Source organism: Dioscorea cayenensis, chromosome 5 (assembly GCF_009730915.1).
Source record: "Dioscorea cayenensis subsp. rotundata cultivar TDr96_F1 chromosome 5, TDr96_F1_v2_PseudoChromosome.rev07_lg8_w22 25.fasta, whole genome shotgun sequence".
NCBI classification, from domain to species: Eukaryota; Viridiplantae; Streptophyta; class Magnoliopsida; order Dioscoreales; family Dioscoreaceae; genus Dioscorea; species Dioscorea cayenensis.
In genome coordinates this window covers 21695037-21767125 of record NC_052475.1, presented here as the reverse complement: position 1 = coordinate 21767125, position 72089 = coordinate 21695037, and the positions used below count along the sequence as shown (strand labels likewise).

General features: G+C 35.6%; 6 protein-coding genes and 1 pseudogene across 11 annotated transcripts in view; 3 read left to right on the top strand and 4 right to left on the bottom strand.

Annotated features, from left to right (window-relative positions):
• The first annotated feature begins 7979 nt into the window (after positions 1-7979).
• LOC120260108 lies at positions 7980-10987 on the top strand (annotated as a pseudogene).
• Positions 10988-22156: 11169 nt separating this feature from the next.
• Positions 22157-23514, bottom strand: LOC120262020 (protein ELC-like). The gene has a single exon (XM_039270054.1). It carries the CDS (start codon positions 23399-23401, stop codon positions 22172-22174), a length of 1230 nt encoding a protein of 409 aa, XP_039125988.1. The 5' UTR covers positions 23402-23514; the 3' UTR covers positions 22157-22171.
• A 596-nt stretch (positions 23515-24110) lies between these two features.
• On the top strand, positions 24111-28176 carry LOC120261486 (UV-stimulated scaffold protein A homolog). Its single transcript, XM_039269399.1, has 2 exons — positions 24111-24333; positions 25878-28176. Exons 1-2 carry the CDS (start codon positions 24124-24126, stop codon positions 27639-27641), a joined length of 1974 nt encoding a protein of 657 aa, XP_039125333.1. The 5' UTR covers positions 24111-24123; the 3' UTR covers positions 27642-28176.
• Positions 28177-28666: 490 nt separating this feature from the next.
• On the bottom strand, positions 28667-34854 carry LOC120261743 (E3 ubiquitin-protein ligase SINAT5-like). The gene is made up of 3 exons (XM_039269725.1): positions 34418-34854; positions 29430-29816; positions 28667-29263 (listed from the first exon to the last, which is right to left on the bottom strand). Exons 1-3 carry the CDS (start codon positions 34658-34660, stop codon positions 28901-28903), a joined length of 993 nt encoding a protein of 330 aa, XP_039125659.1. The 5' UTR covers positions 34661-34854; the 3' UTR covers positions 28667-28900.
• A 1394-nt stretch (positions 34855-36248) lies between these two features.
• LOC120260896 (phosphatidylinositol N-acetylglucosaminyltransferase subunit A) lies at positions 36249-48791 on the bottom strand. Of its 6 annotated transcripts, none has more exons than XM_039268474.1 (16): positions 48361-48791; positions 45672-45752; positions 42534-42641; positions 42297-42369; positions 41959-42014; positions 40307-40428; positions 39952-40145; positions 39655-39811; positions 38943-39515; positions 38639-38793; positions 38179-38269; positions 37902-38018; positions 37617-37720; positions 37388-37478; positions 37130-37205; positions 36249-36611 (listed from the first exon to the last, which is right to left on the bottom strand). In XM_039268474.1, coding segments are annotated over exons 8-16 (1329 nt in total). In that variant the 5' UTR covers positions 39775-39811; positions 39952-40145; positions 40307-40428; positions 41959-42014; positions 42297-42369; positions 42534-42641; positions 45672-45752; positions 48361-48791; the 3' UTR covers positions 36249-36609. The 6 variants fall into 6 exon arrangements, with proteins under 6 accessions (XP_039124408.1, XP_039124406.1, XP_039124405.1 ...); XM_039268472.1 differs by lacking the exon at positions 42534-42641 and adding an exon at positions 42099-42154; XM_039268471.1 differs by lacking the exon at positions 41959-42014.
• Positions 48792-65071: 16280 nt separating this feature from the next.
• LOC120261313 (phosphatidylinositol 4-kinase gamma 4-like) lies at positions 65072-68536 on the top strand. Its single transcript, XM_039269163.1, has 4 exons — positions 65072-65252; positions 65437-65547; positions 65674-67307; positions 67926-68536. Exons 3-4 carry the CDS (start codon positions 65955-65957, stop codon positions 68301-68303), a joined length of 1731 nt encoding a protein of 576 aa, XP_039125097.1. The 5' UTR covers positions 65072-65252; positions 65437-65547; positions 65674-65954; the 3' UTR covers positions 68304-68536.
• Positions 68537-70777: 2241 nt separating this feature from the next.
• Positions 70778-72089, bottom strand: part of LOC120261009 (dynamin-related protein 5A-like) — an 11093-nt gene continuing 9781 nt past the window's right edge. The window contains exon 16 of the mRNA XM_039268662.1: positions 70778-71092. Within this exon, the coding sequence (XP_039124596.1) occupies positions 70964-71092 (129 nt within the window). The 3' untranslated portion in view covers positions 70778-70963. The remainder of the gene's footprint in view (positions 71093-72089) is intronic.

Sequence of the window (72089 nt, the reverse complement as noted above, 5' to 3'; positions counted from 1 at the left end):
ATATTCATGCTACATTGGCTAACATGATTGCTTTTCACCCGCCAAAGATTTATTATTATATCATTTCGGTGTTGAGTAATTTTACCAATTTCATCTATTTTCACATATGTTAGAATTTTTAAAAAAAAAAACTCATAAAAGTTATGATCTATATTTTCTTTTTTTTTTTCTTTTAAGTTCTCATAATATTTTTAATATATATATATATATATATATAAACTTAATTTAGTTCTGATAAAACCAAAATATTTTAGTTTCTAACTCTCGCTTTATCCGTAGAGGGTTCAATGAACTAATCTATGTTGTGACTGATATTTTTTAGAAAGTTTGAAATTTTTATAAAATAAATAAATTGCAAATTTATTAAAATATGAATACCAATATAAAGATTTCAAAACAAAACAAAATAAAAAAATAATTATAAAAAATAACAAAAATATAATAGCAAAGTCCACTGGAGTTGAAAAGACAACAAACGAAAAATCAAATAAGCCCCTAAAAATAGAGAGGATATCTTCCCTATGAGCAATGGGCGATCAAATAGGAGTGCTATTGGTGACACCGATCGGATTATCATCAAAGCATGATTCCAATGTGCATGGCTAAAAACCTAATAAAATCGAAAACATTTAAAAAGATATAAATTTTTCAAAATTTACATTAATTTAATTTATGGTTTTTGATTTTGCTCTTTATAAATGTAATAATTGCATGCAACATACATTCCTGCATTTACTTTTGGCATCACTATGTTTATCAATTGAGTAATGAACAAAATTTTTTGAATAAAGCTGATAAACCACCGATCTACTGTGTTAAGAAATACAAGGTAATACAACGGAGAAGTTGAAATATTTAACAAAAAGAACTTAAGAAGAAAAGAATTGCCAAATCCTCACCGTAGATGAGGATACCGTATGACGTAATACTTAAATAAAAAAGATAAAAAAAGAACCATGGTAATTAACATCTATATATATAGGTGTACCATAAAATGAGAGTGCATAGTCAGATTAATTTTCAGCTAGATGCATACCCGTTATTATTGCTCTGTAACATTGGTATTAAAAACAAATTAAATGCCTTTTTTCAATCTGATATTATTATATTGACTATTCATCTATTTGCATTATCCACATAAATTTATTTTTTAATTTATTTTATTAATTATCTGTATTATTATTATTTTAATTAAATTATTTTATGATAAAACGCCGCACTTTGATGGCATGGGTAATATTATAAGCATGTTATTAATTTAAAATTATAAATTTTATAATTTTGTGGCTTTATAAATTTTTTTTTTTTTTATATACTGTATAACCTTTTTAAAATCCGTATCATAAACACCTTTTTGAGTACCGAATAATGCCCAAATGTAATTAAAAAAAAAATCTTTCTTAATTTACTCTAATCAACTTCAACTTCAATTAATACAATATCAACTATACAACTAAATCTTTTCATTTCATGTTCCTAATAAAGCTTTTCCCTTTTTGTTTATTTTCATGTTCATAGAATTTTTTAATCCTTATTTTAAGATAAAATTAGTTGTTTATACATTTTTTGTAAAAATTAGTAAATTTTAGGGAAAAATTACTATTTACCCCCACACTGCTTAAAATTTCCCAAACAACCCCTCGCAGTTATGAATACCACATGACAACCCTTCCTTTTATTTTACTTCCTTTACCCCTTTGTAGAAGTCACGGATTGGGTCCATAAGCCAGGAAATTCCATCATCGCTCTTAAAATGCAAACGTCCAATCACATCACGCTCAATTTTTTACATTTCTTTTTTATTTTCTGAAACAAACTTTGGAAGACTTTTATCCCTTGTCTCGCCCCTCGCTTTCCCGCTTTTAAAAATGATACAGCTTTTTTGTTTAAACATAAATGTTTCCGCTTAAAAATTATCAAGTTTCTGCTTGAATATATCCAGTCATTAAACAGAATGGCTTCTTAAGAGTAGATTCGATTCCCCACGAAAGCGTATCCGTCTCCCACCCTCAAGGCCACCGACGATTTAGTAGGCCTTCCTTACTCGTTAGATCATTTTGAAGTTTTGTCATTGCAATGCTTGACAACGCTGAAGGTTTAATCATTTAGTAAAAAACTCATTTCACCACCACGAAAAGTGACACAATCAGATCTTGCAAAAAAATCCATCGCTAACTAAGCATAAATGATAACTTATATTCTGCTATATATGTTTGCCACAAACCACGATATTGTAATATTTTTCTTTGCTCGTTATTTGCTTTTAAAAATCGCTTTCATAAACAAAACCCAAATTTAAATGAAACAATGATATTTAAACATAAATATAGTTGTAGAGTGTTAATTATTGATTAATTATCCCAGCTTTTTGCTTAAAACTTGCTTTTTCTCAACTATTATTAGCTCATGTCTTTGTTTCGCTTTAAAATTACACAGCTGCTTGCCTTAAATGTTTCCGCTTAAATTTATCAAGTCTCCTCGCTTAAAATGCATGCTCATAAATACATATCCAGCCAGCTTAAACAGAAATGATTTTAGTAGGTATTCGATTCTAATGAAATGCATCCATCCCACCCTCAAGGCCACCCTCGACGATTTGGGGTGAGGGGCCTTCCTTACTCGTTAGATCATTTCGTTTTGTCATCGTGACGCTGACAACGTTGGCGCGCTAATCATTTAAAAACTCATTTCACTACCACGCAGTGCGGACACAATCGTAGATCTTGGTAAAAAAAAAACTATCGCCAACTAAGCATAAATGATAACCTTATTCGCTATATAGCGTTTGCCACAAAATATCGTGATATTATCAGACATTTTGCTCGTTATTTTATGAAAATCAAGCTATAAACAAACCCAAATTTAAAACGAAACAACGATATTTTAAACATAAACATAGCTGTATAAGTTAATTATTGATTAATTATCCCGCTTTTGCTTAAAACTTATGTTTTTCTCAACTATCGCCATGCCTTTGCTCGCTAAAATTATACACAGCTTTTTCGCTTAAGCTTAAATGTTTCCGCTTAAATTTATCAAGTCTCTGCTTAAAATGTTATTATGTCTCTGCTTAATATATCCAGCTTCGCTTAAACGAAATGAGATTTTGGGTAGGTATTCCATCTTCACGAGCCGCATCCGCCCCACCTCAAGGCCAGCCACCGACGAACATTTAGTAGGCCTTCCTTACTCGTTAGATTTATTTTGAAGTTTTGTCACCGTATCGGACAACGCCAAGGCGCTAATCATTTAAAAACTCATTTCTCATCACCACGAAAAGTGACACAATCGTAGATCTTGCAAAACCGACTATCGCCAACTAAGCATAAATGATAACTTATATTCAAGTACATGTCTTCACACAACCATCGTGACATTATTTGCATATTTTGCTCGTTATTTATGAAAATCGCTTGCTAAACAAACCTTAAATTTAAATGAAACAATGATATTTTAAACATAAACATAGTCAGATAAGTTAATTATTGATTAATTATCCCGCCTTTTTGCTTAAAACTTATGTTTTTCTCAACTATTATCACATGCCCTTGTTTCCGCTAAAATTACATGAAACTTAAAATGTTCGCTAAATTTATCAAGCTCAAGTTAAATGTTACGCCTCTGCTTAAACATATCCGGGCCCGCTTAAATGTAAATGATTTAGTAGGTATTCTGATTCCCCACGAGTGTATCCGTCTCCACTCAAGGCCACACCCCGACGATTTAGTGGCCTTCCTTTACCTTCGTTATCTATTTTGAAGTTTTGTCATTGCATGCCTGACAACGCTGAAGGCGCCAATCATTTAAAAACTCATTTCATCACCACGAGTGCGACAATCGTAGATCTCAAGAAAGAAAACTATCAACTAATAATCATAAATGATAACTTATATTCGCTACATATGTCACAAACTATCACATATATTATCAGTATTATTTTGCTCGTTATTTTACGAAAATCAAGCTATAAAACAAAACCCAAATTTAAAACGAACAATGATATTTAAACATACCATAGTCAGAGCAAGCACTATCGATTAATTATCCCGCCTTTTGCTAAAACTTATGTTTTTTCTCAACTATTATTGTCATGTCTTTGTTTCCGTTTAAAATTATACAGTTTTTTGTTTAAGCTTAAATGTTTCCGCTAAATTTATCAAGTCTCCTCGCTTAAAATGTTATGTCTCTGCTTAAATATATCCGCCAGCTTAAATGGTAAATGATTTTTAGTAGGTATTCGGATTCTACGAGCTGCATCCGGTCCCACCTCAAGGCCACTCCCCGACGATTTAGTAGGTCTTCTCATCCGCGATTTACCGGAAGTTTTGTCATCGTGACAAGCTCCGGACAACGCTAAGGCGCCTAATCATTTAAAAACTCATTTCATCACCACGAGTGCGTGACACAATCGTAGATACTGCGAAAGAAACTATCGCCAAACTAATTATAAATGATAACTTATATTCGCTACATATGTTTGCTGGCCAAACTACTGCTATACTCTAGACATTTTGCCGTTATTTATGAAAATCGTTAAATTAAACCCAAATTTAAATTGAATAACGAGATGAAACATAAACATTATTGTATAAGCTTAATTATCGATTAATTATCCCGCTTTGCTTAAAACTTATGTTTTTCCTCAACTATTATTATCGTATGTCTTTGCTTCCTCGCTTTAAAATTATACAGCTTTTTTGTTTGCTTTTAAATGTTTCCCGCTAAATTTATCGTTTCCTCGCTTTGAAACCGTTACGTCTGTTTAAATATATCCGGGCCATTAAAACAGTAAATGATTTTAGTAGGTATTCGGATTTGAAATATCCGTCTCCACCTCAAGGCCACCCCGACGATTTAGTAGGTCTTCCATTCGCATCATTTTCGTTTTTGGTTACCGGGTGACAAGCCTGGACAACGCTTTTCGCGCGCTAATCATTTAAAAACTCATTTCACTACCACGAAAAGGACACAATCGAGATCTTCGTAAAACTATCGCCAACTACACAAATGATAACTTATAATTACATATGTTTGCCACAAACTATCACATATTATCAGACATTTTTGTCAGTTATTTATTAAAATCGCTTTTCATAAACAAAGTTCCTAAATTTAAAATGAAACAATGATATTTAAACATAAACATAGTTGCAGTTGCTAATTATTGATTAATTATCCCGCTTTTTGCTTAAAACTTATGTTTTTCTCAACTATTATTGTCATGTCTTTGTTTCATGAAAATTATACAGCTTTTTTGTTTTGGGAGCTAAATGTTTCCGCTTAAATTCATCAAGTCTCTGCTAAATGCGTTACGTCTCGCTTAACATATCCGGCCATTAAATTTAAATGATTTTTAGTAGGTATTCTGGATTCTACGAAATGCATCCGTCCCACCCTCAAGGCCAATTCTCGGACGATTTAGTAGGCCTTCCTTACTCGCTAGCATCATTGCGTATCTAGTACCGTACGCTCGACAATCGCTTTGAGAGGCGCTAATCATTTAAAAACTCCACTTTCACTACCACGAAACAAGTGGCACAATCAGTAGACTCCGCAAAGTTAAACTATCGCTAACTACAGACAAATGATAACTTATATTCGCTACATGTGTGTGCCACAACCATCGCATATTATCAGACATTTTGCTCGCGTTATTTATGAAAATCGCTTTTCATAAACAAACGAAATTTAAAAAGAAAAGATGAAATTTAAATAGAACCGCCGTGAGTTAAATGTAAACATTGATATTTAAACAGATAAACTTCGAATTTAAATAGAACAATCGATAGTTGCAAAATGTAAATAACAATATTTACATTCAAATTAAACCGTCAGTCTCTAGACAAATGTATTCTAGCCCACATCACAATGAAACAAAACAATCAAAAAATCTCCTTCAACACAATATTATTGCTTTTGATTATGTACACAAACGAAAATGAAAAACAATCAAAACTCTTGCCGAAACTTCCCACAAAACTACAAGATCGTCTAATAATCACACCATGAAAACCGAAAAATTCTCTTTCATCAATACTTTAGAAATCAAACTAAAAGAAAAAGCTACGTATCAAAACAAAATAAACTTAATAACATCTTCAACTAAGATCCACCTCAAGGCCAATACTTTGAGCGAACTAATGAAATGTCAAAGAGTTGGAGCGGGAGTTTCTTCTTCAAGGCAAAGTGGGTCCAATCTCATGTAAGACGTCTGCGAACACAACTTTGAAAAGAAAAGTTGAAGAGATTTAAGAGAGACAAAGAGCAAAGTTAAACCAAAGACCAATACCGTTTTTCGTGACAACCAAGAAAACTAGATTCTCTTAAAGAGAAAATTATCGCGAAGAAAGTGCTATTGGCCAAATCACGCCTCACTTGTCACAACTTCCCATGCAGGATAATTTCACCAAAAAATTTAAAACTAACCCATTGAAATGCTCGAGTGGTTTCAAATTCATCAGATTTAAGTTTAGTTTATTTTGCGATTCCCCAAATTAACGTGTGTTTTAAACATTGTAAACTTCAGTGTATTATTTTATAATTTCCACTAAATTTTTATCAAAAAAAAAATAGTAAATGACTCCTTTAATGAATATTTAAATTAAGGAAATTTAAATTAATGCCTGTCGCAACCACGACTATGGTCTTCCCGACTGAATAAAATATTTAATAATAAATATTTGATAAAATAAATTGATAATAGAAATCTTATTTTTCTAAAAATAAAAAAAGTTTAATATTGTATCTTCATAAATCTCAGTTGCTCAGGAACAAAAAGAGTAAAACTATAATAAACAATTTTAAAAAATCATAATAATTAATAAAAAATATGCAAACATTGAACATTTGAACATTAAAAGAAACCAGTTTTAAATGATTTGTTTAACTTACAATTCGTAAAATACTAAAAATTATTTTCCAACCTATTTAAGAAAAATCTCAAATTATTTCTCCATTAGAATAGGGGTGGCAATAACTGTCTGGACCCTACCGGGTCTGCCTTTTGTCCGCCCCGAATAAAAAGCTACCTGACATAAACAATGGTGTCGGGTCCGGACATAGCTTGGTTGTCCGATCTCTAACCGCTTCAACCGACATAAAACGGACAACCTATCTCTTTAACCCCTAAATTTTTAGTAAACCCACAACCCAGGCCCATTTGCTTTTCAGTTCTCATTCTTCTACTTTAAACATATATTGTTTATTAAGACTTTCAGATCTATAATTGAAATGAGCTGGATTATCGATTTTTTTTTTTTACATTTATCATGAATTAAATTATTTTTTAGATAATTTAATATTTAAAAAGAGCGAACTTAAAATAACTTATAGAATTCTACAAATTTAATTTCATCCTGGACAACCCTGCTTTAAAATAAATCGGGTTTGACATGGCAAGTCTGTCTCGGATTTAAAATCTGGCCGTCCCACACAAGTTTTCTATTTATATTAGTAGTTGTCCGGACCCAGTTTTGTTTGGACCCAAATTTTTGACACCCCTACATTAAATGATGCGAAGAGGGAAAAAAAGAAAAAAAACCACCAATTTTATTATTTTCAAGTACATGCAAAACCAGAAGAATTTTGCAAGATAAGCCCTAAAATGCATGTCAAATCATCAAACTAAATCCCAAGAAACGCCAGCTCACGAATATTCCCAAATGGAATCAAACAACCACGAGTTTAATACCGCCCCAAATCTTCGTATCATCTCATGCCATTCATCCAACGGCATATAATATCCATAGACCTCACCTTCACACTTCACCTCCCCACACCATCTTCCCTCCATTGCTCTTTCTCCTCCATTGCTCTCTCCCTTCAAGATCGCCATGCTTTGCCGAGCTTCTCGCCTCTCTCCGATCTCCGGCGCCGGAACCATTTTCCTTGGTGGTGATGGTGCTGTGGTGGCTCTTCCTTCTTTGTCCTCTGCTTTGAGGCTTCTAAGAAGGGGCTGAGAGATGGAGCCTTTGGTGGCCATGGCGACTGAGGCTTGACCTCTCGCGTCGTCTTGAGCCTTTTGAGGAGCTCATGTGAGGGATCGATCTTTGTGCCCTTTGTCTCCTTACATGAGTTCCTCACTGCCAGTGCGTTACTCCCACATGACTGCGAAACCGCAATCAACGTGCAAATCAAGTAGGGTTTCATTTTTTCTTAGGTTTTATTTGTTCTTATTTGTTTTCTGGTTTTTGGTTGAGATTTGAGTTATGGTGCCATAAAGGTGACACTTTGTGCTTGTATTTTGAACCTTTTTGTTGACCTTAATCTTTGCCTTTTTCGCCCTTTTTTTTTTCTTTTTGGAAAAGAGAGTGGATTTTTAATATTCTTTTGTTTGAATTTTATATTTTTATTTCTAATTCTTCTGACAGAATATTTACGGTGATTTCGTGTTCTGTGTAACATTGTTGTTTCTTTGTTTCTAGTGATTTTTCTTAGTGTGTTGTTCTTCTAATTAAATTTAAGAACTAATTTGAGCGTTTGTTTTAATTCTTGTCTTTATTTTGATCTGTAATTTCTAATGCAAATTGAGTTTTTTTTTGTATGTGATCCATGTCTTCTTTTTTTTCGTGGTTTTTGGTTGAATGTTTGGGTTTGCTGGCTTTTTTTTTGAGAAAAAGAATGTGCTTTGATCCAATTTTGTTTGCATTTTGTGTTCTATATGTCTCTTTGTGAGAATCTCTAAGATGCTTTCCTGTTCTTGTGTTTATTGTTGTTTTATTGTTACTATTGATTTGAGGCTTTTTACCAGTATGTTAAGTTCTTCTAATTTTAAGCACTAATTTGAGCATTTATTGTTCATTTCTTTGTTCTATACTCTTGATTGCATGATTGAGTTTCTTTGTATCTGATCTATATCGTGTTTGATGCTCAAATTACAGTGTGGAATACAATGCTCGTATGTCTATCATGCCTTGTATGCATACTGATCGCGATAACGTTGTTCTAAAAGGCTTTGCCATGAGTCATCAATGAAGCCACTAACACAATTTCTTTATTTGCTTGATTTTCTTTTCTTTTTAAAGTCATCATCTGATTGTGATCAAACTTCTGTTTCAGGTTTTCAAGGAATCTAGTGAGGAAGAGAGGGAGCATGCAGAGAAGCTGATGAAATACCAGGTTTATATTAATTTTGTTGTATGTTTTTCCTTCATCATATATATATATATATATATATATATATATATATATATATATATATATTCGTGTGTTCTTGAATTCGCGTAGTCTATATCATATCTGAGATTTTTCTGAATATTTCTATGTCATATCTGAGATTTTTCTGAATATTTCTTAGAACAAACGTGGAGGAAGAGTGAAGCTGCATTCAATTGTATAGGCCACCCTCTGAATTTGACCACCCTGAGAAAGGAGATGCGCTGTATGGTAATCTTTTTAACCATGAATTTGCATCCAATTGATGGTCTCTCTCTGAATTGGTTATCAAGGTTTAGGACACAAACAATTTTAGAGGATTATGAATTTTAAAATCTTCAAAATATTTTAAAATCTCATCGATATAATTCTAATAATTAATTATTTTAATAAATTAAAATGTTGAAATTTTTAATTTATGATAAGTAACTACAAGTCCTGTTTTTAAAATCCGATATAATAAATTTAAATAAAATTTACTTTTTTAGTATTTACTAAATGAATTATAATTCATATTTTGAAATTCGGCTTTTTAACCATTTTATTATCTTGAGGTGCCACTGACCGAGAGCAACATATGTGGATATGATCGAGAATAATGTAATGATAAGTTATGGGCGTCAAATTTCATTCATGTCTGCAAATTTTGTTGCTGTCTTATCACTAAAGACAATATTTGTGAATGCCTGAACAAATTGTTTGACTTTCTCTAAGATTCTGAATTATTTGCTCTCTTGTTATTCTGTACGTACACTTATCACCATCACAACATATATATGATCGAGTATCACCACCCATGCAGCAGTACGTATATATTTCCCTTGTTCTCATGTTGTGGATAGAATATTTTTGCATGGGGGATACGTATATCTTGCTTTCCTAATCAAGTAATGTTTGCTTATACTATAAAAGTTATATGTTCCATGGCCAGGATTATTTTCAAGGTTGATTACAGTGACTGTGTTTATGGTTTGCTTGACACTAGCTGCTAATTTAATGTGTAAGATATTTTATTGTTTCAGCTATGGAACTAGCATTGTCTCTTGAGAAACTGACAAAATGAGAAGCTTCTGCATTTGCAAAGTGTAAGTTGCTTCACTACTGGATGTTATCATGCCGTATTAATTTTGACACTCCTTTCTCTAATCACTGATGAAATTATTTTCATTGCTATGTCAATATGTCATTATTTAATGTTTTTTAATCTAAACAGGTGGCATGCAACAATAATGATCCTCAAATGCAAGACTTTTGTAGAGAGTGAGTTTCTCGGTGAACAGGTTAGAACTAAAATTAACTACCTACTTCACTCAGTGAATAAAGCACAGAATAATTCAGTAACATCTCATGATGCATCAATTTATAAGCAAAACTATAACTGAAAATTAACATATATATATATATATATCTCTAAGCAAGCATCAAGTTAATGAACTTTCTAACCTGTAGGTGGAAGCCATAAAGAAAATCTCTGATTACGTCTCACAACTGAGAAGGGTGGGCAAAGGGCATGGTAATTAGAATCATTAAAGTTCTTTACTCTGCAGCAAATTCAATACAAATTTTCTGATCAGTAATGACATGACAAGGGTTTGTATATGTTAATGTTTTACAGGAGTTTGGCATTTTGATCAGATGCTTCTCCATGATGAAGAAGAAGAAGCTGTTGCATGAGAGCTAGTATATATAATAATATCAGTAGTAGTACTAGCTACTACTATATATATATAGTTTGTATGTACGTGTACATGTTGTACGTCAATGTTCTGTACTTTCCTACGTATTCTACTTTGTAGACAGTTTGCAGTAAGAACTCGGACAAAGTTAATTTCAATCCTGTTATCGCATGTAATTTCTTTGCCAGCATGCATAGACAATGGTATTAGTTTCAGAGGTAAGATGGTTTGTTCTTTTCGGTACTGAACATGCAAATGGATTACTCCAGTTCACATTGTTTTTAAGCCACTGATGTATCTTTTCGAGACGTAATGATCGATGAAATGAGCTAATCCTTTTTAGTCCTACATCGGCTATGAGATAGACCCTTTTATTTGTGTGCATATAAGTGGGGGGCAATCTTCCTTATTAGGCCGGATTTTTGGGATCTACTCTCCCCTCCACTTGTGTGCATTATATTGGTGCTTTCATTGGAGTCGATGTGGGAGACACGATTACGTCGGGGTTTGGTCAGGGTCGTCTGACCACAAAGGGTTCTCGACTTGGCTGGGCCGGCCGTAGTGCTTTGGGGTGCGAGGTGAAGTGCCTTGAGTGAAGTACTGTTGGTGAACTAACCCCTTTAGTCCCACATCGGCTATGAGATGGAACCATTGTGTGCATATAAGTGGGGGGTAATTTTCCCTACTAGGTCGGTTTTTTAGGGTCTACTCTCCCCTTCACTTGTGTGCGTACAATGAACCACGATTGATCATACTAGCTATGTGACACTTTCGTTACATATTTTACATAATCTACATGTCCGTAAAAGATTATTGTTATAAGACTAGTGAGCGTGTTTTGAACTAAGTAATAAGAAAAGCAAAAAAGTAAAAGAAATAGACGAAAACCTTATATATGTGAAAAATGTAGAATGGGGAATAAATTTGAGGGATGCATCTTGCAGAAACAGAGGCTCATGCTTTGGCAAAAGAGAATGGCCTTGAAGTTGTCACTGTCTGTCCATCAATTAATGGTTCTTGGACAGCATTTATTTATTATTTTTATTATTTTTATTTTTATTTTTTTTTTATAAGAGAAGCGGGAACCGCTAGAATCGTCAGAGGTATGCACAAACCTCGATGGAGCAGGTGGGAGCGTGTCTGTATATATATGGACGCTGGGATCACCCGCACATCACATCTCCCAAAAATGTGCCCTCAGCTGAAAAATCTAACTCTTGTCACTGTTGGCACTAACCAATGGATCATAATCCATTAGCCCAAAACCATTTCCTCATCAAACCATCTCCTCCAAACCTTTGGCCTAAACTAATTACCCTAAACTAATGGCTCATTAAACCATCAACATGCAACCTTGGTTTTGGGTAAATTTGTGGGCTGGTTCCTCTCTATAAATAGAGAAGATTACTTCTCATTCTTACATACAATCAAAGTGAGAATGAGAGTGAGAGTAAGAAAAATTAAAGAAAAAAAGAGGAAAGAAGAAAAGTGAGGAAGTGTGGAAAAAATATTTTGAGAGTTAGTCCAATCTCCTAGTATAAGAGAGAGTTCTGGTTTTCTCCTTGTTATTAGAGAGAGTTTGTAACTCCTGCAATTTTTCCACTTAGTAAATTCTTCTATCTTTGCCCGTGGTTTTTACCCTAATTGTTTAGGGGTTTTCCACGTAACATCTTTGTGTTCTTTATTTTTCCAGCATTCCTTTTATTTATTTTACTGTTGTACTGCTCTATTCGATCCTACATTTTACAACAAGTGGTATCAGAGCTAGATTTTGGTGTAATATATCTACTTATCGTATGCTCTGTGGTTGCCACTATTAGTGGATCCTCCACATCAGAAAATAAGTTGGATAATTATTCATCTTTTGAAAGACTGATTACTGCTCTTGCAGCAATTTCTAATAGAAGCAATGGCGGCAAAATATGAGATTGAAAAATTCAGCGGGAGTAATTTCTCACTGTGGAAGCTGAAGATAAAGGCAATCCTGAGGAAGGACAACTGCTTGGCGGCCATCACCGAAAGACCAGGTGAGATCGAAAGATGATAAGTGGAATGAGATGGGCGAGGGAGCAGCGTTCGCGATCTTCATCTCGCACTTGGCGATGGAGTTCTATCAAGCATAGCGGAGAAGAAGACGGCGAAAGAGATATGGGACCACCTCACTAAGTTATACGAGGCCAAGTCACTCCACAACAAAATTTTCCTTAAAAGGAGACTCTATACTTTGCGTATGGCAGAATCTACTTTAGTGACGGGACACATGAATACACTGAACACTCTATTTTTCCCAACTCACATCATTGGGACATCTGATAGAGTCAAGTGAGCGTCTCGAAATTCTACTCCAAAAGTCTACCCGAGTTCGTATGATCAACTCGTCATCAACTTAACAAATAATGTCCCCACGGACGAGTCTAGTTTTTTGACAATATTGCATTTACGTTACGGAGGAAGAGAGTCGTCGCAAGAACAAGGAAGACAAGCTAGCAAGTTCACAACAAGCAAAGGCTTTGATGGTGACGAGAGGAAGACCAACAGAACGTGAATCTAGTGGGAGTTACAATCGTGGTAGATCAAAGTCGAGGAGTAAGAAGACTTTCAAGTGCTACCACTGTGGCAAGAAAGGTCACTTGAAGAAGGATTGTTGGAGTCTAAATAAAAAGGATTCCAATCCTCAAGGGAATGTTGCAAACACTTCAAATGATGAAGAAGCCATGGTGTGTGAAGCAGCAACTACATCAGGTAAAAGATTTACTGATGTATGGCTTCTTGATTCAGCAGCCACTTTTCACATGACCTCCCGAAGAGAATGGTTCCATCAGTATGAACCTATCTCTGGGGGATACGTATGCACGTGTAACGATCAAGCTTTGAAGATCGTTGGCATTGGCACTATCAAACTGAAGATGTACGATGGCACGGTTCGGACAATACAAGAAGTCCGACATGTGGAGGGCCTCGAGAAGAATTTGTTGTCTATGGGACAACTTGATGATCTTGGTTGCAAAAATTGAAGTTCAAAACAAGATCATGAAGATAATTCGAGGAGCGCTTGTATGCATGAAGGGAGAAAAAGATAGGCTGCAAAATCTATACATCTTTGAAGGGAGAAACTTTACAAGAAGGAGAAGCTTCGGTTGCCACAAGTAGTCCAAGTGAAAGATGCACGATGACATGGCACGGGAAACTTGGACACATGTCGAAAGCAAGGAATGAAGATTCTTGCAGAAAGGAATCTACTTCAAGGTCTCACAAAGGTAACACTACCCTTTTTGTGAACATTGCATTGTAAGCAAAAGCGACATCGACTCAAGTTCAACACATCTAATTCTAGAAGCAAAAGCAATTCTAGAATTGGTTCACTCGATGTGTGGCAAGCACCGATCACATCCACGGGAGGAACAAATTACTTTGTATCATTTATTAATGACTATTCCAGGAGATGTTGGGTGTACCCTATCAAGAGGAAGGGCGATGTGTTTCAAGTCTTCAAATTTTACAAAGCGCGGGTGGAACTTGAATCTGGCGAGAAGATGAAGTGCTTGAGGACTGACAATGGAGGAGAATATACTAGCAAAGAATTTGATGAATTCTGCAAGCAAGAAGGCATCAAAAAGGCGATTCACTCAGACATACACTCCTCGACAAAATGGAGTGAGCGGAGGCGGATGAATAGGACTACATTGGAAAAAAACAAGAGCTATGTTGGGAGCTGCAGGCTTAGACAAAGGCGTTACAGGCGAGCGGCCAGTCACGCTTGTTATGTGGTGAATCGGGCCCCATCAACTGCAATCGAGTTGAAGACACCGATGGAGATGTGGACTGGAAAGCCAGTTGATTATTCAAACCTTCATATATTTGGAAGTCCTGTATATGTAATGTACAATACCCAAGAAACTACAAAACTGGATCCAAAATCCAGAAAATGTATGTTCTTAGGATATGCTTTGATGGTGTTAAGGGAGTGCACTTTGTGGGATCCCTACGCCCATAAGGTTATGTCAGCGGGGATGTTATCTTCATAGAAGATAAAGAACAAGAGCAAGTAGATGGTGAAAGCACTTCAAAAGAAAGCACGGAGACTACAGCAGATACGGTAGAAAAAGAAGCTGAAGCTACACCAGAGCACGAGGTACAAGAGCCAGCTGAATCTGAAGTTCCAGAAGTTCGGCGGTCAACTTGTACAAGAAAGGCACCAAGTTGGCATTCTGACTATATTATGGAGGGTAATATTGCTTACTTGTCTTCTAGCCGAGGGATGGAGAGCCATCAACTCTTCAAGAAGCATCGAACAATTCGGGATGCATCTCGGTGGATGGCAGCGATGGAAGAAGAAATTGAAGCTCTTCATAAAAAAATAGGACATGGGAGCTGGTGTCGCTGCACATGGGCGAAAACCCATTGGCGATAAATGGGTCTACAAGATCAAGCGCAATAGTGATGATCAAGTAGATCGTTATCGTGCTAGATTGGTGGTGAAAGGATATGCTCGGGAAGGAAGGTATTGACTTCAGCGAAATATTTTTACGCTGTGGTTCGACTCATAGCGATCCGAGTAGTCCCGGCGATGTGTGCTACATTTAACTTGCGACTTGAGCGGTTAGATGTCAAAAGCGCATTTCTTCATGGAGATCTTGAAGAAGAAATTTATATGCTCCAACCGGAAGGTTTTGAAGAAAAAGGTAAAAGAGAACTTGGTTTTGCAGGGTTGAACAAATCTCTGTACGGTCTAAAGTAGGCGCCAAGATGTTGGTACAAGAGATTTGATTCCTTCATCATGAGCCTTGGATACGTGATTCAATCTGAGACCCTTGTGCATATGTCAAGAGGTTTGAAGAAGATTTTGTCTTCTTGTTCTTTGTATGTTGACGACATGTTGGTAGCAGGCCCCAACAAAGATCGTATCAAGGAGTTGAAGGCACAATTGGCTAGGGAGTTTGAAATGAAGGACTTGGGACCGGCAAACAAGATTTTAGGGATGCAAATTCACCGAGACAGAAATAATAGGAAGATTTGGCTTTCTCAGAAGACTTATCTGAAGAAGATCTTGCGGCGGTTCAACATGCAAGACTGTAAGCCAATTTCTACCCCACTTCCTGTTAATTTCAAGTTATCCTCAAGTATGTGTCCTAGCAATGAAGAAGAGAGGATGGAGATGTCTCGAGTACCATATGCATCAGCGGTGGGAAGCCTAATGTTTGCCATGATCTGTACAAGACCAGACATTGCACATGCAGTGGGAGTGGTAAGTCGGTACATGGCGAATCCTGGTCGAGAGCATTGGAGTATTGTTAAGAGGATTCTCAGATATATAAAGGGAACCTCAGATGTTGCATTATGTTATGGGGGATCTGACTTTACTGTCAGTGGATATGTTGATGCTGATTATGCAGGTGATCTTGACAAAAGCAAATCCACTACTGGATATGTGTTCACACTAGCAGGAGGAGCTGTGAGCTGGGTTTCAAAACTGCAGTCAGTCGTGGCTACATCAACGACAGAAGCAGAGTATTTGGCAGCTACACAAGCCAGTAAAGAAGCAGTGTGGTTAAAGATAGTGTTGGAAGAACTCGGGCACAAACAAGAGAACATCACTCTATATTGTGACAACCAGAGTGCATTGCATCTTGCAAGGAATCCAGCATTTCATTCAAAGACAAAACATATCAGAGTTCAGTACCATTTCGTTCGTGAGAAAGTTGAAGAAGGTACAGTGGACATGCAAAAGATTCATACCAAGGACAACCTAGCAGATTTCATGACAAAATCAATCAACACTGACAGATTCATATGGTGTCGATCCTGTTGTGGTCTGACAAAGACGTAAGCAACATCGAATGGCAAGATAGGAAGAATGGTGTGAAGATGTAATTGTCTTTCAATCAAATCTTCAAGTGGGAGAATTGTTGGCACTAACCAATGGATCATAATCCATTAGCCCAAAACCATTTCCTCATCAAACCATCTCCTCCAAACCTTTGGCCTAAACTAATTACCCTAAACTAATGGCTCATTAAACCATCAACATGCAACCTTGGTTTTGGGTAAATTTGTGGGCTGGTTCCTTTCTATAAATAGAGAAGATTACTTCTCATTCTTACATACAATCAAAGTGAGAGTGAGAGTGAGAGTAAGAAAAATTAAAGAAAAAAAGAGGAAAGAAGAAAAGTGAGGAAGTGTGGAAAAAATATTTTGAGAGTTAGTCCAATCTCCTAGTATAAGAGAGAGTTCTGGTTTTCTCCTTGTTATTAGAGAGAGTTTGTAACTCCTGCAATTTTCCCACTTAGTAAATTCTTCTATCTTTGCCCGTGGTTTTTACCCTAATTGTTTAGGGGTTTTCCACGTAACATCTTTGTGTTCTTTATTTTTCCAGCATTCCTTTTATTTATTTTACTGCTGTACTGCTCTATTCGATCCTACATTTTACAACACGGCTTCTGAAGGCTAATTGCATTAAGGACTTCACGTTACTGGGCCGTGAAGATGATCATCTTGATCCCAAGAATTGTTTGCTCGATCTTAGCAGCTTGTAGGCGAGGGAGGAAGCTGCTTTGAGATTTGCCTTTGTTTTAGGCTTCTTTTTTTTATGAACTTTCCGTCAATAATCTGTATGTTACTTTCATATATTTTTCTTTTATTTTGATGTTCGATATGATTGTTTAAATTGTGAGATTTATTAAATTTCTATTCCCCCAATTTTTTTCTTGATTTTTATAATTTTATGATTTTTTAAAAAGTATTTATTTAAAATAAAAATTCCTTGATTTTTTTTTATAATTTTATGATTTTTTAAAAAGTATTTATTTAAAATAAAAATAAAAAACAGAATATTATTTAACCGGCCGGTTAAAACCGATTGGACCGGTTGATCATTGTTTAAAGCCTATGGATTTTGTAAAACTATTGTTATTTATAAAATTATTTGGTTAGAGGACAAACGCATAGGTTAAGGGAACATTTTTAAACATTTGAGTTGGAATGAAAATTTTTATGTAAACAGACAAAATTTCCAATTAATTAACTCTAATCAAATTAAATATTTTCAACTTAAAATTTATTTTTAAATAATAACAAATATTTATAAGCAAATTGGGTAAATCCAGAACCAGACACCTGGCAACATATTCTGAACAGTAATGGAATGACTACTAAATTATTCAGAAATAATTACCGAATAAAATAGAACTCAATTACATTCACATTTTACCACTTCACCAAACACCAACCAAGACAAAGAACAGAAATTCATAACCCAAATAAATAAATAAACAAATAAAAATGGTAGACAAAAAAACAAACCACACATATATAATGATTTACATGGTTCACTAACAATTTTTTAAAAAAAATGTAGGTAATATAAGTGCCCAAGAGATTCACTATCAATACAGAGATGTAACACTAAATCTCTACCCAAAAATCTGTGATGTTTACAACATCTCTTACCATTTCACCTTTTCAAATGATGTTCTAACGCTTCCACATTTTGTATTTCTATCTGCCCTTTTATAGTTCATGCATTCAAAGAATATCATCAATGTTGGATGTAATCCCAGCATTTCCATGTAACCCCATCTGCTGCAAAATATGATTGTTCTGCAGTATCAAAACACAGTACTTGTCAACCTTGATGCAGTATAATCTCAACTTAAAAAGGTATATCTGAGAGAAACATCAGAGAAGACAGGCAAGAAAACTAATAAAAACAGCATGTGATGTGTGGATGGTGCATGTGTAAGAGACCACAGAGAAGTCATCCATAACAACAAGATATTCATCGTCTCTTTCATAAAAGAAGAAAAGATCATTCAATTAATGTAGGACACTACTTCATGAAAGGTTTGTTTTGTGATCCTTTATGGTCATTTGCATAATGAAATAGTGTGTGCAATGGAAATAGTATACAAATTCTTAATAATTAAGCATAATCTACAAAGCCTTGCTTCAATGGGCCTCTTTCACTGTTGGCACAATGCATCTTTAATATTAAGATCTTTATGTGGTGAATTTGCAGTAAACAAAGATTAAGACCTATCCAGAAATGACCACAGATTGTAAGGCTTCAGACATTCTGAACAAACTGGTCGTCACAAATTGCAGAATTTAATATCAATATTCTTACTAAATTTATAAAAGATAAAATGCAAGAGTTTTCAGTTATGTACAAAGACATCCTAAATACCATTGTCTATAACAAGGTTCAACATGAGATGGGACAGAAGTCAAGTTTGAACATATAAAATCAACTTGGACAGTATTGTGACTATTGTCCAAGATACAAGGTTGTCATGAAACCATTCATCAATTTAAGAAACTAACGAAATGAGCCACAATTTCACATTGTTCATTCACTGTTCATCATGCCAAGAGAACATTTAAAATACCATATCCATGGTAATCAGGTTAAACTTAAGACAGAAATTTCAAAAATTTGGATTAAACAATTGTATAATAAAATGTCAAATATGTCAAAGATGAGATGACCAATAGCATATAAACATATGGCATTGATCATATGATGAAGTAACAAGTTTCTTTAGTCAACAGGTTGCAGAAGCATAATTAGGCAAAGGGCCAAATTTCCAAAGGCTTTCAATAATAGCATAAAGGATAAAAAAATTACCTCAAAATATGTGTAGGCCATCTAAATCTGGCTAGGTTAAATAACTTAAAGCTAATTAAAAAAAAAAGAATCATGAAGGGCTATAGAATACAGAAAGAACGACAATAGTCCATTTATATATATCCAGATGAACAAAAGCCTCCAATATCGAACAATGAAAACAACAAAAGCTCATGAAATCCATAAAGGCCCCACAGTTTTGGTTGATGAGTTGCTTTAACCTTATGTACAAGATCAGATCAGTTCCAATAGCCATTAATATGCTGAGAACTGATGTGATTCCAAAAATAAGTCTGTTCATATCATCATACCCAGTGTAAGCGGCAATTTTCATTTCTCCAGTTCAGGAGCTTGTAACCCTTTCTGGTTTTGGATTGACCAGATCACCAACTCACCACATCAAATACATAAACACACCATGCAAGATCAAGATCGTGTTTCACAACCCAGCTACATTCTTTGGCGTCCACGTGTCCTCTACTCTACAATTATACTATTATAACATCAAGATCGCCTCTGGCCAAGTAAACCATTTTATTTATTTATTTTTATTTTTTTCATGTTTCTCATGTCTTTCAATACATAATTATCAATTTTTTATTATATTAATGTAATAATAATAATAATAATAATAATAATAATAATAATAAACAAAATATTTGGAGATACATGTTTGGTTAGCCATATTATTTATTATTATATCCCAAGTCCCAACATCAATTTTATTTAATATAATAATTTTAGCAACCAACAACTACTGCCAAATTTTTGGATTTAAAAATAACATGAAAGAAACATTAGGCTTGCAACATTCAACCAGCCAAAGTTCTAAACTAACAGAACCTTCTATCGCTTGGGGAGTCATATCAATTCAACTTTTGCAAGAAATAAGAAAAGAAAAGCTAAATGATAGTTAGGATTACCAAATGAGCTAATCTGGTTTGGCTCTACTAGAAAGAGTCAGGTTCATAATTAAGGCTGTGGAGTGGCAAGCTCAAGTCCAGTATGTTTAGCCTAATTTGTTTCAAGCCCAGATTAGAACTGTATCATAAAGACTAGATTCGAGAGACAAATGAATTTCCAACAAAAACCAATACATACAAAGTCGAAGGAATTATATATGTTGGATAACTCTAGTTAAAATTTGCACAATCCTCAAACTTCAGACAAAATCCGGGGAAAAAAGGTAATAAGGGACACACTACCATTTCTTAATGTTCTATTCCAGCAGCAACTTTCTTGATTGTTTCCATTGGACAGAAGATGAAAAGACAAGAAGCAAACACAATGAATGCAAACGAATTAGGGATTTTCAACCGAACAGATCAATTCATGACTATCAATGGAAGCTGATCTGCTGGTCAGAAAGATAGTATAATCACAAGAGTTGATTTCATACAATTAACCTCGTTAATAGGCAAGCAAGGAAACCATAAAATTTGAAACTTGTGAGATTATACAAATCTGACAAAAAAGCACAAAGAACCTAAATTCCTAAATGGATTCCAAAGACAACTGGGTGATTTCGATAAAGAAATCTACACTAATGAAGCTGTGAAGACTTGAAACAGCATTATAGGTGGGTTTTGTTTCACTTCTTCTTTTGGTTAGTAAGATTATTCTAAAAATATCAAAATAAAGGAGTGACTTATAAAGATTTAAAATGTATATTGATGTAGAAAAAAAAAACACACCATCAATGCAACAAAAAAGATTATTGCATAAGAAATTAAGAATCACCATACAACCAAAAGGCAAAGGAGTAAAAAAAAAAAATACTACAGCCTAACCAACAAGTGCTATGTGATAGTACATCCCATATATGAAGGGGGTTTACACCAGCCACAAAAAGCAAAGCTATTAAGTAAAAATATATGGCTTAATTCTGGCAATCAAAATATAAAGACATGCAGAACTCATTCTAAGAGGAGGAATATTTTCAAGTTGATACTTTTCCTAATAGTTATGTAACTGAAAAATAATTTCTTGTAAACCTTGCCATCTTCCATGAATTTGCATGTATCGATTGAAAAGCTACATTAGTCTAGCTTTGTTCATCAGATAAAACAAATTCAATATTAATATCAATCTCAAGCTAGAAAAGACCTTTCCTATTTGCTTACTTTAAATACCAGAAGAACATAAAAGGAATTACTTATTACTTGTATTTGCTCAAGTATCATAAAGAAGTAAAAACTGTTTGGTGACTCATAAAACCCTTTATGAAATTTATGGTTCACAATTGCCCATTGCTAACAAGGTGGGAGCTCAAAACTACAAGCATTAATAGAGGTAGACATCCACAGAGAGACCAGAATCACAGTGAAGACAAACAAGGAAAACCAACTTATAAAAGAATGATTGAACAAAGCGAAGAATGACATGTTTATAACAAATCATGCACCAATACAGGTGATGATGATATCAAGCCATTAGCTACATACATATTCAAATCTGAAAATAAAGTTCCAGAAAACATAATAATCATAATAATCATCATCATCATCATCATCATCAAAAGTGGTCGATTTTGAAAAATACAATATAGCTCAAAATCGAGTATATTAATGATCCTAAAATGTTCACAGAGCAGAATATACATCAATGCACCATTACAAACCATAAATCAATTCAAGCAACACAAATTAAAAGAAAAACAATCAAACACTTAATATAGTATTTAAAGATTTAACAGTCAGCTAACCTCATCATTCCCAAACTATGAAGCATACTGTGGGGGCACCCTCGCTGCCATGCTCGTCACCTGAGACTGAAGCTGTGCAGCCCTCACCTTTGCTCCGGTTGCGCGATGAAAGAATTGCTCCCTAGACAAGGCCCTCACATTCTTCAAATACATCTCAAAGGAAATCGATCCCTCTTGTGCTGCTTTATCCAGTGAGTAAATGACATCCTCCACAGCCAGGTCCGCAGCTGTGCACTGCAGCATCTGTTTGGATAATGGATCCGAAGGCTCAAAAGCATCATCCACATCCACATCTCCAATCCTCCTACCCCTCCCTTCATTCTCCCTCACCCATCCTTCAAGAACATCAGTGTTCATAAGTACCATCTGCAGCTGCTGCTCAAGCGCCTCCTTTTCATCCAGCATCTCTCTCAATCCCTTCCTGAGTTCCTCCTCTCGCTGCTTCAAACCAGCTTGGGTCGTGAAAAGCCCCTCCACCTCAAGCTCGCGAGATTTACGAAGCGCAGCAAGGTCTCCATGGATCGTATCAACAAGCTTCGAGATCGCGTTGCGGCGGAAGACTTCAGCAGGGTCCTCGACCGATGCCGCTGGGCGAGCATACGGCGATGACGATGATGAGAAAACCCTTGCTGGTGCTGGGGACGAGTGCGACGAAGGAATAGGAATAGGAATAGGATTAGGATTAGGGTTAGGGTTAGAACTAGGGCTAGGACTAGGGTTTGCAGAAGGTGTTTGACGGGAATAGAGAGGGGGATCGAGGGAGAAGGCATGGGAGAGGGATCGGACAAGATCGACGAGGTTGGATGACGGGAAGAGCCAGGATAAAAGGTAAGGGGAGTGGACAGAGCCGGAGCGGTCAACCAGCGGGTGATGGGGCTTCACGAGCATCGATTGCGTCGGCGTGAGAAAGACAGCCGGCGGGGATCGGGGGTAGGTCTCGAGAAGCCAGATGGACGCTGGCAGGTTGTAGACAGCGCCTTGGTAGGCTATGGGGATGGTGCCCTCGGCCTGGAGAAGGAGCGCGGTGCGGCCATCGTTGTGAACGAAGTGGGTAACCTTAGGATGAAGAGAAGGGAAGGCGTCAACAAGGGAGACGAGGTGCTGGCGGATCAGCCACTTGGCGTCCTCGGCGTAAGGAAGAGCGGAGGGGCCGCGCTGGGAGAGCGCGGTGGTGAGGAACTGCTGCGCGTACTGCGCGCCCTGGGTAGAGGGCATGGATGGCGGCGCGGGCGGTGGCGGTGCCATCACCGGAGGATCGAGTTGGAGATGGAGATGGTGATCGCCGGAGAGGATTAGGGTTGCTGCTTGATGCCTCTGCTCGGCAAGATTGAAAATTCTCTCCGTGTTTCTTTGATTAATTAATTTATTTATTTATTCAATTACTTACAGTGAAAGGCATGTATATATATATATATTAAAAGTATATATATATATATTTTTTTACAAAATGAAAGATCACACAGTTGGGGAAGCACACAAGACCAATAATTGAACATCCAATCCTACACCGTCGACCTCGATGTGAGATTTGGGTGACAAACCCGAATCCACATCAAGATCACTATCGGAAAGATTTGAATTCGGGATAATAAAAATTTTCTATCTCAATCTTTAAATGGAGTTGTATAGCTAAACTATGAACTTGTTAGTATATTAAAAGTATTTATATAATAAATTTATTTTTTATTTTTAAATTAATTTTTTAATGAATTATTGAAATGAATTTACTATTTAATGAATACTAAAATAATAAAAATCAAATAAAATAGAGCCATGTGAAATTTTTAAGAAAATTTAAATTCACTAAAAAAAATTCTTGAAAAAAATGCAGTAAAAGACCATTATATCTTTTGATCCTGGATCCAACGACTAAGATAATGCCACGTAGTAGTCAACATATCCGCAAAAGTATTGGTCTACCTTTGAGAACAATGATAAAAATCACGTTGTTTGATCGAAGGCAGGCAATGGAGAGCGAGGAGAGGATGTCTCAAGAGCGAGAAATCGAAGCGGTGGGGGTGGTCGCGCGCTTGATCGAGATGGCCACTGACTCCACGGATCAGGAGGTCGATCCTCGCCTCCTCAAGGCTATCAAATCGGCTGTGCGGTCCTCTGATGATGAGGTCCGTGACGCTGTCCGTGCCCTAATGAATCAGATGAAGAAGCCGCATTCGCAGGTGATTGATTTGATTGTTTATTAATTTGGTGAAAATTTGATGTATTTTGTTTGATTTTGTTTGTTGTTAGTGATTTGATTTGGGAAAGATTTGATCTTTTTGAGGCGGTGGATGGATTTGACTTGATTGGTGTATTTGGCGTGCTATTTTTTATTTTTGGAAATCTTGGTTCTGTGCGTTGTTGTTTGGAGTTATGGTGGTGTTTTATGAGACAAAAGAAGGATCTTGTGGCTGGGCAAACGATAGAAGTGAAGGTTTGATCCTGGCTATCTAAGTTTTTGTGGGAATTTGTTAGGGGAATATGGTTTGATGTTATGCGATTGAGAATTTAGCGTGAGAGGTTTTTACAATACAGGTTTGGAAATCATTGGTTTATATGATGGCTGAATCTAGTGTGATTGCATGCATAGCTGCATAGCCTTGTAAATGTGAGCTTTTTGTTTTTTTAATTCAATTCTGAATCTTTGAGGGATTGTTTGGATCGGTGCTTGTGTGGTTGTTCTTTTATAGGTAGATAGCGTATTGTGTGTTATACTTCTCTTAGTGATTCTTCTTGGGAGCAATCTTTTAAAATTTTTCTCTGAAATGATTGTATCAGCATCACCTTAATGTTTTTGCTCTTCAATATTTATGTTGTTTCTTTATTTTTCTTGACTAGGAGAACTTTGAGAGTTAATTCATTAATTGCATGATTCTATATTACTAAGCAGCTAGTCAAACTGAGAAGCAAAGATGATATGTGTATTTGTTACTCAAATTAAGAGGACTTCAAATCGTCATATAATTGTGGATTTAACAACTCAGGTGATTTACTCGAGCCCCTTACATGTCTTCTTAGTAATACCAAAAAGCAGAACTTATTTCATTCTAATACCATAGGTTTTTAAAAAAGTAAAATAAAATTTCTTAGTGATGTGTTGTGCAGCTTTGGTTTGGCTATTTGTTTTAAGGAGCTGGATTTAGGGTTCTCATGAGGAGGTTGAGTTTGTGTTGGATAGGGAGCATTTAGAAACCCTCTGCTTGTCTTCAATTGAATAGATCATTTCTTTTTTCTATTGGATTTGTGTTTTGTACCTCCCGCTTTTGGTATCATTGTTCTTACCTATTAATTAAAGTTTGAGGTATGGTGCTCTTTAATCTTCTATTGTGGTTCTGTTTGATGTTTTCTTTTGATTCTCAAGAAAAAATGGCCAACTTGAATTTGGAAAAACTGTAAACTTTAAGCACTTAAGGAAGCTAGAAAATTCTATCAGTTAATTGGTAGTCTTGGCAATTGATTTTGTGTGTGTGTGAAGAAGGGAGTTGCTTCAATCAAGTTAAGAATCAATCACAATACTTTTTCCTCAAGAAACTTTGACAGAGTAGGCTTACTTTGAATGAATTTTTAGAATTTTTTCTGTGTGTTATTGATCAGAAGACTGTTGCTTGCATCTTCATCCTCATCTTTTTTGTTTTCATTTTTCCTTCTATGTGCTCTGTTGAAAGTGCATTTGTTTTGAAAATTGAACAAATTCTTAGTAGATCAAATCCTGCATGTGCTACAGGTTAGGTACCTGACTGTTCTTATCATTGATGAATTGTTCATGCGATCCAAGTTGTTCAGAACTCTCCTTGTAGTAAATTTTGATCAGTTCCTGAGCTTAAGCATCGGTTTCAGGAGAAATCTGCCACTTCCACCCCCTTCAACCATTGCATCCACATTACGCTCCAAGAGCATAGAACTACTGGAGAAATGGAATACTTCTTTTGGAATTCACTACAGGCAGCTCAGACTTGGTTTTGATTACCTGAAGAACACCCTTAAATTCCATTTTCCTAATCGATTGGAAAATGCAGCTCGGTTGCAACAAGAGAGAAGAGAAAGGGAAATTAGATCAAAACAGATCTTACTCGAAAAATTTCAAAACTTCAAGGAATGCTATTCCTTGATCAAGGACAAGATTCAGTCAACAATTGATGAAATCGGTGAATGTATAGAAATTCTTCATGCAAAAGGGGATGATGAATTTGTTAGTTACATTGCCTCTGACGATGATGAGTTGGAAGAATCTAGACCTCTTGCATTGCAGCAGATTCGACTGGATGCTTTAAAAGAGGGACAGAAGGTATATGAAAGCAGTGAAAACATGGCGATTTTTGATGTTCTGAGGGAATTACTCAGGCTTCTAATCTCAAAGCATTTGCCCCTAGTGCAAAAGTGGATGTCAGTTCTTGTGAGGGTCGATGTTACAGATAAGTTTAGGGATACTGCATTGAAGGAGTTCATTGACCTTCGCAATCATATTTTGTCAGCAAAGGAAAAATGCGCTGAGCTAGGCTGTGTTTTTGTTGATGGTCCTGTCCAAAATGATGATGAGAAGGATCTGTGGGAAGATGGTAAGATTGAAATCGATGCTCCTGGGGAATCCAGTGGGCCTAATAGTGAAGCCAAGGATTCTGTTAATACAGTTACTGCCAACAATGATAAGGCTCCAGCTCTTCATGTCACTAAATCATCTGATACCCGTTTCTTAAATTTGCCCCCAGAAAAACGCAAACTTTTGAGCATAGCACCAGTAGTAGAATGGGGTCCATTCTTGGACAACTGGGGCTTAAATCGAGATGCTCCTGCAAACCAAAGAGGGTTGGAGCTTGAAAGCCACTGGGGTCGGGTGGATTCTGATGCCGTCATTCCAGCAGAAAAAATTGCAGAGTTGAGTGTGCACCGAACTGTGTATAAAGAACAGCCGGTTGAGATCCAACCATGTAATGCTCCATTAAAGAAAGGGGGACTCTGTCAGAGAAGGGATCTGAAAGCTTGTCCTTTCCATGGACTCATTGTACCTCGAGATGCTGAGGGGAATCCGATAGAACAAATTCCTAGTAGTGTAGAGTCCATAAACGAGCCCTCTGCAAGTGGCGTAATAGATACAGAACAAGATCTTGACCTGGACAAGCTTACAGTTGATCGACTTTTTAAGCAGGCAGTTAAAAATGTTCGTGAAAGTGATAGAGATATGAAGAAGACATCTAAACGGGCGAAACTTGCTAGGGTTCGTGAGCATAATGAAGCTGTTCTAAGGGACGCAGCAATTGCTTCAACCTCCTACTCCCAAGCTTTCGGTGAACATGAGGAAGCGGTTGAGGACAACAAAATGGGTCGCAAGACAAAGAAGCCAACACTTAATTCCATGTTGCGGAAGAAAATTACTGCAAAGGATAGGATATCAAAGAGGCTTTTGAGCGCACGTGCAACTGATGCTTCAATCCATCAGCTTATGCAAGGGGCGGACTTAAAATACCGAGAAGCTTTCCCCAATCAGTGGTAGACTGAAAATATATGAATTCTTGTAACTTAGGAGTTCCAGGTGAACTTGGAAATACTATTGATTGACACAAAGCTCAGGGAGACCTTGGTAGCAGTTACAGAATGGAGAAAAAAAAAAAAATTTTTAGCTCATCACTGAAGGATGAAGGTGCTTCAGAGTCATAATCAAACTCTACAAAGCACAAGTATATTTTATGAAGCGGAAATTTGAATTTTGATTGTTGGGAATCCTTAAATGAGAAAAGACACCTTAATGCAATGGATGATATTGTCTCCAGATTCAGCATAGGGTATTTACTTGCTGCAGGGAGGGAGATGTGCAATGAGTTGGTCATTTAAATTTAGAACACTGACCATGGTTAGAGATCATTGGAAGATTAGAAAGACTGATTAAATGAAGATCATTGCTTTTATCTCTGTAAAGAGTGGGGAGAAAACCACTTTGTTCTTTTATCATTATAACAATAAATACAGCAAAGTTGTTACATTTGCACCGTTTCATCTCAGTATGAGAAAGAAAAGAATTTCCGGCTATAGTTTTGTATCATATCTGGCTTATAGAATGATGTTTTAACAACCTGCAACAAAGCCTTTGATGTTCCTCAGAGTAGAGGTTATTACAAAGTCCTCTTCAAATTGTTTTTTCTTCTTTTTTAGTCCTTTTTTTTTATTTTGTGTTTTCAAATGGTACCTGGATTATGGTCAATATATAAAAGAATGAAATGGCTACAAGTCCTGATTATGATTTTTGAGCTGTGATCATGATTGATTGGAAAGTAACATGGACAGTATAGCATGCAAGATGGCTATCTCTCGCTTTTGTTTTAAGGAAATTATAGTGCAAGTGCACATCCATTTCAATGCATCATAATGTATCTTCAAGCACAATTTAAAAAATCAAGTGTTTCCAAAAATAAACACTGAAAAAATGAAACAAATTCTACTGAAAATTTTGTGAGATAGAATTTTCCTGCCTTTTGATAGAAAAAGAATTCGATTGAACTCATACAAACAAGATAATCAAACTCGAAACAAACAATTTAGATCCCATCTTACAAGAGATAATAAGAAAAGCTTATTGATCCATGTGACAAGAGCTCAAATTTCAGTAAAATCACACACATCATAGTTAAAATACAGAGTACAGGGGGTGGAAAGAGAACTGCCAAAGATACAAACAGAAGTTGGCGTGGTACATACAGCACAACCATAAACCAAGACATACAACAATATGTGCAAGCCAGTGTGAGCTTTCAAATTTCAACTACACAAATTAGGTATGCAAGCTCCAGTTTCCTGATTTTGAGGTTCTTTCCATATCCGACCAGTGACCCGCAGCTTTAATTCCTTCCTGTCGCCTCCGGAGAAAAAAAGTGCCATGTTTCGTTGGATTATAAGGCCATCATGGCTATCCCTGACCTTGCGATGGCTGTCTCGAATGCTACGTGGAGTGCCCTCCCAGATGAGCTTCCTCCCATTGGCACCAACCTCTAGACTGTAGCTGTAAGTCCTTGCCTCATTCTCATCTCCCATAAACCTAAGGAAAGCCATGTACACTGGGGCCATACCGAGCTGAAAAGCCTCAAAGTGTAAACAAAAATATTGCCCAAAACAGTGGAATACCTGTTCATAGCAATTTAAGGATATATCAGATGGAAGTGCTAAATAAACAAGCGACAAATTCGTGTGAAAGCTAGAAAATTAATTGCATGTGCCAGACCATCATCTTAAAACAGCAAAGTTTGGAGCATTGATCAGCAAAATTACGAAATGCAACGTGCATACTTACAGTCAGCATCCAGGTTGCATTTTCAACCTCTCGGGGATTAGACTTGACGTAGCGATGGTTGAATGTGCACCCAGTGTGCATGTCCACTTTGTGGTCATCTCTCAAATGCGCAACTAGGGAAGGAATGTCACCAACAACAGAGCATTCAGACCCAGCATATGGACAGTTGTATGGTCTGAAATTGCACTGAGCTTCATGCTTGAGCTTGCTGTAATATGGAAAGATCTCGGGACATCCCAGCGAGTAGTATTTGCAAGGAAGTTCAAGTGACTCAGCAACCTTTTCCAATGCTAAACACCTGATATCTCCTAGCTCTTGTCGACAAGTAGGGCAACGATTATGCACTCTTGATTTACAGGTTGAACACAGTGTATGCCCATTATGACACTGTGGAAAGCATATGTTTGTCACACAAACTTGAAGAAAATGCAACCTTTGTAAATCAAATAATGACAATATTTTTGGATGGTTCATTCAGACATCAAGAATATGGCTAACCATGCTAATCTAAAGAGAATTAAATTTCTTATGAATGTGAAAGCACTCGTGAATATGCAGATTGTGTTTCTTATAAATAAAATTCATAACAATGCAACAATTGAAAAGCTTGCGGATATTTCAGCTCAACAATTCACATTACTAACAATATTTTCAAGAATGAATCCAAATGTATCTATAATGATAGCAAATAAATCCACTTCATGCGGATAGGTAACACTAAATCAAAGAAACATAATGACTAATTAAGCAGTAATTCTAATAACTCTGCAAAGTTCCAACTCAGTAGATAAACAGTAGCTATTAACCCTCACTCACCAGTCAGCTCACCAACCAAGAGTGAGCAGACTTTTACCAGCCACCAGTGTCATGATTAAGTCAAATCCCAAGAGAGGCCAGCAGCTAAATTTGTTTCATTTTTTTTGTATAAAAAAAAAAACTAAGGTGTGTGATCCTATGTAATAAATAAGAATAAGATTTACGGTTAACAAATGACAACTAAAACCCAAAATGGTTGTACTAGTGATTGTTGACTATTTAAACAAAGGAACAGTTAACTGTTCATTCTTTTGTATAATCGACGGAACATATGGAACTATTAACCATGTAAATGGGCATATAAACCATTTAATTTAAGGCAACCCAACCTGTTCTCAGTTAAACAACATACTAGGGAAAATTCAATGCTAGTAAGAGATACCTCTTTTTCACGTTCTAAGTTATATTATTGAGTCTCTTATTAAGCATTAGAAATTCTACTCTGCTTGTGCATGATGTGTATCTTCACATGTAGTCCTCATAAGTGTCAACCGAGGTTGTCATAGGCATAAGGCGCATCTAGGAGCAAGGGGGTCCTGGGGCCTAGGGGCAAGGCGCAGGTGCGCGCCCGATCGACACTAGACGCACCAGTCACCACTAAAGAAAATTGAAAAATAAAAAAAAAATTGTACTAAAGATTAATTTGTATTAAAGTTTTAAAATGTCCTAAAGATTAATATCATAGAAGACAATAAGACATTAGAAAAAAAAAGTACATAATAACATGCAAAATAATCTTCAAATGTTTAATAGTTAATACAAAATGCGATAATACGATATAATGCATGCATCGAGTCCAAATCCTAACTTGTATAATAACATCTAGATTTTAGTGATTATCATCAAAATCATCAAGTCCATCATCATTATCATCACTACCAACGTCATCAATTTCCTCTTCAAATTTATAATTCTCTTCATCTAAATAATCATCACCAAAATTTTCTTCCTCATCATCACCATCTCTAAGAATTAAGAATTAAGGGGGTTCTCAAACTAGTAGGTGATGCGCTATCTTTCCCCTTCGATGGCCTAGAACTCGAAGCAATAAAATTTATTCTTTTTCCTCCTCCTCGAGTATTGTATGCGCTTTCATCAACCCCAACAACTCTTTCAACCGCATCCCAAGTAAGGTCATCATCACCAAATACTTGATCTTTGTCTCCTTGCTCTTCATCTAATTTACCCATCAACCACTCATTTGCCTCATCAATTTCAGTGTAATTAAAAGCGCTAAGCGCACTTAAGGAGCTAAGACATTTTATTGCCCGATGTGAGAGGCGCCACAAAAGGCGCTCGCCCAAACAAAGTAAAGCGTTAGTTAATATATATATATATATTACATATATATATATATATATCTAATTTTTAGAATAATTAAAATCACATGCTTCCACCAAAACACCAACCTTGTTCCATCTTCATCTTTTTTTCTTTTTTTGTTGTTGTATGCTATCCTTTTTTTTTCAGACTTTTATGGCAAGTGCTAATTTTGCCACCTCTTCAAATATCTCTAACTGATTAGTTAATTCCTTAATTTAATCATTAGCTTTAAAAAATAACAATTATGCATTTAAATCTCCTATTTTTTCTCCTCTAAATTTATTTCTTTATTAATAAGTGTGCCTTTTTAAAACCACCTAATTTTCCTCCCTTAAATTTATTTCATACCTTATTAGTAACTGTGCCTATTTAGAATTTCAATAAACACTAATTGCAAGCATTAAATAAAAGGCCTATATCAAGAAAAATAAGACAGACGTGCCTTTTTAATGCCTAACGCCCGGCAAAAAGAGCTCGCCTAGGCTCGCCTCATTGAAGGCGCGTCGCACAGAAGGTGTTGAGGCGCTAAGGTCTCACCTCGCCTCGCCTAAGCACCTAGGCGAGCGCCTTTCTTGCTTTTAATAACATTGGTCAATATCTTGTAAAGAAATAGGGTCAATGCGTGGATTGTATGTGGGCCTTTTTTATTTTTAATCATCAAGATGTGCAGATAAGATTAAAAGTTAAACTAAATATTTAGGAAATAACCAAATTAATCAAGATGTGCGGATAAGATTAAAAGTTAACTAAATATTTAAAAAATAACCAAATTAATTTGTTGATGTTATGGAGGCACGCCTAGGCGCACAACTTGCGCCTTGCGCCTAGGCTCAAAGGTGCGCACCTTTGTAACAGTGCCCACCTAACTCCTGTAAAGGCGCAGGCTGTTGACCCTTGCGCCCAAGGTGCGTCGAATGGTGTCAACCACTTCACCTTTTCCCTTTAGGTAAATTCTGTTAACTATTTTGGTAAATTATAAAAAAATAAAATAACAAATGCATGTGAAGCTTTGTTCACATTTTATTTGTCCAAAATAAATTAGCTTTCTCCCTCCATAGGTAGGATTGAAATCAAAACAAGCCCATCTTATATTCTTGTTTCTCTAATGGTTTTCTCACTAAGCTTTCTAGTATTAGCCGTCATATCCTACCGTTTTAATCTTGTGATGAGTTTGTTATATAAACATCATATCTCCAACAATGGACAGGCCTTGGAACGTCAAAGAAAATGAAATAAATAAATTATATTGCAGAAGACTAAAAATGTCAACACTGAAATTTTATAGGGGCTTTGACAATGTATAATCATTAAGAGAGATGCAATTCTCCTCTCAACGTTGCCATCCATAGGTAGTCAGTGACCTGTCCTGGCTTCCATAGAAATCACAAATTTGTTAATAATAACTTTTTCAAGCTAAAGACTACTTATGATCAGAATGACAAACTACCAAAAAATGCAATGAGAACCTAATTGGCCTACTTCAATACATGAGTTTTATGAATAAGACTTTCTGTAGAACTTATTAAATGCGGCAATCTTTAATTCAAAAATCATTTTAAACCAAAAACAAATAAATTAAGTTTGAACTCCTAGAAGCTGAGTAGATTATTTCATGATTTCAAAATATCCCATTAATAGGTTTTAGTTTTCATTTCAGGTAATAACAGCTTGCGGTTCATACAAGAAAACAGTAGGTTATACTGATGTGCTTTGGAAGCAGCAAGAAAGATGACCCAAGAAGGAATTGGAAAACATTATATTGACAATTGACTCATTCAAATGCAGAGGATTAAAAAAAATCAAATAGATAAGTTTGAAAAGCAATGAGTTTCCACTCACAGATTATGAGACACATCAGACTTGAACATTAAGAAAATAACAATTCCAGACTATATAAAAATTATTCTGCAATCCAAATTTATCACATCAACAGATATGTTGAACAGGGTGCTCCAACAAGAAGAATTAAGTCGTCTAGAACAAAGTGAATTCAATAGAAACCATCAAGGAGAAAACACCATTACTGCATCAATTCTATATATATATATATATATAAAGTCCTCAAGGAAACACTATTACAATAAAAATACAAAATTCAAACGTCACAATGAACTAAGTTTTAGGAAAAAGCAAAAGCAAAGAAAAAATAGCAGATTGGTCAATGATTTGGGAGAAAAATAATTGAATTCTACACTAGCATTAGGCAGCAGCCGTTGACATTTTACTCCATTATTATGACTCTCATCTGGAAACAATTGAGCGAATACCAGAATCTGAAGTCTTTTTATTTAAATGGAAATTCACACGAACAAAAAACGTATTGTGCGGTTACTAGTAAAAAGATGGAATACCTATGTTTATTCAGATGCCAATCAAAACCATGGAGAGGAATTACCAAACAATTTTAAAAAATCCAACATTTAAATAGATGATTGCTTCAGATCCCAAAATCAGCTTTTCCCCAATCTCATCCTCAATAAATCCTTAATAAATCATAAAACACAATAATCGAAGTAAGACTAGCCCAATTAAGAAACCGTTTTTATACCATGAATTCTTCGGATCCTCCCATACAATAACAACCAATCTCAGATCGGTAACATTCAGCAATGGGTAACAGTCACATTGACACCAATTTCCTCATTTTATGCCAAATGCTTCCAGATCATCAGATTCCTCATAAAAAACCCCAAAATTGGAATCAATTGCTCAACATCAAGAAATCATAAACCCTAAATAGGCTAAAGCCACCACCTTTAGCCTTAACATCCCCATCCATTACGACAAAAAACCAGAACAAACAAACCAAATCCCATTTTACAAAATGAATCACAAGATCGGGATCCAACCTGATGAATCGGAGGATACATGGAATTAGTACACACAGGGCACTCCAACAACTCATGCACGCTAGTCGCCGGCGGCAACCCATGCACCGCCCCAATCCCAACCCCTCCGCCGCCGCCGCCGCCGCCGCCGCCTCCGTTACATCCAGCCGACCCAATCTTCACGAATGGGTGATGAACACTCTCCTGCTCCTCGTCATCGATCCCATGCGACGATGGGATGCACTCAATGCTATCCAAATCCATTCAATTCATACAAAATCCAAAACGCCAACAAGGAATCCACTCCCCCCCCAATTCCAAATCTCACATCCCTCTCCCCATCCCACTCAAGGATCGAATTAGGGATTGAATGGCGAGCGAGAGAGGGAGAGAGAAGAGATCGCCAGAGAGGAAAACCGCCACCCTTGTCTTTGTGTTCGTTGCTTTTCCTTTTTTTTCCCCTTTTTCTATTCTCGTCCTTCTAAATTTTTTAATTTTATTTTTAGTCCTTCTCGCTTTGAAACTTCTTCGCTTAATTTAGAATAATGTTTTTTTAAATTTTTTTTTCATATATACTCCTGTAAACTTTGGAAATTATATAAAAAATTTTAATTTGGTATGTTGACAGTTGACCTTAGGTCATATTGGTTTTTATGAAATTATTCATTTCTTGGGGTAACTTCGCAAATTGGACTCGGGAGAAGTGTTGGTTTTTGACCGTAGATGTGCCTCAAGATTTGGTTTAGAGTATAATCTCGAGACAATCTAACGGTGCAGGACAGAAGTAGATGAATACTTGTTTGAATACTTCGAAAATTGTGGGGGCCCACTGTGGAACGAATGTCGGGAAGGTGCGTGGTTGTTAGCGATAGTCACAAGTTGGAATAATAATTAAGCGATGTATATCTTTAATTTATAAGATTATTTTATATTTTTAGAATTTTACTTGATTTGAGTTCTTATTTATTTTTAAATTAAAGATTATTAGATTTATATGCAATTATTGATTATTTTTTTTAGACAAATTGATGACAAATATTTTTATTTTCTTGCAGATTAACAAGATAAAAAACTACTAGGCTGTGCATTGATTTCTATTATTTAAAATTTTACTAAATTTATTTTTGAATTTAAAAAAAAATGAATTAGAATTTTCCTTTGAATCAAATCAAAATGGTGGCTTGCTTGAAGGGGGAGTTTGTGAGATGCCATCAAAATGTGTGATTTATTATCATCATTTATTTCTGGAAATTTTTATTTGAAACAAATTTTCTAATGATAAATCATGTATGGAATGATTCAATAAGTTGGCATAACTTATAATTTGAGACATTGAATAATGTGAATAGCTAAGAAAGAAGGAAAAGGAAAAAAAAAAAAGGAAATGTTTTTAATACATGTCCTTTCTTTTGTTTACCCATCTTATTCTCTCAAACACAAAAAAACTATCTCCATTGATGTTTTGTATACAAGTACCATATATAAATACACACACACACACACACACACACGTATATGTCTGTATGTATGCAAAATAAAAAGAATAATAAAAAAAAAAATAGAATACCCTATTTAGTCCCTCTAATATAGTTAATTTGTCATTTGGTCCCTTTAATATAATTTGCCCGTATTTTAATTTTTGAAAAATATAAATCTAATTCTATAATATAATTTACCCTTAAGAGGTCCCTTTGAGGACTTACATTTCTCAAAAATTAAAATACTATAAACAAATCATATTAAAAGAATCAAAAGGACAAATTGACTCATATTAAAATGACTGAATAGAGTATTTAAAAAAAAAAAAATTCATGTACTTATAAACAAGGTTTTCATTTTAGATAACAGGCAAGATTTAACTGCAGCATAGATAAAAAGTACAAAATTTTGAGGTGAAAACAACATAACAAGACTAAGAAAATACCTTGAACAATACAGGACAGACTGAGAAAGGTCAGAAACTAATAATTTTTAAGCATTTCTTCTTCCCATTTGCTGCTGATGAAGATCACAATCCCATATCAATCAATTATAGGTTCAACAGTATTGGTGGTGGGTTAATGTTTGACAAATAATCAGTTCAATGAACTATCTGCTTCTCTGAGATTCTAAACAACCGAATTCGTACTTTCATCTGCTTCCAACTACTAGATAGGCCTGGTTTGATTAGAACATCTCTTGTGCCACAAAGCTCCACAAATACAGATAGTTATTCCTGAGAAGGAGAAGAAACAAGAAAGTGAAAAAATAGGACTGGCACATAGACGAGGAAGAGTTTTAACAGTTTTAATCATGAAATTTGCTTTCATTATCTCAGGTATTTCAAAGTAAATGAGTAAAGTTCAGCTCAGAGTAGTAATCCATGGTTTGTCTTTTATCATTGAAAATTCAGCTATAGATCTAATAAAGAATACAAGATGAGTTCACTGGAAGCATGATTTCATATTAGATCCTAATAATGCAGAACGGCATTCGTGAAATTTGAAACTAAACAAGAGGTTATAGTATACTTATCACAGTACTTGAGTCATGTTTTAGCTAAGGGCAAAGGACAATAGAAGCTAAGTGCGACATATGTTTATCAATTAATATTTGCTTCACCAAGAGAACATGTACCGTCATCTCGTATATTAAAAAATTTGCAATCAGCAAAAAAATTTCATCTGATGAGTGCCGCTAACAAAAATGAACAGAACTTTCACAAAATAAATGAGACAAGTTCAAGACCCTCACAAGAATTGAGCTGTATATCTTCTTGTTGATCCTGTGTTAACTCCATATCAGGGACCTCTTCTATATTCTCCCAAGGCTAAAGGAAATGAAAAATAAGAAGAGTAAATAGGATTTGTAGTTTGATATTTTAAAGAGAGAATGGTAAGCTTATCCATGATGTGATTGTTTCAGACCAAGCCATGAAAGAGGTCAAAACATCTTCTCATTAAAACATGAAAGTAGATGAAATTTAAACACAAAAAAGAAGGATAATGTCACCTGCCATATTTGCAAGAGACTCAAGAGTAAGAAATTGAGAAGCATGACTAGGAAAAAGATCTTTCCTGCCCATGCACCACATCTGAGATACCTGAGAAAGAAAAGAACATGTCGTGCATCAAAACTGAAAGCTGTTAATCATTGCCTCATCATGCTAATTTTAATTGTCAACACGAAGGCGAAAGGTTCATTTATTCTGAGGACATTAAGTATCCAACAAGACACACACCTTGAAAGACAGTGCAGAAAGTCCTTTTTAGAGCATTGTCTTGCACGGTCATAAACAACCTCTGTTCTTTTAGCCACATCATGCCAACTATATAGGCTTTTCATCTAAGAGAATAAAATAAAAGTTTAGAAATTTCATTTTGCCGGGAAGAGTCTGAATAAAATACTTCTAATTCCAGACTCCAGAGAACAGAAGAATAAACTATAAGTGGAATAGTAATTGACATAGAATGTAAGATAAATCAAATTCACATAGAAAAGTGACTTTAAAGGCCTAGATACACACTCTGTTATGCATGAGATGTGGATCAATAAATGGAAGCATGTGGATGGCTTTTTTGATAGCTTGCACCATGTCATATGGATCAGGTTCTGCAAGCACTATCATGTCATCTGGTAGAACCTGTCGTAAGCAACAGAAGTAAAAAGAAATAAGTTCATATAATGGCGTAAAGAAGTTTCAGACTGTTGCAGTAAAAAATAAACAAAAGGTTGAAGATCCAATGCTTTCATAAACTCTCCATTAAAAATAATTGACAGAATAAAGACCCCAAATTTCATGCCTCGGGGACACCTCCAACTTTTGTGCTCACAGTTAGCAATCCACAGCTAGCAGCTTCCAGAATGGCAATACAAAATGCTTCTGTAAGGGAACTGACAACAATCCACTCATAAGTTATGTGCAGATTAAGTTCAAATGATATGTAATAGATCACAATAACTTGATAGGTGAACTCTCTAGAAGAGAAAACAAATCCAGCCTCCTCTGCCAAATCTACAGATTGTGATATAAAGCTAATGAGCTTCTAACATTATAATTTCAACAGCAATTGTCCAAGTTAGACACCTTTAGGTAGGGATATATTGCACAGCCTCTTTAAGCACAACGCAATGAATTTAGTATATATAAATGATAAGAAACATGAAGACAATAATGAAAAGGGGCTGCATAGTGTCCACTCTAACAGAAGAATACATTAAGCTTTTGGACAAGGAATGCAAATAATGGCACAGAAGGCATACCTATTTAGAAATATATGACCAGAAATTAAGACAGAACGGACTTGTGCATGTGGAACTGCCCCTAACATGTCAACTCTGTCCTGAAGAGAATGTTTTTCCCTCATTTCTTCAAGACGCACACGTTTAGGCCCATCTCCTCCTACTATAAACCGAACCTTCATAAACATCAGTGTAAGGCAACAGATGACGGGAAAAGATTGAAAAAAACCAGAGCACATGAGTAAATAGAACAGGCATGCTATGAATCAATGGGCAAAGTAGAACTAAAACAGAAAAAAGTATCTAGCTAGGTCATATGACTTACATTTGGGAATAAATTGCAAACTTCTGGAATGACTTCAACAAGAAGATCTGCACCTTTCCGGTAGACCAATCTGCTTATCACAACTATGACGATGGTATCACAGTCAAGCCGCTTGTGAGCAGGGGTAAACATAGCAGTGTCCACTGCATTTGGAATGACAAAGACCTTCTCTGGAGGTATGCCAGACCGCAAGACTGTATTCTCCTTGCTGGTATGAGACACACATATAGCCTGATCTATGTCTGCCAGACTAAATTGCAACACCTTGTTCATGTGAATGCTTCCCACATCAGCAAAGCCATAGAGTGAGTGATCAGTGAAAACAACTTTGTAACCCATGGTTCTTGCATGCATTAGAGCTTCATGACAGAGTGTAGAAAAAGCTTGATGCCCATGAACCACTGTTATCCTCTCCCTTATCAGAATAGTTCTGATAATGGGAAGGGACAAATAAATTGTTGGCAATGTATTTTGCAGAACAAAAGGTCTCCAAGGCATATAATAAACTTTCAGACTGCCAGTCATGTATCGTACACCAGAGCGGTTTGCATATGAATGTGTCAAAACCACCACCTGCAACACCCATTTACAACACTAACTTAAACAACAAAATAACAATATTGCAGGCATGAAAGGACAAAACAGTCCAAAAAACTTTCTAACAGCAATCATTCATCGAGTTGCCGACAGTTATCACAAACACAAATCTAACCTTGTGACCAAGCTGAAGCAAACACTGGGATAAGTAATAGATGTGATTTTCTACACCACCAAAATTAGGATAATAAAAGTCAGACACCATCAAGATTCTATGTCTCAGCTGCTTGTCCATGGTCCTTAAGAGCTAAATTCTTGAACTAAAAGAGGACCTGTTTAACAGGAAGAAATGAAATTAAGAGGAAAGAAAGTGAAAAAAAAATTAATAAGAATAGTAGCTGACTCCAATAACAAGCACCAAATGTACATGAGGACAAGAACAAGCTGAAAGAAACACCTGAACCATATATACCTCAGAATAAGAAAAAAAACCTAAAAGAACGAAAATGATAAGCAGGATTCTCCACTTCTAAAACCAATGTCTTCTTTAGGTGAACTAGGCCTTCTCATTGAGAAACACAAGCATGAGACACATTAGAGCCATCTCAGCTATCTTCAACCTTAGCCCTCCTCCCTCCATTGCATTCAAAGTTGTCAACACTGAAACTTTAGATCACAAGATCATAAAAAGGGCAAAATGTTTTATCTGATTGACTAATTTCAATCAGTTGATACTTGATATTATCAAAATTAAACTAAAAATATGAAATTTCCAACACAACAAAACAAAACAGAATTAACACCATATAAGGACCAAAGAATGGCACCTTCAGAAATGGGCATGGACAAGCAGGATAAATCCACTGCTAACCCCAGAACCTTCAGTTGCAAACTTAAGCCTTAGAACAATTGGCTATCTTCACCCTGGCACCTGTCCATTGCCTTCGCACTGCCAACACCCAAACCCCAAATAAAAAAATGATCACAGAATTCCTTTTTTGAAATAAGGGCTTTAAGATAATCCTAGTCTCTAATGTTGTGAATAATTAAACTAAACTGTTAAATTTCACATCTATGAGAACTTGACTGAATTGGCATTCAAATCAAAACAAACAGGTTGCATCTGCAAAAAGAGGGAAAAAATCAAACAACCACCATGCTTAAGGAAGTCATGAATCTCAAGAGAAAACACAGAGAAACACCAAAAAGAGGAACCAGCAGCTCACCGCATCCATGTGCTTCAACTGACAGAACAGATCAGTTCAGAGAGAGATCAATGGATAGATGGGAAGCACAAACTTCAGGAATACCATAAAAAGTACATCAATTTCAAATGAACACATGCAATTTTTCACTTAAACTTTAAATTATACCTTAATCTTTTAGCTTTATAAGTTCAACATTAAACCCAAACTTTTACACAAAAGTCCCTCTCGCGATTTAACAAGCTGAATGTTATCTTTTTTAGTTGTTTTGCTGACCTATTGACAGAGAGAAATAAAGAGCAGAGCAATACATATATATATATATATATATATATATATATATATCTTTCTAGTTCTGTGACATGCAACATGCTGAACTCTGCTCTAATTTTGGTTTGCTCAAAGTCATTTGAATTAAAAATGGGCTAGGTTTAAATTAAAACGGCCATAATTGATTATAAATGATTCAAGCTCAAACAATAGTAAACCCATTCAAGTTAAGCATAATAAATAAAATTTGATAGTTAAGCCATAATAGTAGAGATAGTATGTTTTTTTTTAATAACCCTATGCCAAGATTTGACAGCTCAGGTTAGACTTGAGCTCAAGCTGAGGCCAACCAGTTTAAATTTTGAAACCAAACTGCTCCCCAAGTTCCGCTTGTTTACAGCCTGAAATATTTGTTGCAAGAACGATGGGATAAAAAGGCACACGGGATAACAAATTTTATAAATATATAAATGCGATCATGATGTTCTATAAGGAACCAAATACACTACGCCAAAATTGTAAGCAGCAAATTCTCAAACAACACGGCTAACACTAGTGGTAAGGAAACAGTTGACTATACACTCAGGACATTTTAGCCAACTGTGGTCCAATATATCACACAAAGCCAAAAGATTGATGAAAACAGAAGAAAAAGCCAATACAATACAATCAATGAGTAGCTGGCAGGAACAAAGAGATTACAATGCGAAAGGGATGAAAGGAACAAGGGGACCCTTTCATGGACTATGCTTGAAACAGGCACATTCAGACATCTAGTTGGCTGAGCCAAAGCCCCCAAACTAGAAGACATTGGGGTAGAAAGAGAAGCTCTATTAAATTTTAAAAAATTTAAAGGCTTTGCAAAATTAGGATTCAGCTTAGGCCTCCCATAAACTTTGAAGATTTTTTTTTTTTTTTGTTGATGAATAAGCGACAAACGCCCCCATTTAAGGGAAGTCAAGTATATGCATATTAATGTGAAATTAATATGTTATTATCTGTACCTTTATTTTGCGTTGGCTTTGAAATTTAATCTCAGGTACTCTCCGAAACAAACACCCTACGCAACAAACATGTTGCCTATTAGCTTTTTGAAGATTTTCTAAATAGTTAAATATATTTAAAACCAATTATTAACTAGAACCTCAGAACTAGTGTTCTCCATGATATAACAGCCAATTAAACAAATTCAACGGAAACCTAGAGATAGAGAAAAAAAACAAGTTCTGTTTCAGCAGTCACACCCAAAACCAATGCAGAATGTTAAATCAAGCCAAGCTTTCGAATCAACTCAAAATACATGAAAAGAAAACAGGAAAATTTCGAAACCCAAGTTTCTCACCGGAAAGAGAGGAATCAGAGGCAAGCCTCACAGTCCCAGGAAACGCTAGGATCAAGCCACCTCCTTCCAAACCCTAGAGAGAGAGAAAACAAGAAAAAGCAGAAAACTTTCAACAAATCAGAACTTCATCCAACAAAAATGACGCATAGGATACCAAATTAGGTCTTATATTCAACAAGAAAAACCCCAATAACAAACAATTTAATATAAAACACATCGAGAACAAAAGATCCTCACTTGAAAAGGAATTCAAATCAGGAACGACACTGAGAAACTGCGAAAGGAGGGAGAAAGTTTCAATCTTTGGCCTTCAAATGAGTCGCAAACTCTCTTGCTATTCCCTCCCTCCGCGTGGCCAACGAGAGGAATCAAAGAGGAACGAAAGAAAATTTAGAAATTAAAAAAAAAAAAGACATATTTATTTGATTTTGTCTAAAATTTCATGTTAGTCCACCATGTTATTATTATTATTATTATTTTATTGTTTTGAGGGTGGGTTTGAGGCATCTCTCAAAATTACCACTATTTCTTTATATCACTACGAAATTTTCAAATATTTATGACATTTTCGTTAAGGAATGCCAAACTAAGTAAGACCGAACTCGGGTACTAGACCGGTTCAGTTTAGTCCACAAAACTAGTTAAATAAAAAAAATTGGCCTTAAATCGAATGAACCGGCCAATTCAGCCATAAATCGAATGAACCAGGTTGGTTCACACGGTTTCAATAGTATGTTAAAAAAAAACCCTAATATCTATTATCAAAGGCGGGAGCCTGTTTGGTACCTTGCAGAGAAACACTTTCTCTGCAAAGTATTTCCTTGCAAAATTTTGATATGCACCTCGAATATTGTAATTGAAATAAATGTAAAATGAATAAGCTTTCCATGCAAAGTTATGATTATTCTCAATTTTACCCTTTAATAATAATGAAGTGAAATAAAATCATACCTTAAATACATGTTTAATTTTCACATTAATCAATGAATCAATGAGTCAATGGTTTATATACAAATAAATTAAGAAAGTTGTTTATCCACCCGGCAAAAGTAGGTATTTAACTCATGCTCTTCTATAATGAGAAATATGATTACTTGAACTTGATGATCCACGAGGCACGCTCCCCGTATGAATTATTAAAATAAAATTCAAAAAATTATAAGAATAACCAATAGAGATTGTCTTGTCCTAGGGTTTTGAAAAAGAAGAAACAGTCGAGGAGTTCTTGGCTAAAGTTAGAATTCTTAAAAGGTTGACCGGACAAAGAAAAGAATTTTTATTTTAAAAAGAAGTAACATTGAAATTTTACATGTCTCATATTTTCCAACCATGATATAGGTCATGTTTGGATTGGCATTTTTAAAATTCAGAAGTGTTTTTTTATAAGTTAAGCACTTCTGTGTTTTAAAATTTATGCTTGTATTGGCTTTTGGGCAAAAGCTAAAGCTGTGAAAAAAGCTGAAATACAGCTTTTTTGAGAAGCTGCTCAACAGGTGCTTCTCATAAAAGCACTTCAGAGAAGCTATTTTAGGTGTTATCTAATTACCATTTTACCCTCAACAAATACAGAAATTAATACACTCACTCCTAACATTCTTCTCCTACATCTTTCATCCACACAAAGGAATAGAAAAGGGAAAAAAGAAAAGAAAGGGAAGGAGAGCTTTGCGAGTGGACTCCGGTTTTCTCTAGTTTAATATACTTAATTAACTTTGATATCAAGCGCGTCCATAGCCTAAATTCACCTAACTAGTAAACTGCCTTGGTTTTAAAGGCTAAGAAAGAGCACTTCTCTAACTTCTGTATCAAACCCAAAGCCAAACAAGGAGACTCCCCCTCTTAGGATAAGTAATTTCAAGCATGTAAGTTTTAATGCACGACATGTTCTTTTCTTTCTAGCTAGGAAAAAGATCTTTCCTGCCCATGCACCACATCTGAGATACCTGAGAAAGAACATGTCGTGCATCAAAACTGAAAGCTGTTAATCATTGCCTCATCATGCTAATTTTAATTAGGATCTTCAACCTTTTGTTTATTTTTTACTGCAACAGTCTGAAACTTCTTTACGTCATTATATGAACTTATTTCTTTTTCCTTTGGTTGCTTACGGCAGGTTCTACCAGATGACATGATAGTGCTTGCAGAACCTGATCCATATGACATGGTGCAAGCTATCAAAAAAGCCATCCACATGCTTCCATTTATTGATCCACATCTCATGCATAACAGAGTGTGTATCTAGGCCTTTAAAGTCACTTTTCTATGTGAATTTGATTTATCTTACATTCTATGTCAATTACTATTCCACTTATAGTTTATTCTTCTGTTCTCTGGAGTCTGGAATTAGAAGTATTTTATTCAGACTCTTCCCGGCAAAATGAAATTTCTAAACTTTTATTTTTTTCTCTTAGATGAAAAGCCTATATAGTTGGCATGATGTGGCTAAAAGAACAGAGGTTGTTTATGACCGTGCAAGACAATGCTCTAAAAAGGACTTTCTGCACCATCTTTCAAGGTGTGTGTCTTGTTGGATACTTAATGGCCTCAGAATAAATGAACCTTTCGCCTTCGTGTTGACAATTAAAATTAGCATGATGAGGCATGATGTGGCTAAAAGAACGATGGCAAACCGTCGTTATCAACATGATGCATGTTAAAAGCATCCTGCAACAATTCTTCCATGTTATCTGGTCTTAAATGAGAAATTTGGTTGTGAGAAGCAGAGCTTGATGGACCTATAAATGTGTTTCTCGCCTTTTGAGTAGATGACGTTACACGTTCTCCATGGAAAAACCAACATTTGTAACCTTGAAGAATTCCATCACATACTAGATGTTCAAAAACTATTTGACGTGTTTGCCAATGAATATTCACACACTTTATGCAAGGGCATATAATTTTATCATCTTCACTTGAGTTGTCAAATGCAAAATTGAGAAATTCTTCGACTCCATCAAGGTATTCTTGACTCAATCGTGACTTATGCATCCAATTCTTATCCATTTCTGGTTAATATATTAGAAAATTAATTAGAATACTATAAATTATATCATACTTTGCCTTATCCAATAAGTACTTGTAACCACATCCAAAATTATAAGAAATGTAACCACGACCAAGATTTAACAGAAAAATTGAACTTCTAAGTTCATCACAAGCAATCAAGGGCATAACACTGATAAGATCAATTACGAATGTAACATTTAACAAAAATGCACTGTATTTGACTACTATGATATATAATATGAAAACTTAGGCCTAATAAGTATACACCTAGTTCAAGTAAAATGAACAACCAAATCACAATTGAATAACAATGGTTAATGGTATAGAAAGAAAGTCAAATTAAAAGCAGGGCAATATTTAAAAAATTACCTCAACTTTTAGGAACTAATCTTTTTCTTCTTGCTTCTACTTTTTCCACTGATCTCTCTGTATCCAAATCTAACACAAGATCTGCAAGTTATATAAATAGGTTATTTAGAGCAAATCATTATAAAATTATTGCAAGCCCATTATGAATATTTAGAAAACAAATGAAAAAAAAGTACCCATTATGGTTTGAAAACTGTAGTTGCATTTCATTGTTTTGTTTCTCAGATTTAGAAGTGCACAAATGTGAAAATTAAGGAAACCATGAAACAGTTGGGTTTGGCAAAATAATAATAATAATAATAATAATAATAATAATAATAATAATAATAAGTTTCATTCAACCAATTAATTGATTAATAATAACATAAAGAACATAAATAACAATAAAAACATGATATCTATCTTTCCCCTCAAATCATGAAACAAAACATAGATGAAAATGTATATGGTATATACCTTCTTCTCATCTGAATTTGATTGAAGTACAAAACATAAAACAAAACAATGAAATGAAAACATAAATCATGAAACCGCAAAGAAACCACAAAGAAGGATGACATACATAACTACCATAACGTGTTTGATTTATTGAGGAATTTACTAAGGGAAATGTATTGGGAATAATTTCATTGTTTTTTTTCTCAAATTTAGAAGTACACAAATTTATTGAGGAATTTGTTTTGATTTATTGAGTTAAATAATTCCCTACTTAATTAGCTTGCACATATCTACTGCTGCCCACATGAATGATTCCTTTAATAAGCCATCCAAACACATGGAGATATAGATATAATTAATTAATGATCAAAGCTGAAGCTGTAGCTGTAATATACCTCTTGTCTTATAGAATTAATTTTGTCTTCCACAAAACTATATAATTAGTCTGTCTATGGCTAGTATCATTGATGATCTAAATTCTCTCAAGTTCTGCTACTCCATTGTGAGCATGTGCATTAATGTTCTAAGGTGAGCAAACATATATATATATATATATATATATAATTATATATAAATTAATTAATCAATGTCCACTCACCAACAAAATAAAAACTCCCGTATGTTATCTACTAAGCCAAAAGCATGCAGGGATATTAATTCAATATCATATATCATATATATAGAAGCCCAACACATGCTATACTTTTCATTCATTTTCTTCCTAGATTTGCAAATCTATTTTATTGTTCAAAGAAACAATTATTGATTAATTTTAAAGACATTTTAAAGCAATAAAAAAAGACATAGATATCCACGTACTTGAGTCTGCTTTCCCAAAATAAACTTAGAATATGATTATATTTTTGGAGGTCATTATTAAAAAAGATAAGAGTGACACTTTTATCAATTTTTTAATGTTTGGTTGACAATGTGGTGTACCAAAATATGATCATGATCAAGTTTGTCAATAATTACTTCAAAAAATTTTAAGCTACATAAAAAGTATTTAGAAAAATTACATAAACATAACAAAGAAGGTTAACTTGTGCTTTATCAATCAACCTATTTATTTAAATCTAATAAATACACAATCAAATCTAAAAGGGAAATAGAAGCCATCCAATTGAGGTAATAGAGCAAATTTCTTTATCGCCATAAATTTTCAATCATTTTGACACACCATCAAATCTAAAAATAAAACTAAAATATTAGAATAAGCAAGTAACACATGAATAGAAAACAATCCACTCTCAACCATGGAACAAAAATTAAAAGATATATAAATCAACAAGTCTTTTCTTGGATGAAAAACAAAGGACGAATCACTAAATTTAATTGAATTTGTTGAAGGAGTTCAATTGGTAATTAAATTAGAGGAGGGTGATAATGGTAATAATTTTTATAATTTTTTTAGAAAAATTGCATACATATCCCAAAAGAGATTATAATTGAGTGTATATCCACGGAAATAATATAATCATATACAAGCATCTCCTTTTTTCAGATTTGTGAAAAGTTTCATGTGCAAATGCGGATATATGTACAAGTTTTAATATTTTAGTGTATATATATATGTAAATATATTTTTTTAAAATAATTGTCTTTAACTTATTCGATAGTGGGACTTCTTTGTTTTAATTAAAACTGACACTAAACAACAAAAATTAGTTCATGAGTTACCTGATCAATTTGAGCTATGTTTATGGGATTTGGGCTAAAAGTATATATTATATCAAATGAATGATATTATAATTTAAAACAAGAGTATAAATTCTCAATATATATATATATATATATATATAAATCAGGGGGAATAAAAATGATCTTCAAATAGAGTATTAAAAACCATGGTATGTATGCATGTATATACATCAAATCAGAGGACAAAATAATTTCTCAAACATTTAAAAAAAAGAATCAAAAGATAAAAATTAACTTTTCCTTCATAATAATCAACAATTCACTAGCTCATTGATTTATCCAAACCAAACCCTAGCCACAATGAGATACTAATCCCCTTATCCCAAACCCTAAGAAAACCTCAAATTTTCCCAAACAAATCCCAAGCAACCACAAAAACCGGACAAGACCCCAAAAATAATTTAAAAGAAAAAACTAAATCAACAAACACAAGTAAATGAAAAACACTACAAATAAAAAATCGGAAACAAACAACATAAAGGGGGAAAACCCCAAAAAAATTTTCGCAAATTCGGGCATCACACATCCTTTTAATTAGGAACTCACATACCTGATTAGCTTCAATGTGAGGAAAACCTAGAAGAAAATAGAGACAAAGGAGAGGGACCCAGACGGCGCCGACGGGGACGGCGGAGGAACGGCCGAAGATGAGAGAGCCGGTGGAGGAGGAGTCAGCGCCGCGGCTGAGGAGGCAGTAGCTGAAGGCGCCGCCGAGTTGGCCGGCGAGTTGGGAGATGAAAGATATAGGACCGGAGCCAAGGCCGAGAAAGCCGGAAGCACCAGTGAAAAGGCCGGAGTTGCGGTGGCCGCAGCCGATGGCGACGTTGGTGATGGTGGTGGATCCGAAGGTGAGGGTTTCGAAGGCGAGAGTGCCTTTGGTGAAGGAGCCGTCGGAGTAGGAGAGTTGGTAGAGGCAGTGGCCGGAATTGGGAGTGAGGAGAGAGCAAAGAGAGGGTCGGGGTGGAAAGAGAGGAAGGGCCAGCGCGCAGGGAGAGAGAAAAGGAGAGATATATACTAATTAATATATATTATTATTTTCATAAATAAAGTGAATTGTCTTCTTTAAACTAACATATTTTTAATTTGTTATTAAGTAGCGGGGCTTCTTGCAAAAAAAAGGCCACTAAACAACTTTTTTACCCGCGAATTTTATGCGAAATCCCTCCAAACTAAAATTAATAATAACTTACCGGCGATTATTCAGTTAAACCCCGCTAACTATAAATAATTTCCCGCATTTTAAAACATAAACGCCGCTGAGTGAATTTTTCACCCCCTTGCCCCTAATGAAAATATTTTCTCGTGTTTTAATCCCTCAAAGTCCACAAAATCACATGCCGGGGTTTATGCCCAAAAAAAAGCTGCAAAATGTAAAATATTAGCGGGTTTACGTAAAACGCCACTAATAAAACGCCGCGAAAAGCCTAATTTGGTGTAGTGATTTGTTATGTTTGTAGCAGTCTTCTGTAATAGTTTCTTAACTTAACCTGCATAACTAGACATTTTCTCCTTGTTATGCTTTTTGTGAAAAAAAAAGCACCGATTATTTGCAATACTGTTAATCATTCAGTACACTCTTAAGATCAGTGTTATGTTTGTTATTGTAGAAGAATAAGTCATAATGTTCCTGAATATGAGCTACTTATAGGAATGTGGATGAGAGATTTCAACATTCTGGAGAAATAGTGCACAGACAATTTCATCGAATGCTAAAAGGTATACACAAACTTGGAAATGATATTATTAGACCGGTAAATGAAAATTTTAGAGATGTGGAGGATTAAATCAAGGGCGATATTTGATATTGGCCTTACTTCAAAGACTTCATTGGCGTAATAGATGGAACACATATGGTCATTCTTGTACCGTCTTAGAAACAAGTTCCATTTATAAATAGAAAAGGGTACACATCAACAAAATATTCTAGCCGCATGTGACTTCAATATATGCTTCACATTTGGGCTTTATTGGGTGGGAAGGATCGGCACATGACACGTGTATATTAATGGAGGCTTTGAAAAATCCATCTTTGAAGTTTCCTCAACCGCCAGAAGGTTCACATTTACTTGAAATTAATTTTATATCTATGTTCTATGTTTCATTTCTTATTGTATTATACTATTATAGGGAAATACTACCTTGTGGATTCTAGGTATCCTATAATGAAATGATTTTTGGGGCCATACAAGAGTGACAGATATCACATTCCACAATTTACGATGTCTCGCGCCTTTAGGTCTCCAAATGAAATATTCAACTATCATCACTCGAGTTTGAGAAGTGTTATAAAAAGAACATTTGGAGTTTGCAAAGCAAGATGGAGGATCATACAAAATATGATAATTAATTAAATATTTAAAATAATATCTAAATTTGATAATTTATTGATTTAATTAATATATAATAAGTAAATAATCTTAATATTTAAAATAATATCTAATTTTAATTAATAATATTAATATTAATAATAATTGTAATAATAATAATAACATCAATAATAATTATTATGATTATAATTATAATCATGATACATTAAGTAATAATAATAATAATAATAATAATAATAATAATAATATCACATTAAGTTATTATTATTATTAGTGGAAATTGCCAAAAACACCTTGTAAGTTTGCAATATTGCCAAAAACACCCCGTTAGTTTTGCACTCCTCAAAAACCCCTTCCTTTTGAATACAATGATTTTTTAAACCCCCCAAACATCTAATAGTGATTGATAGAGTTAATTTGGAATTTTTTGACTGAAATTGTCCCTGCATGGGAAGTTATGGCAAGTGTGACGAGGGTTTGACTATAATGCCCTTGGAGTACAATGAGTTTCTATTTGAAAATGAAGCTTCTATTTAAAATATGAGGTTTGAGGTTACATTTTAAAAAAATGAGTTTCTGTTTAAAAAAATGAGTTTTCTATTTAAAAAAATGAGTTTTTTGTTTAAAAAATTGAGTTTTCTGTTTAAGAAATGAGTTTTCTGTTTAAGAAAAGAGGTTTCTGTTTAAAAAAATGAGGTCTCTGTTTAAGAAATGAGTTTTTCGTTTAAGAAATGAGGGTTTTGTTTAAAAAAATGAGGTCTCGTTTAAGAAATGAGTTTTTTTGTGGTGTATTTATCACCCCCAAAATCTCTTTATTGCGATTAGATCGGGCCGATGAGACAAAGCATGCGGCTCACAATCACGATCACGCTGCATGAAAAAAATGGGATTTCATGTTCAGAGAAAAAGGTGCAACCTTTCGATGCCTTCGCTCGACGACGAGGAGCATGCGGTCTTCCCCGAGGTCAACGACGAAGAAGATGAAAGAGATGAGGTCGACTGACGAGGAAGGCGATGAAGAGCGAAGACGAAGACGGCGAGATCGAACCCTCATCGGCGCCGCTTCCTCCCTCCGTTCTCGTCACGCGACTTAGGCACCATGGATCCAAACCCCGGAATGATCCCTAAACCCTAACCCTATTGCTATCCATGTTGCGGTCTCCGCGATCGAGAATGGTTCCGTTTAAGTTCGACCCGTCTTATCCGACGTCGCCATCGAAGACCTCACCACTCCGATCGCCGAGGAACGTCGCCAACCGGATCGCCAGCGCCGATAAAGATTTCTCCTTTAAGACCCCACGAGCGAGGCCACGCTCGAGATCGCTCGCTAGATCCGGAGCTCGAGCACTCAGCGTTCGCAGCGAGATCGTGACGATGAGATACTCAATGTCCCTACTCAATGAGGTCTCTGTTTAAAAAAATAAGCTCTCGTTTAAGAAATGAGTTCTCTGTTTAAGAAATGAGTTCTCTATTTATATGCTTGTTTGTCTTTGTTTAACTATCGATGTTTACGTTTAATATATTGCGTTTACGTTTAAAAAAAGTGCTTAAATATCGTTGTTTCTATTTAAATATGTCACGAGTGCAACCTTTCGATGCCTTCGCTCGATGACGAGGAGCATCGCGGTCTTCCCAGGGTCGACGACGAAGAAGATGAAAGAGATAAGGTCGACGACAGGGAAGACGATGAAGATGAAGACGAAGACGGCGAGATCGAACCCTCATCGGCACCGCTTCCTCCCTCCGTTCCCGTCACCGACTTAGGCACCATGGATCCAAACCCCGGAATGATCCCTAACCCTAACCCTATTGCTATCCATGTTGCGGTCTCCGCAGTCGAGAATGGTTCCGTTCAAGTTCAGCCCGTCTTATCCGACGTCGCCACCGAAGACCTCACCACTCCGACCGCCGAGGAACGTCGCCAACCGGATCGCCAACGCCAATAAAGATTTCTCCTTTAAGACCCCACACGAGCATGCCACCTTCGAGATCGCTCGCCAGATCTGGAGCTCAGCACTCAAGCGTTCACGCGAGATCAGCGACGATGAGATACTCAATGTCCCTACTCAATGAGGTTTCTGTTTAAAAAAATGAGGTCTTTGTTTAAAAAATAAGCTCTCTGTTTAAGAAATGAGTTCTCTGTTTATATGCTTGTTTGTCTTTGTTTAACTATCGATGTTTCTGTTTAATATATTGCGTTTACGTTTAAAAAAGTGCTTAAATATCGTTGTTTCTATTTAAATATGTACGAGTGACCAAGATTAATTGGTTTTATATCCAGGATTAATTTATCATGTAAATATTTGTTTTTCTGTTTAAATATTAATGTTTTTGTTTAAAAAATGAGTTTTATGTTTAAAAAAATGAGGTTTCTGTTTAAGAAATGAGTTTTCTGTTTAAGAAATGAGGTTTCTGTTTAAGAAATGAACTCTCTGTTTAAGAAATGAGTTCTATGTTTAAAAAAATGAGCTCTCTGTTTAAGAAATGAGTACATGCAAAAAGGAATGCAAAAAAGAATGAAAAAAATGTATGCAAAAAGGTTTAAGGGCAATGATGGAATTTCATAATGCAGGGGGTAAAAAGGAAGTGAAACAATAAAGGAAGGGTTGTCTGAGGTATGCAAAACTCACAGGGGCTGTTTGGGAAGTTTTGAAATTATCGAGGGGTAAACAGTAATTTTCCCTTATTATTATCATCATTAGTGTTTTCATCATCATTATTAATAGAATGCATAATAGTAACTCAATGAAAATAAAGTGAATGCCAATTTTAGTAATTTACAACCTCTAAAAGCTATTTAGAAAATTTATATCCAAACAACTTCACACATATAAAAGTACTTTTCCATTAACTTATCCAAACATAAAATACTGAAAAGCACTTAACTTATTCTAAAAAACACTTGTAAAAAAGTACTTCTATAAATTAAAAAAAAAAAAACACCTTTTTTACAGGGCAACCCAAACAAGCTCATAATTTGTTTCACACCCCCTCCCCCTGTGAATCCCTGGTCAAAAGGAAAGTAATTGCAAGTTGATTATTACTTTACATAATTCTTTTTCAACCAAACACATGAAAATGTTTCACAGCCTTAACTTTACTTTCCCAATACCAAACTGCCCCAAGAGTCAAAGAAAGGGTTTCTTCTCCAATCGCCACCCGTTAGTCATGATCCAACACCGCCATCCTCTTAGGATTTCTCTCTCATCAAGCACCGACACCGCCCATCATCTCCGGATCTTCCTCTGGTCAATCACCAGCATCGCCACACCGCCCATCCTCTTTCTCCCCTCAAAGTAAGGGCTTCTTCTTCACCATCCTCTCCCTCCCCTCAAATCGGAATATTTGTAAAATATGTTGAAATATTTATTTAAGAGTTTTCTAAAATGGTTGTACTTCTGTAAATTATTGGTATAATACCTAAATTGGTCCCTCTACTTTTCTCTCTTTTCCCTTTTGGTCCATTTACTCAGAAATGTTCCAAACTAGTCCCTCTATTTTTGAAAATGGGCCAACTTAGTCCATTAACTCTTGAAAATAAGCAAATTAGTCCCTACATTTTCAAGAGTAGAGGGACTAGTTGGAAAGAGACTAAAAATAGATGGACTAAGTCCATTTTCAAAAATAGAGGGACTAGTTGGGAGTATGTCTTAATCAAAGGACCAAAAAAGTAAAAGAGAGAAAAGTAAAGGGACCAATTCAGGTATTATACCTAAATTATTTATTAGTGATGTCATAAGAAATGGAAATGATCAAAAGAAAATTGCAACTACAAATCTAAAGTATTTTCGTATTTAAATTAGATGCTCTACCCATTGTTAGTTGTAATTATCCTCTTCTGATAATATGTGCTTGTTAATTTTAGCTTGAATACAACTTCATTTATTTATTTATTTATTTATTTATTTATTATTCCACGGCATTAGAGGAAGGTGATCAAGAGTATTCTATTATTAGCTGTTAGAATGAAATTAATATATATACACACACACACACACACACATATATATATTATGCTTCACTCAGCTCATGGAACTTCAAGAGTAGTCTATTAATATTTGGTAATGTTTGATTAGATGTAGTTAAAAATGCAATGAATTTTCAATTCAATTGTTGTGTATTTGTAAACCCTAGATTTGAAAGTACATGCGAGTCAACTCTAGTGATTGGTTGGCTTCAATTGAAAATGCTGGATTTCAAGATTTTGTGTTTGCTTGAAAGGATTTGTAAGTTTGGACTTTGAAAACATATGTTTGGTTAGATGTATTTTTTGAATACAAACACGTTTGATGAGGTTACCCTCACTTTGGTTTAGTATGAAGTTTCATTAATTATAAATGCACAATTAAATGTTATTAATAGTAAAAAAATAATTATATATATAATTATTTATTTTAATATATAATTATGTTTGCATTACAATTTATTTTTATTTTTAATAATTATATTATATATATTTTACATAATTTATGATTTTTTAAGCTAAATATGATAAAAATAAAATAATAAGCCTTTATTATTAAGGTTAAATTATTTTATGCCTTTATTTTAAATTTTTTTCATTTTATATCAAGATAAAATATAATAATATAATATTCTTTACTCTTAATGATGGAAGATCTTAGCATGCCAAAAAAAAATTTAAATAATAATAACCTAAAAGGGGGAAGTTTACAAGTTTTTTTGTAAAAAAAAAATTATAATGAAACATTTAATTTAGAAATGAGATCAATGAACTAGATTTCTTTTTGTCACAATATGTAATACTCTCATTAAATTCCAAAGGAGTCTGAACTACGCACAATTTGGGTGAAGTTACAAATCCAACAAAATTCATTACAATTGTAGTTTTACTTTGAATTTATCAAATTTAGGGGTGAGAGAAAAAATCTTGATCCGATAATATGATCAGTATCTGATTTTTCAACCCAAATTTTGCAAGTACCCGATTTGAATTCGGATCTAAAAAATAAAAATCTGTAGCTGAATCCGATCTGGTTTTCAATATATTCATAAATTAAAGTTTACATAGGTTAAAAAGTAAAAAAAAATCCAAATTCATAATATAATCTTTTATGAGTTATATTAATAAATTAAATTTTACAAGGGCTAAAAACTAAAAACAAATCATTAATCTAATCAATTTAAGAGTTATATATATATATATATATATTGATTTCTCTATTCTAGCCTTCATCAACCGCGTCTTTTCTCTAACTTCATTATAAATAACTGATACTACCAAAAAATATTTGATTTTCTTTTGTATTGTTTAGAATTGATAAAAACTTTAAACTTGAATTTGAATCCGGATATCCGATATTCGATCCAGTTTAAATCGGATACCCTATTTTTAGGATCCGATTTAAACCGAGATACAAATTAAGTTTTTGCGGATCCCAAAAATCTGGTATCCGATCCGATTTTGCTCAACCCTACAGTCAAATCTAACCAAACAAATATTAGTTTTCGAAAGATTTTGTAATTCTAATTTCATGTAGTTTTAAATTAGCCAAACAAACACACACTTCATGTATTTTATTTATATTTTTATTTATTAAATTTGGTTTGACCAGATTACCCTTAAACCTTTACCCTTCTCTGATTCAAAGGTCTGGTCCAGTTCTGATTACCTAGCTTATCATTTGAAAGGGATGTTTTGATCATAAATTATCTTTTAATTTTAAAAGATACGTAAATCACTCAAAATATATTAAAATAAGGGAAAATTACTTTTTAGTCTCTAGAAAGTTTCAAACTTTCACTGCAGTCCCTCTGCCTTTTTCATTTTCACAAAAGTCCCTCCTTTAATGTTTGCATTCCTCTTTAGTCCCTGCCGTTAAAGGCATCAATTATGGGGCTGTGAAATGGCAACCTTGCCCTTGGCTCAAAATCAAGCATTGGAGGGCTTTTTCCCTCCATGTCAAATCACCTTTTGGAGAAAAGTTAAGAAGCAATCCAAAGAAGCTACTAATGTCAGAACCTTTTCATTTTTTTTTTATGCAAGTCTTCTTCTTCTTCTTCTTCTTAGTGCTGAAGCATCTCATTTTTTTATTTTCCTTCGATTATTTTGTTCTCTTCAGATTTGTGCACCTTCTTATGGCTAGGAAAAAAGCTTTGTTAGTTTCATCATTGTCTCATTTTCTACTCTCCATCCTATAGAGTACGAGGCCGCGGCCGTGGGGAAAGTTTTTTTAGGTTCTTCTTGTTTTCATCTTTTATACTAAGTAACAGACGATAGTCTTGGTAACTTTTTCAACTTTCATGTAGGTGTTCATTATTAATGGAAACATTTTGTGCCGTGGCACGATACAAAGGTGAAGGACGTATGCTTTAATTCACCATATTGAGTTAATGGGAAACAGTAATGGATGACATAAGTGAGCAGTGGGCATTGGACGGTTCTCAGGTCAGGGTAAAGTTTGTGACACCTGACTCGTACAAGACGCTTTGATCAATTGAGCCGGATGCTGACTTTCAACGCATGTGCCATATACATCAATTTTTCAACAAAACCGTTGTTGACATCATCATCGAGGACGCGAGTGTGTCAATGGATGACAACTCGGGCTCATTGATTCCATCGTAATTGCAATGATAATTATTGCCGGTTACCTTTCATTTATGTAATATGTGTAATTTATCTCATACATGTTTATTATATTAGTCTCATGTGTATTAAAATACTTTACCTGTGTAATATTATCTGTTTATGAGTAAATATATACTTTACTGTCTAAAATAACTTATTCTTGTGTAAGTTTGATGTTTATTTGTGTAATAAAGTATCGTATTGACATTGTCTGTTTTATGCATTGTCATGTAAGGACGCCTTCTCAGCAAGTATGAACGCAGATGTCGAGACATATCTGTCCCAACATCCTCCGACAGGGGCGGTCAGTATTGTTTAGTCTTCACAAACACTTGATAGGGTGACCGTAAAAGTGGGTCAACGCTTTGACAATGTAGAGCAGTTTAAAGATTGCCTACATACCAACGCTATAAGACAAAATTTTGATTTTACGTTTATAAAAAATGATATGCTTCGGGTGACCGTCAAGTGCGCTGCTCCCAATTGTCAGTGGCGTGTGCATGCATCGAAAGAGGGAAACATTAACACTATCCGGGTGAAGACAATGCAGACAACATAGTTGTGGTGGGGGCATTGGTACAACAGTGCACCCGAAAGCAAGCAAAAAATGGGTCTCTCAACGTGTAATACAAAAACTCAAGGAGCGGCCATTATATAGAGCCGTCGACATTCAGAAAGATATATTACAGGACCATGGAGTTCGCCTACCATATAAGTGTGCTTGGATGGGGAAGGAGATTGCACGGGCCGCCATTCATGGTAAGAAGGTTAGTAGCTACGATTTGCTTCTCTGGTATGCGGACAAAGTGGCTGAGACGAATCCCGACAGTTTTGTAATCGTTGAGAATGACGGTGATCGATTTAAATGCGCTTTTTTCTCGTTTCGGGCATGTTTGTTGGGTTTCAAGTTGGGATGCATGCCATTACTTTTTATTGACGGAACTCACTTGCTTGGCAAGTACGGCAAGATTCTGTTGGGTGTAACTGCCAAAGATGGCAATGAGGGTATCTTCTATGTAGCATTCGCAGTAGTTGACAACGAAACAGATGATAATTGGACTTGGTTTCTTGCTACCCTCGGGGAGGCATTGTATGGAGAAGATGATTACGACAAAGTTATTACATTTATCTTGGATCGATCGAAAGGTCTTGTTAACGCAGTCGCGCGCGTGTTCCTGTCATCACCACATGGTTATTGTTTGTGCCATTTGGAAGCCAATTTCATGAAGGCAAACGGCAGCCTTGGGAAATCATTGAAAGAATAATGCTGGTCAGTAATCGTGAAAATTGCGTACGCGTACACGTCTAAAGAGTTTGATGATGCAGTACGTAAACTTGTAGCTATATCAACCGATGCACATGATTGGTTGTTACACAAGTCCGACATTGATCATTGGTGTAACTATTTGTTCAAGGGTATGCGGTGGTGCGAAATATATTCTAATGTAGTGGAGTCTTTCAATGCCTGGATCAAAGAGGCAAGGCATCTACCGGTAACAAGCATGGTTGATATCATAAGGAAAGATTAATCTACAGTTCATTGTTTAATGTGTGGTAATCAACAATGCTACTTAATAATTGGTACTATTATTTAAAATTCTATTTGTCGGTATAGTTTATATAAGTCTTGTGTACAAATATGGGTTCCTATGTATAATTCTAGTTAAATACGTATAAATTCTAATACATGTGTAGTATACTATGTTACTGTGTAATATTTGGAATTAGTAGTTAAAATAGTGAGTTGTTATGTACGCTTACGATCTCATGTGTATTAAATTATGTTTATGCTCATTAGTAATTCTTACCAGCTTCGCGCATGTTAATACCCAGGTTTAAACTGATGAAAATGCTTACTGAGCGGTGCGAAGTGTCTGCCATGTGGGACACATACCTTTGCCCTGAGATACACAAGAAGGTTGAACAAATCGTCGAAATCAGTTGGTTTTCGAGAATGGGTCGATCAAGCGATGACACTTACGCAAATGTTCTTGTAGGAGATGGGACGTACATGGACTGCCATGCAAGCATGCAACTGCTGCGATTATGCAAACAGACACAAATGTGCATTGCTATGTAGACCAATATTTTATAGCAGAATCGTATCGTCGTGCATATGCCGAACCAATATATCCGATCCCTGCAGTGACAAGCCATCGGATGACGACCATCAACTGAGAATGCGACCATCGATAGCAAAGAAACGACCCGGCCGTCCGCGAAGGAAACGGATCGAATCACAATACTTTGATGTGCGCGATTTACATTGTGGAAGGTGTCACCAAACTGGACATAATCGACGATCTTGTAATGCAGTCATTGCGGACTAGATATAAAAACTTCTTTATGCAGTAATTTTACCTTTGTTAGACATTTATAGTATGCTGGTGTAGTTAATCACTTGGATTGTGTAGTTAATCAGTTTGTTGTGTGTTAGAAGTTTTTCCTATGTAATATTTAAGGTTACTGTGTAAAATGATAAAATTCCACGTTGTTAATGATGTCATTGTGTATACAATTTATACTGCTGTGTAAAATACAACTAAGTTGGATATTTTTGAGAGATAGTTAAAATTCTAGTAAACCGGATTCATATATGATTTACGTACAAACATTTGCAGTTTCAATTCACCATATTATAAAAATTTTGTCAACAGGATTGCGTTCTGGGCAATACCAGCGTCGTCAGTAGTCTCAACGGCAGGTTCTTCGTCCGCTGCAGACTCTGCGGTAGGTTCAGCAGCCTGGCTAGTCTCCACTGCAGTTTTAGTTTTCTCTTTACCCTCCTTGGCAGTCTCCGCGACTGTGTTAGAAATAATTTTTCGCGTTATTCCATCAATTAATATCCATAATACGTAACGCAGTCTCAAATACGGGATGTTCCCCCATAATATGTCCAGTCGTTCCCCATTCAAAATTTGCTCCATGTAGCGTACGCAAAATGTTGGGCAGTCGTTGCAGCTTGGGGGTTGTTGGAGGTAGTCATGCACATACTCTAGAGGTAGATCTCTGAATTTGTTGTGGCCCAAGTTAACCTCCAGTACGAGTTCAAAAAGATCCCGCTGAAGCATTATATTCCATCATCAGTGAGAAGTACATTAGAAGAGGAATAGCAAACGATTGCGAAGGACTTACCTTATCAACGGCATCTGAGTCGTATATAGATGACTGAAGTGACGAGTAGTGCATGTATTTTGAATTCTCCAAGTCAAGCATTAGCAAATGATAGTGGCCGTTGAAGACTATTGGCATCAGGATAATGTCAGCATTTTTGTAGCCAAACATTATATCCTCCATCATGTACGCAGCCAGGTCTGCCGTGGTTTCCAACTTCTGCATGGCGAGTGCTTGAGGACGCGTGACGACGGCTCGTTTTTGGAATGCTAGTGGATTTGATATTAACTGTTCACGCATGATGAGGACCAAGACATCGATAACATCGTCCGGGACTTGATCTTTGCCCTCGAGGAGAATGTAAATGCTATCACGCGTTGTGTACGCATAGTCATTCCTCCACACTACTGAACTGAAACAATATGTCAAGAAAAGTTCAACGTCAATCATATGTTACACATAAATAATTATTCTTACACATTTACTATTTGTATTACACACCTATTTATACTATGTTAAATCTAAAACGTTATTTACACATAAATAGCTACATTTTACACAGGTACGTGTTTATTTACACATATATTATCTAATATACACATATATAGCTATCGTTTACACAATTATGAAGTTTGTTTACACAATTATGAAGTTTATTTACACGTGTATAATGTAATATAGACATGCAAGTAAGAGGCATACATAGTCAACGGATATTACCTGTCCACTCGGGTGTTCAAATAATGTGTAAGGGATGTCCGTTCCAACAGGTTCAACCTACTGAAGCCTGGGTATTTCTTTTTTTGTGGGAGAAAACCCGGAGGGGTCTTCGCTTCAGGGGTCGTCTCTCTTGGTGGAACCTCGTATGGCACTATTGCAAGCGGATTGCTTTACTCTGATGTATTCTTCATTCCAGTTAGGGATTCGACAAGTGCTGCCACTTCTCCTAAGGCCGCTTCGTCGGCATCTGTTGTGTCAGCTGAAGTGGAGTGAAGTGGGAACATTCTCCTCGGTGGGGCTCGCATAGGTGATTGGTTTTTCGGAGCATGTGTCCTTGTGCTTCGTGTTCCCTTTCGCGCAGTTTTCTTAGGTGGAACCTTCTTGGGGGCCCTGACTGGAGCTTTCTTTGGTGGAACCTTCTTCGATGATTGTTTCGGTGGGACAGCCAGAAATATATCTGCCTTAGCCATGCGGCGAGTTACTCGCCTTGGCTGTGTGTCAACTTTACTACCTTTGCTGGTGGAAGTCACTGCAATAGGCGCAGGCTCTGTCATAGGGGCAGGTCCTGCAACAGGCGCTGGGCCATCAAGCTTGGTATTTTTATTTACAAGTACATCCTCCGCAACATGAGAATGTGCAAGCTCTGCAACAGGGGATGACGCTGGGGGCTCTTGGGTATCATCAGCATCAGGAGCGTCAGGGGTCGTTTTTGAAGTGTCCCTTTCCCGAGTCAGGCCAAACCGGCCCCTAAAACCCCGGGCTACCCGCTTGAATCTCCTACCTGAAGAAAAAAGGGGAGAACGAACCGTTGGTTCCCGCTGTATGTTACTATCCGGTGGTGGTGACCTTGATACGACCCTCGACCGCCTTTCATCATTCGCATCGCGCTCGTCCAAACGCGCACGCATACCACGAACTTCTTCTAATATCCGCTGCAAGAGGTTATGTACATCATCGTCGTCTCCCTCTGATTGACGGCGAGAGAATTTTGATGAGTCGTAAGGGGAAAAGTCCCCCCTAGGTCGCTTCCTTGCTTGCTGTCCGCTTGGTTTTGCCGAGGATACCTTAGGGGAGGCATGTTTCCTTTCTACAGGCCTCATTGTCGGGGAGCGGCGTCCGGCCCTTCTCTTTCGCTCGGTTACTTCAGAAGACCTCTCGTAACCTTGCTTTCTGCTTTCCCACCTTCCAACGCCAATGAGTTCAGTCTCCTCATTGTTGGCTGGAACAAGTTCGTAGAACTGCAACATTATACACAAGAACTATTATTAATTTAAGCATGTAAGGCTTATTATACACAAAAAGTACATAATTTACACATGAATATGTTTCGTTACACAGGTAGCCTCTGTTATGCATAGGAAAATATATTATTAGACATGTAAAATATATTATACATATGACAATAATATTATACACAATTAAACAATTTAATATATAGAAAATAACATAATTTACATATTTTTGCTAGAGTTTGACACAAACTTACTTCTTTTCCTTTAAGTGACTTCAACAGAGGATCGATTGAACTTGCCTTGATGTAATTGGTTTCCCCATAACACACTATGCGGGGTGTCTTTCCCAGCCGCTGTTTTTTCACACTGCCAGTTATCTTGTAGAACCAAATGATGAGGGCGACGGTGCACCCTTTCAAGTAACCTACGGTGGTGTACTTTCCTTTGCACAGCATCTGTACACGTTCGGCTGTTGTGGGGAGATCGACCATCAGCCACCTGTGAACGGCATGGGCCCAAGCATAACGCCCAAGTGAGGGAAGATCATTAGCGTACTTGGCCGCAAATATTGGCGCATTAAGAAAAGTGCTTGGGAAGAAAATGGTAGCCATGAAGTAGACGATTAGAAGCTTTACAAATGTCTCCTCGTCACCGCCTTTTCTTCGCACGAGCAAGCATAGGTTGTCTTTAATTGCGTCACGGTGACGATTATGCATTTTACTAAGGAATGACTCCTCAAACTCGCTTTGGATCTTCTCATGTTTGAACGATACAATATCCCCTCCACAACGGAGACCGAGAATGAGTGCCACGTCTTTTGGCCTGAATGAGAGCATGCTCTCTCCTATCTTAAAGCGTTGGGTGCGATCGTCATACACCTACAGCAGCGCGTCAGTCACCCTCTCTCCTGGATGATGGGAGCGACATCCATGAAATGGGCAAAAGGAGTGCCTCGGAGTATCTCCCAGTGCCGCATGTTCATATCCTTCCTTAATACGGAGATCAGTTCTACAACAGGAGCTAGGTAACACCGTGCATTTACAAACGTTGTCGACATCGTCTATTGTGGAAATAAAATAAAAATAAATCAATATCTTAAATACGAGCATACTTATTTTACACACGAAGAAGGTATTGTACACAGAAACATCTCATGTTACACATTAACTCAAATATTACATAATACGATGCACAAACTAAATGACAATCTCAAGTCTATACGCATCATCATAATAAAGTCTTATTTCACACACAAACGAAGCAATGTCACAACATCTAAACACCACACATAGCACTATCATCCACCTTCTTGAAGGCATGTTTTCTCACCTTTTGGTTGCAATCTCCTTTGACAAACTTCTTCAGTGGTCGGCCGTTCGTTAATGGGAGAACAAGAGATTCGAAAAAGACGAAAGCCGACGCTCGCGAGGAAGACGATTGCTGGGAAAGGGTTCTCCAACCGCTTGCCCACAATGTATAGAAGACGAACAGACGCCACCATTAGAGAAAAGCGGCCCCTCCGTGAATCCCAACTCCTCACAAATCTAACCGTCCAACCATGCGTGGTTACCAAGATTTTCAAGGGCACACTCATCATTTCACGTGCCTGGGAAGTTTCTCCATACAAAAAGGACATTATGGTAACTTCCATAGCCATTTAACACCTTTATTAACTCTGTTTGGGGAATAAGGACGGAAACGAAAAGACCCCATAAAAGAGAGACTAAAAAGGAAGTGGAAACCTTGCAGGGAGTTAGAGGGAAAGTGAAAATTTGGGAGAAATGTTTCAATACTTTAAATAATAAACTTGGGTTATCTGACAAGGAAAAAAGTGGGGGGATAAAATAGCAAACCAACGACCTCTTAATATATTGGCATCGCATCCCTTGAAATATTTTGTTTCGCCTAAAAAAAATGGGTCAATTTTATGATAGTTTTTATATAAAAATACTTTAATTATTATGATTTTTGTTTCACACATAAAAACAGCTAATTGAATTAATTGGCAAGTTTATTATATAAGAGTTATGGCTATTAAAACAATTTATATAAAGAATATGCTGCGATTTTTGTCAAATAAAAATAAAAATTATAAATAGATGCTTACAGATTTTAGTTTATTTTATTGTTTGTTTTTTTTTTTTACGAAAATAACAAGCTCCGCTTTCAGATTTCATATGAGATTATATATATATATATATATATATAAGAAGTGAGTTGTTTGTATATTTTGGTGAAAAAGATGTTATTTATTTTGATTGTACATATTTTATGTTTGATTTAATTAGGAAATTAATCAAATTAATCAAAAAAAAATTTCTGTACGCAATTAATCAATAAAATTATCTTTATTTGTCTGATTATAAGCTTTACATTAAATATATATATATATATATTGCAAAATTTCATAAAAACCAGGACGCGAATATTTAGAGGGGATTAATTTAAATAGTAAAATTTCTATAATACCCTCCTAACTTCAAGCCTTAGACATGAACAACAATCAGAAGGTTGGGGTAAAATGGGAAAATAAAAGATTAGGACGCAGACTTGAAGGCCACGTTAGATAATCTAGAAGACTGCTAGGCATGACGTGGCGCTTCATTGTTTGACGGACCACGTAATTCACCGTCAAATATAACGGCGTTACGTCTCACGAGCAAGCTAACACGTCATCGGTTCTATCTTCTCCTTTCTTTAAATCTTGTTGACTTAAAAAGACAATTTTACCCCCCACCGTTATCTTTATTAATTAACTTATTTAATAAAGTGAATAATTTTCAAAATTTTTAGTTTTAATTTGTTATTATGCAAAATTATTATTTTTTCTATAAATTAAATTCCTTAATAAGCTGATAGTCCAACAATAGCTATTGTGATTCCAAAAAATGAAAATAAAATAATTAAAAAATTTCGAATTCAAAATTCATTGTAACAAATCGCTGATTGTAAATACGAGTCTGTACGTACAGGTTCATGTATATAGATATAAATTTAATTTAATTTTTATTAATATGGCATAAAAATGAAATAAATATAAGTTGAAATAAAAATAAATTTATTATTGACTTTTTTTTTAAAACACCAACCCATCAGAGGACTGCTCTAGAATTTCAAAAAAGGGTATTTCCGTAACTTCGGAAAGCTCTCCTTCCAGGAAGGAGAGGCAAAGGAAACGGCCGTTATTTGTAAAGTAACGCCGTCAAAAACCAATACGGTCATCAGTTCTGGGTCAATCGGTATATATACCGCGAAGGCACCCATCTCGTCGGCTCCGCCTACCTCTTTTCATTCACTTCCTTGTTTTTCTTCGATTTTCTCTTGAGAGAGAGAGAGAGAGAGAGAGAGTGCTTGCGAGAGAGTCGTAGAGAAGGCGAAGATCGGATCTTCTCCTTTGCTTCTTCGTCGTTTGAAGCCCCTTTTCTTGGCGTTGGCCCTGATCGAAGTCCCATTTTCGGTGAGGATCTGTGTGTTTTCGCTGTCTCTTTGTGTTAGGTTTTGGGATTTTTTTTTTTATTTTTTTTTCCTGTATGTTGATTTTGAGATCTAGCTTGGTATCCTATGCTGCATTTTTGTTGAATGGAATATTAATTTCTTGAATGGTGTTTCACGTTTTTTCTGTTTTTTTATTTCTTTTCTAGGGTTTTGAAGTGTTGGATTGGACCTTGTTTTGCCTTTTCCCGGGGCTTTTAGGGTTCGATCCAGCGGCGTTTTGCTTTCATTCCTATTTCCTACTGATTCGTCTCTACTTGGTGAGGATCTGTTCTTTTATCATGTTTTGTAATTCCTGTAGTTGATTAGAAACATTATTTGGACTTTAGATTTAGCATTGCTGTTGGATTTGACCCTGGTTGCTGAAAAGTTTTTTTTTTCTGTAGATCTAGGGCCTTTGTGGTTGATGAAGATGAGGAAAAAGGTATTTTGTCCCTAGGGCTCTTTTGGGCCTGCTGGGGTATGATCTAAAGGTCTGACCTTTTGCCTTGTATCCTGTTCAATTCCTGATCGTTTTGTGGAGTTAGGCAATCTTGGGCTATTCGACTCTTGGAGAGTTCTTTCATGAGAGAGACTGGAGCCAGAGATGGATTCTTGGTTTTGAGATAGCTTTTTAGTTCCATTTATTCTTCGGTTTATTGGGTTTTTAAGTAATTACTATTAGGAGATGTCTTCAGCCGGCCTTGCAGCGCTCAGCCCCATCGGGGAAGATTCACCACTTTCACCATACATGTCTGACGGCATTCGGTCACCACATTGCTTGCCTGAGTCAATTCTCATCTATCTTACAGTCCCAGGTTCATCAGTAATGCCGTTGTCTGTACAGGAATCTGATTCCATTGCATTAGTTAAGCTCAGAATCCAGAGTTTCAAGGGATTTGTGGTAAAGAAGCAGAAGTTGGTCTTTGATGGCCGAGAGCTTGCTCGGAATGATTCCCTCGTCCGGGACTACGGTGTGACTGATGGGAAGGTACTTCATCTGGTTATCCGCCTCTCTGATCTTTGTTGTCTTACAGTGAAGACTGCATGTGGGAAAAAATTCAAGTTTCATGTGGAGAGGTCCCGCAGCATTGCTTATGTTAAGCAGCAGATAGCAAAAAAGGGTGAGGATTTTGTCAATCTTAATGACCAGAAACTTATTTGTGATGGTGAGGAGCTTGATGACCAGCAACTGATTGATGATGTGTGTAGAAAAAATGACGCTGTTATCCACTTGATTGTTGGCAAATCAGCAAAGATCAGGACTAAGCCTTTTGAGAAGGATTTTGAGCTTTCAATAGTGGCACCTGATACAAAGGACGAGTCAAGAGCAGAAAACGTTCAGGTTATTACCAAAAAACAGGACAGAGATTCTTGGGTTGAACCAGTAATTGGAAACCCTAAAGTCAAGTATTCACAAATAATTAAGGATCTCATTCAGGATACTTATGCTGGATTGGAGAAGGGCAATGCACCAATCATGTCTTCAGAGGGATCAGGTGGAGCTTATTTCATGCATGACCTCTCTGGTGAAAGAATTGTTGCTGTCTTTAAGCCGATTGATGAGGAACCAATGGCTGAGAACAATCCTCGAGGACTTCCCTTGTCAACTGATGGTGAAGGGTTGAAGAGGGGGACTCGGGTTGGAGAGGGTGCCCTGAGGGAAGTTGCAGCATACATGCTTGACCACCCAATCGACGGCCGTCACTCATTTGTAGGTGATGAAGTAGGGTTTTCTGGTGTCCCCCCAACAGTCATGGTGCGATGTTTGCATGGTGCTTTTAATCATCCTGGTGGGTATGGCTATAGAGCGAAGAATTGTAAGATTGGATCCTTGCAAATGTTTGTGGAGAACTCTGGAAGTTGTGAGGATATGGGGCCCCGTGCTTTCCCTGTGGAAGAGGTTCATAAGATTGCTGTGTTGGATATAAGATTGGCAAATGCAGATAGACATGCTGGCAATATTTTAATCCACAAAGAAGGGGAAGAAGGGCGCATTGTGCTGGTCCCAATTGATCATGGATATTGCTTACCTGAGAATGTGAGTATACATGTATTATTCCTTATATGCTTGGTAGAGCTTGAGCAAGAATTACTAGGTTTCTTATTTTCCTGTATGATATTTCCTTCAGACAATGCTGATTTTAGTAGTACTTTGCTTTTGCTTCCCATTTTTCCCTTTGACCATGTCTTTTACATGCTTTAACAAAAGGCTGAATTGTAATTATCTAAGTTTACTGGAAATAGTTCTTTGCATTCTAGTTGTAGGTATGGTTGAAACTATCTAGATTTTTTTTCCCTAAAATGTTGGTCATGTGAAAAATATTATTATTATGTCTTTGTCAATAGTTATGATAACAGAGTTGTTTTTTATGTTTATGCTAATAACACGAAAAGATACATAGTACGATTGAAGCTATTAGGTAAATTATTTGCAATCCAGTATATCTGAGATGTTTGCTTAAATCCAAGCAGCAAGTTGCTGCACTTGCGTAGGTGGCATAGCTCGTGTAGCCTTCTCTTTAACTTGTTTTCTTCACCGTTTAATACGACCCCTAGTGTGGTTTATAAATTAACATTTACTGTCATTGATGTCTTAGATTTCTGGTATCCCTACCAGAAGAATATATTCTAATTTCACATGTTGTACCATATGCAGTTCGAGGATTGCACCTTCGAATGGCTTTATTGGCCCCAATCCCGTGAACCTTTTAATTCTGTGACCATGGACTATATAAGATCACTAGATGCTGAGGAAGATATTGCGCTTCTGAGGTTCTATGGCTGGGAACTTTCACCTGAATGCCGTCGCACTCTTCGCATTTCTACCATGCTGTTGAAGAAGGGGGTTGAGAGGGGGCTGACTCCATATGAAATTGGAAGCATCTTATGCAGGGAAACCCTCAAGAAGGAATCCAAAATCGAGGATATTATCCGTGAAGCAAAAGATGCTGTTCTTCCTGGAACTAGTGAAGCTGCATTCATGGACTCCATCTCCGACATCATGGATCGTTACCTCGATGAACTCTCCAAGTAGAATAGCCCAAGCTTCTCTTTCCTTATGTAAATGCTGATGTGCATAGTATGCATGTAATCAGATATAAATACCTGGAGGTCATAATTTGTAAGTAAGCAAGCTGATCCGCAGCTTTTATCTCAACTCTGTCAAAAGTTTTTGTGTCTGTGATTCACATTTGTCTCACTAACTTTCCATAAAATGTTCAAAAAACAAAGGCTATGACTCCAAATAAATTCGATTCATTTCTTAGATATAATTGGGTTTCTCATTCTGCTGTTGTTGTTATTGGTGTTTGAATGTTCATGGAGAACAAGCTGCATAGATTAAATTAGATTTATGCTTTACTGCTCTTTGACCATTGCTTGCAAGCAGGGAACCAATCCTGCATATATCCCTTGTTTGCTGCTCCCAGGCTCTGGTCTTATCATTTATACTAAAGAAGGATTTATTCTTTCTGCAGGAATGTCTCTTTTGATGATTCTGAATTTGAAGCTTGAAAACTAGAGATTGACAGGCTTTGACTATGCACTGGCTGCACTAATTTGGTTTTATCATTGAATTCTGAGTGCAACCAAGATTTTCAGTGAAGTCATTGTCATTTTGATCCTCAAACTTGTCAGACTTTTAACAGTGTTTGTTCACCCCCATATTGAGCATGATCTCCAAGAAAACATCTAATGCTTTGTTGTTAAGGAGCCAAAAAAAGAATTACAGGCAGATAATTTCTACTGTGCTTTTGTAAAATAAAGTTAATAAACCCAATATTCTATTTGCCATTTGCTTACATGCATCCAAGTAGACTTATTACTTAGCCTGACCCTTGATTTATATATATATATATACATCAAGGGATGCTTTGGTTTTGGTTTTTTTTTTTTTTTGGGTAAAAATTTTAATAGTCTATATGAACAAATGGCAATGATTTATAGAGATTGTCCATTGGTAAAAGTAAAACAACAATTATCAATTTTGTGAGGACCAAAGCAAATGTAAATCTATAAAACTATAATTTACTACCACCTATAAAAGAGGACCAAAGCAAATTGTTTGACAGATCCAGAGGTTCCTGGTCAAGTGCTATTAAAGAGGGTCATTTAAAATTGCATTCAAGGCACGTATTCCAAACCTCCACCTATAAATGCCCCCTTAAAACTAATTCATTTCTATTTATTCATACTGTAACATTTATAACACAACAATATCAATCAATCAATCATCATCACCATCACCATCACCATCACCATCAATTGCTGATCAATCTAATATAAGCTACAAGGCTGGCCAGGCTGCAGGCCATGCCCCCAGGTATAATCATATTCAATCCATCACACTTTCTTATATACTTATACAATATTCTTCTTTAATTAGCACTTTTTTGTTCAATAATATGTTTGTATATACTACAAGTGATCAATATGCCTTATCTCTTTAAATCTATTATATTTGTATATATATGTGTGTGTGTGTGGCATTCCATTTTTTAAGTAAAACTTGTATCTTAGGTTAATCAAACTTCTATTAACACATAATTATATTTGGTTAATAATTCATGGAGAGAAGCCAAATATACCACATGTAGCTCATTCATGCTTGCATTGATATTACAAGTAGTATATTCCTGAAGTAAAACACTTGAACAACACTTAAATACAAGAATAACTAGAATAATTTTAGACAATAAGATAAATGAAATCTTTAATTATAAAGAGTATTAACTTAAATTGTATTTATGTACTGACTTAATGTATTTTGCCTCTGTGTGTGTGTGTGTGTGAATATATATATAGACAGGAGAATAAGTGAAGAACATGGCACAAGGTGCAGCTGATGCCGTGAAGAATGCTGTTGAAATGGGAGACAAGAACAACTGAAATTTAATCTACTAATTCATTGTCTTCAAGTTGTTAATTAGTCTTCTCCATTTGATTATATCTTTAAATATATTGTCTCATAAAATTATAAACAAAGCATACTGATCTCAATATAATATATATATATATATATATAATTATGATTTATGAGATTAAATATCATCACAGAATTAGAAAAACAATAGAACCAAAGTTCAACAAATAAAATGTGTTGACATTTTAACATAAAGTGAATAATTGCTATTAAAACATGAGCAGTTACCTTCAATTATAATAAGAATACAACATCAACCATCAACAATTTCAACCATAATTATCTAATATTAAAATTTTTCATTATAATCCAGAAATTGTAGGATTGTACAAATTCAAACATAAACCTACCAAAAATTCAATCTGCTCTAACAGTCCATATTTTTAAACAAAAACTGACTAGATATGTGTGTTTAATGCACTGTATGGTAAAATAATAATAACTCGGTCCACAAAATAACTAAAAAAGAAAAAAGAAAAAAAACAATCCAAAGCCATGAGAAAAGGATGTCAATGCAAGAAATGGCTAGTTAACCAAAAAAAAAAAAAAATTGATGTAGTTCCCACACATCATTGCACAAATAAGAGTGGCAAAACAAAATATGGTGGCAGATAACCTGGTAATCAAGCTCATAGATAAAATTTAATGTTCATCGTCATCCTCTGTAGTAGGCAATGAATGAATCACAGCTTTTTCTTCTTTTTTTTTTAAAATCTATTTTTCAAGAAAAGTGGCTAAAACCAACACAATTATACAAACTATAGTATTATCATCTACTTAGCCCATGCAACAGCATCAATCTCAGTTTGGGCACTTCTATATAACTCCAGTCGCTTTGCGAGAGCTGTTCTACGTTCCATCACCGCCGGGTCCTCATCCAACAGAGATGACAATTGTTTTGCCTGTCAATAAAAGTTCACCAAAAAAAATAAATAAATAAATGCCACAGAGTAAATAGCAAAGAAATAGAGATGTCATTATTCACAATGATAGAGATTAACCCTTGAGATAGTGTTCATGTAACTGATGTAACAACAGAGAAAATAGCAAAGAAAGATTTAATAAGCAATGTATGCATTTCATATGACAAATTAAGTGGTATCACTCTTTCAGGATGTTACAGCAGCTTCCCACTTCAATTCACTTGATGTAGGACCTCTTGATTGAAGAAAACTATTGACATTTTTCTCTTTATCACCATGAACAATTTTTTTTCTTTCTTAAAAAGAGCTATTTCAAAATTTTTCAAAATCATCTAATTTGCTGGTAAACAAGCCTAATCAAGAATTAGGCTGATGTACTAAAAACTTTATTTTCACCCAACTGATTGAAATTTTGCTGTTAAAGACTTCATCATGATAATAAGTTGCTTCAAAGACTAGCATTAAAAGTGAAAAAATTGTGGTTTGGAAAATTTAAGGATCTCAACATAAGCGAAATCCACTTCAGGGTGTGGTTTGTAGATTCTAGGCATGATTGCATAGAGAAAGCTGGATCATTTTGCTAAATATCCACAAAAATTTGTATTGAAATAAACGGATTTATTCTCAGGGATTAGTGGAAATTGCGTACAATTAATTAATAATATGCAGCATGATCCTCAATAAATTGATAAACAAAGATCAAAGTGAGTTGGCATCTTGCCAAATACAAAGATGAATATAAGAAGTGATAATTCCAAACCATATAAACACCATAAACAGTCCTGCAAAAATGGGACAATACTATAGCCTCAAACTTATGACTTCAACATAAAAGATTGAAGCATATATATATATCATTCCACGGAAAATTTTTTAGCTACAATATGGAAGGGGTGCTCTATTATTACGTGCAGTTATAATGAACCAACATTACCCACTGTATCGATAGAGGGATTGTATTTTTTTCTATAGATAT

Bases quoted from the DNA above. Each gene is read 5' to 3' on its own strand.
- LOC120261486 (XM_039269399.1), top strand. From the start codon at position 24,124: ATGGAGAGCGAGGAGAGGATGTCTCAAGAGCGAGAAATCGAAGCGGTG. The intron at 24,334-25,877 runs GTGATTGATTTG...CATGTGCTACAG, and splicing joins TGAAGAAGCCGCATTCGCAG to GTTAGGTACCTGACTGTTCT.
- LOC120261313 (XM_039269163.1), top strand. From the start codon at position 65,955: ATGTCTTCAGCCGGCCTTGCAGCGCTCAGCCCCATCGGGGAAGATTCA. The intron at 67,308-67,925 runs GTGAGTATACAT...TACCATATGCAG, and splicing joins GATATTGCTTACCTGAGAAT to TTCGAGGATTGCACCTTCGA.
- LOC120261743 (XM_039269725.1), bottom strand. From the start codon at position 34,660: ATGGATTTGGATAGCATTGAGTGCATCCCATCGTCGCATGGGATCGAT. The intron at 29,817-34,417 runs GTTGGATCCCGA...TGCTTTCCACAG, and splicing joins TGTATCCTCCGATTCATCAG to TGTCATAATGGGCATACACT. The intron at 29,264-29,429 runs GTAAGTATGCAC...TGCTATGAACAG, and splicing joins ATGCAACCTGGATGCTGACT to GTATTCCACTGTTTTGGGCA.
- LOC120262020 (XM_039270054.1), bottom strand. From the start codon at position 23,401: ATGGCACCGCCACCGCCCGCGCCGCCATCCATGCCCTCTACCCAGGGC.
- LOC120260896 (XM_039268474.1), bottom strand. From the start codon at position 39,774: ATGGACAAGCAGCTGAGACATAGAATCTTGATGGTGTCTGACTTTTAT. The intron at 38,794-38,942 runs GTAAGTCATATG...ATGTTTATGAAG, and splicing joins TTTGCAATTTATTCCCAAAT to GTTCGGTTTATAGTAGGAGG. The intron at 37,479-37,616 runs GTGTGTGTCTTG...TTTCTTTCTCAG, and splicing joins TTTCTGCACTGTCTTTCAAG to GTATCTCAGATGTGGTGCAT.